The sequence below is a fragment of the Globicephala melas genome, chromosome 7, assembly GCF_963455315.2.
Source record: "Globicephala melas chromosome 7, mGloMel1.2, whole genome shotgun sequence".
NCBI classification, from domain to species: domain Eukaryota; kingdom Metazoa; phylum Chordata; class Mammalia; order Artiodactyla; family Delphinidae; genus Globicephala; species Globicephala melas.
The window spans coordinates 40,333,807-40,405,895 of NC_083320.1; the positions used below are offsets into that span (position 1 = coordinate 40,333,807).

Below are 72,089 nucleotides of genomic sequence, written 5' to 3' on the forward strand. Positions count from 1 at the left end.
TCAACTTATGTAACATCTGTATATTATTTTATTATCTGGCTTTGGAAATCAAATATAGAGACTGAGGTTGATAATTAGAGAGAGACTTCAAATTGGTCTAGGCTGATGCATGAAGGGCAGGTAAGACATATCCCATCAATTTTCCACTTACTACTTTATGGTCTATCTGTATTCTGGATTGAAAAGTCTCCAATGAGATTTGCAAAGACATGATCATGACTCTGCCCATTCCAAAATTGAGAATTATAAGATGTGGTCTTCTTTACTTCCTTTCTTCCTTCCTCTTTCATTCTCTCCTTTACTCTTTCCCTCTTTACATTAATCCAAATTGCTTTTCTCAAGAAAAGCATTGAACAAATTTTGGGAGGTTGAGAAATAACATAAAATTCTTTCTCAAGCAATTCCAATTCTGTCAACCATTACACTATTTCAATCATTTAAAAGAAAATTCTTTAAACACTTAGTAAGCATAAAAGTGAACAACCTCTAGGGAACTTCAAATATTCAATCTATTATCATGATAGTCTCATAGAATTATAAGATCTGATACCTATTCTGAATTGACATGGTGTATTATTTATCCTTTTTTAAAAAAGTGTCTTCTTTACAAAGCTATCTGTCAATTGTAGTTGGCTCTGGCCTCTAAAGTATGAAAAATTCTATAATTGCAAAGCACTTACAAAGATTTAGAATGATTTCTCACAGCAAAGGGAAGCAGCATTTAACTGAAGCAGTGGAGCAAAACTGAGAAAATCATTCATATTTCAGCAACTGAAAAACAGGATTAAAATAGTGCTTATTACCATTTCTAACTAGCATTTTCTAACTCACACATACACACACACATGCGCGCACACACTCATACAGGGAATACGTGGAGACATGTAGACCTAGCACTGCTTTCTGTTTTTGTTAAACTCATATTCCAAAGAATAAAGAACTGGATATTACTTGTCAATGTGCTTGGAGGAATACTGTACATCATATTAGTGCTCTCCTGTTTTAGTATTTTTTTTCATTTGTTTAAAGATTCCCACTACTTCCATGTATTGTATTGACACAAGGCTAAGAGAACTACAAACCCAATTATTCTTGACAGGATTTGTAGTGACCAGGAAATACATCCACTGTGTATTTGCCAGATGTCAAGTTGCAACTCAGAAAATACATCTTCTGAGAAAAGGGAGTCCTGAGCTGAGGTACAGCATCCAGTTTTGTTCAGAGAGATGTATAAGCCATCACTGAAAATAGCCTTCCTTCATCCTCATGTAAATGAACATGTTCTACTTCTGATTACCTTAATATTCCACAATTACAGTGAAACCATGGAGAGAAGGCACAGCATTGATCTTCAGCCAGGCATAAAATTATTCATTTTCTAATCAAGCTATACAAGACAGGAAAGTAAAAGGAGATAAACACATATTCTTCTATTGTTTTTTTGTGTATCAGTGAGGAATAAAATATAAGATAAACCCATTTTCAAATAAATAACCCACATTTACTCATAACATCTCCCAAATGCAGTAATGAAACCTAAACATAAAGAGGAATTACTTTCCTCTAATATGCCATCATATAAATAAGCCTTACATGATGTCACCAGATGGTAAAACAGTAAGATTTATAAATAATTCCCCTTTGCAAGACAAACGTATCCAAATGTTTGAACGCAATACTATATATAGCGTATTAGAATTCGGTGCACTACACTTTAATTTTGCCATTTTACATCTTTCTAAATCATGCTTTTAAAAAGTATATATTTGCTTTTTGCCTTCCTAATGCCAGAAATATTTGAGGTAGTTGATGCCTGTTAGTTTCATTCATTCATCTATTCATTCATTTAAATTTCCACATTATGCGCAAGGAAGAGCAAGAACTATTTCAAACAATTTCAATGTAATTATACATTATTTTTGTCTTTCTATTGTTTTGAATAGCCTCATCAGAGCTCTTCTAAAGTCCATAATAATCATAGTCTAGTAGTTTTCCCCAACTTTAAAGTTTAAATGAGAACATAATGAACAAAGTGAAGAAAACAAAATGTTTTACATGGAACACTATGCTATGTGTTTTAATATGTCATTTCATATAAACATGCCAGCAAACTCACTAATTAAGAGTTTTTATTTTTAAATAAAAAAACTGAACCACCAAAAAATAAAGTAATTTGCACAAATTTACTATTACTATTTCAGGTACTGTTGTTTGTCCACCACTAAGTTCCAAAATGTAGTGGTTCAGGAGGGTTTTTGAACATACTGTTCCTTCAGATTAGAACAGTCTTTCTCCAGATCGTCCTAAGGTTGATGCTCTCATTTCTTTTTTAAAAAATTTTATTAAAATATAGTTGATATACAATGTTGTATTGGTTTCAAGTTTACAGCAGAATGATTCAGTTATACATATACATATATATCTATTCTTTTTTAGATTCTGTTCCATTATAGGTTATTACAGGATGTTGAGTATAGTTCTCTGTGCTATATAGTAGGTCCTTGTTTTTTATCTATTTTATATACAGTAGTGTATATATTTTAATCCAAAATTCCTAATTTTTCCCTCCCCACCTTTCCCATTTGGTTACCATAAGTTTGTTTTCTATGTCTGTGAGTCAATTTCTGTTTTGTAAATAAGTTCATTTGTATCATTTTTTTCTAGATTCCACATATAAGCCATACCATATGAGATTTATTTTTCTCTGTCTGACTTACTTCACTTAGTGCAATAATCTCCAGGTCTATCCATGTTGCTGCAAATGGCATTATTTCATTCTTTTTTATGGCTGAGTAATATTCCATTGTGTACATATACCACATCTTCTTTATCCATTCATCTGTTGATGGACACTTAGGTTGCTTCCATGCCTTGGCATAATAGTGCTGCTATGAACATTGGGGTACATGTATCTTTTTTTTTTTTTCTTTTTTTGCGGTATGCAGGCCTCTAACTGTTGTGGTCTCTCTTGTTGTGGAGCACAGGCTCCGGATGCGCAGGCTCAGCGGCCATGGCTCACGGGCCCAGCCGCTCTGTGGCATGTGGGATCTTCCCGGACCGGGGCACGAACCCGTGTCCCCTGCATTGGCAGGTGAACTCTCAACCACTGTGCCACCAGGGAAGCCCTACATGTATCTTTTTGAATTAGAGTTTTCTCCAGATATATGCCCAGGAGTGGGATCCCTGGATCATATGGTAACTCTAATTTTAGTTTTTTAAGGAACCTCTGTACTATTCTCCATAATGGCTGCACCAATTTACATTCCCACCAACAGTGTAGGAGGGTTCCCTTTTCTTCACATTCTCTCAAGCATTTATTATTTGTAGACTTTTTGATGATGGCCATTCTGACCAGTGTGAGGTAATACCTCACTGTAGTTTTGATTTGCATTTCTCTAATAATTAGCCATGTTGAGCACCTTTTCATGTACTTCTTGGCTATCTGTATGTCTTCTTTGGAGAAGTGTCTATTTAGATCTTCTTCCCATTTTCGTATTGGGTTGTTTGTGTTTTTAACATTGAGCTGTATGAGCTGTTTGTATATTTTGGAAATTAATCCGCTGTCAGTTGCATCCTTTGCAAATATTTTCTCCCAGTCTGTAGGTTTTCTTTACATTTTGTTTATGGCTTCCTTTGCTGTGCAAAAGCTTTTAAGTTTAATTAGATCCCATTTGTTTAGTTTTGCTTTTATTTCTGTTACTCTAGGGGATGGATCCTAAAAGATATTGCTGCAATTTATGTCAAAATGTGTTCTGCCTAAGTTTTCTTCTAGGAGTTTTATAGTATCGCGTCTTACATTTAAGTTTTTAATCCATTTTGAGTTTATTTTTGTGTATATTGTTGAGAATGTTGTAATTTCATTCTTTTACATGTAGCTGTCCAGTTTTACCAGTACCACTTGTTGAAGAGACTGTCTTTTCTCCGTTTTATATTCTTGCCTCCTTTGTCATAGATTAATTGACCATCAGTGTGTGGGTTTATTTCTGGGCTTTCTATCCTGTTACATTGATCTATATTTCTGTTTTTGTGCCAGTACCATATTGTTTTCATTATTGTAGTTTTGTAGTATAGTCTGAAGTCAGGGACTCTGATTCCTCCAGCTCAATTTTTCTTTTTCAAGATTGCTTTGGCTCTTCAGAGTCATTTGTATCTCCATACAAATTAAAAAAATTTTTTGTTCTAGTTCTGTGAAAAATTGGTAATTTGAAGGGGATTGCATTGAATCTGTAGATTGTCTTGGATAGTATAAGTCATTTTGAGAATATTGATTCTTCCAGTCCAAGAATATTGTATATTTTCCAACTGTTTGTGTCATCTTCAATTTCTTTCATCAGCATCTTATAGTTTTCAGAGTACAGGTCTTTTGCCTCCTTAGGTAGGTTTATTCTGAAATATTTTATTCTTTTTGATGCTATGGTAAATGGGATTGTTTCTCTAATTTCTCTTTCTGCTATTTCATTGTTAGTGTATAGAAATGCAACAGATCTCTGTATATTAATTTTTTATACTGCAACTTTACCGAATTCATTGATGAGGTCTAGTCATTTTTTGGTGGCATCTTTAGGATTTTCTATGTATAGTATCATGTCATCTGCAAAAAGTGACAGTTTTACTGCTTCTTTTTCAAATTGGATTCCTTTTATTTTTTTTTTTCTTCTCTGATTGCTGTGGCTAGGGACTTCCAAAACTATTTTGAATAAAAGTGGCGAGAGTTGGCATCCTTGTCTTGTATCTGATCTTAGAGGAAATCCTTTCAGCTTTTCACTGTTGAGTATGATGCTAGCTGTGGGTTTGTCATTTATGGCCTTTATTATGTTGAGGTATATTCCCTCTATGCCCACTTTCTGGAGAGTTTTTATCATAAATGGATGTTGAATTTTATCAAAAGCTTTTTTTGCATCTGTTGAAATGACCATGTGGTTTTTATTCTTCTGTTTGTTAATGTGGTGTATCACATTGATTGATTTATGGTTATTGGAAAGTCCTCACATCCCTGGGATAAATCCCTCTTGATCATGGTGTATGATTGTTTTAATGTATTGTTGGATTGGGTTTGATAGTATTTTTTGAGGATTTTTGCATCTATGTTCATCAGTGATGTTGGCCTGTTGTTTTCTTTTTTTGTGATTTTTGTTTAGTTTTGGTATCAGGTTGACGGTGACCTCATAGAATGAATTTGGGAGCATTCCTTCATCTGAAATTTTTTGGAATAGTTTCAGAAGGATAGGTGTTAACTCTTCTCTAAATGTTTGGTAGAATTCACCTGTGGAGCAGTCTGGTCCTGGACTTTTGTTTGTTGGGAGTTTTTAAATTACTGATTCAATTTCAGTACTGGTAACTGGTATGTTCATATTCTCTATTTCTTCCTGGTTCAGTCTTGGGAGATTGTACTTTTCTAAGAATTTGTCCATTTCTTCTAAGTTGTCCATTTTACTGGCATATAGTTGTTCGTAGCAATCTCTCATAATCCTTTGTATTTCTGTGGTGTCAGTTGTAACTTCTCCTTTTTCATTTCTGCTGTTATTTATTTGGGCCCTCTCATTTTTTTCTTGGTGAGTCTGGTTACTGAGGCTTGCTTTGTGGCCCAGCATGTGATCTATCCTGGAGAATAGAAAAAAAAATCAATGAAAGTAAAAGTTGGTACAAAATTGATGTAAATTTTTGATGTACAAAATTTACATCAATTTTGTACCAACTTTTACTTTCATTGATTTCTTTTTTTTTTAGTCTGTATTTCATTTATTTCTGCACTGATCTTTATGATTTCTTTCCTTTTACTAACTTTGAGTTTTGTTTGTTCTTCTTTCTCTAGTTGCTTTAGGTGTAAAGTTAGTTTGTTTATCTGAGATTTTTCTTGTTTCCTGATGTAAGCTTCTGTCACTATAAGCTTCACTCTTAGAACTGCTCTTTACTGCTTCCCATAAGTTTTGGATCGTCATGTTTTTGTTTTCATTTGTCTCTAGGTATTTTTTTATTTCCTGTTTGATTTCTTCAGTGATCCATTGGTTGTTTAGTAGCATATTGTTTAGCCACCAGGTGTTGTGTTTTTGCAGTTTTTTTCTTGTAGTTGAATTCTAATCTCATAGTGTTGTGGTTGGAAAACATACTTGATATGATTTCAATTTTCTTAAAGTTACTGAGGCTTGCTTTGTGGCCCAGCATGTGATCTATCCTGGAGAATAGAAAAGAATGTGTATTCTGCTGCTTTCAAATGGAATTCTCTAAAATTTCAGTTAAGTCCATCTGCTCTAATGTGTCATTTAAGACCTCTATTTCTTTATTAATTTTCTGTCTGGATGATCTGAACATTAGTGTAAGTAGGGTGTTAAGGTCCCCCACTATTATTTTGTTACTGTCAGTTTCTCCTTTTATGTCTGTTAACATTTGCCTTATATATTGAGGTGCTCCTATGTTGGATGCATATATATTTACAATTTCTTATTCTCATTTCTTATTTCATTTAAATCTGAGAAAATGTCATCTCTTTTCTGAACATCCTATCTGGACTAGCATGTCAGCTCAACTTCCTCACTTTCTGTATTATTATTTTGATCTTTTTCTCCATAGGACTTATAACTACGTTAACTTATAGCATATGCTTGTTTTCTTATTACTATCAGTCTTTCTTGCTAGAACACAAGTTAAAGAAGAGTAGAACTATGTGACTTTTTCTGAAGGCTCTTCAGTGCCTTGAATAGGATGGAGCATATCAAAGTGCAAAATTCATATTAAATATTTGTTGAATAAATGAACAAATCGATAAAGCAATGTTTAGATTAAATAATAATACCAAAAATGTGGGGAGAAGATAATTATTTGGAAATATACATAGAGAAAAGTTAAATAATCCAGATTTAGGAAATAAAAACTAGACAGCAAATGCACAGACCCCTTTCTCCAGCCCTCCTCTTTCTGAGGCCACAAGATGGCTTCTTTCTCCCTACTTGAGATTTCAAATTCCTATTAGAGAGAAACTGATTGGCTCAACCTTAGATCAGGTAACTATACCTGGATGAGACCACTCTAGCCAGCATGGCACAGTCACACAATATGAGCACTGTCACTGATAATACAGTTTCATATACTGTTGCTATTCCCAGGGATGAGAAAGTTTTGAGCTCAGCAGATAACTAAGGAGACAACTACCACTTAATGCTAATCATAAGAAATAAACGGACTCTTAAAATTCCTGTATTTACAGTAGTTTTCATGTTCTAGTGATGAAATACTTTATCTTTCAGTTTGATATGATTTTAACAATTTCTCTATTAATATATATTTATTCTGGAAGATTTTAAGATCAGTCATTTATTGCTTAGTCACGATTTATTTGGATTAATTGAGATTGTCTTATTACATCAAAAATTTAAGGGAAGTGAATATTGTTAAAAAAGAATTGATTGTATATTTTAGTATACCTTGTTGTAAAGACAAAGAGAGAAAGCAGCTTTAGATAATAGAGGGTAATATGAGAAGTTCAACATCAAATGTATTTCATAAGTTAGAAGAACTATGTGAAGGTTTTTTTGTTTTTAAGTTTATTCAACTGAAATAGTTCACACACTCTTGACACCAATGTTTGAGAGTATTAGTTTCTCCATATCCTTCCCAGCATAGCTACATAAAGTTTAGTGTACAATAGAGGAAAAACTACTTACTTTAAATTTTGCAATAGCTCAACCAGTTTAGTTTTACTGTATGGCTCAAGCTCTAGTTTTACTGTAAAATTGTAGAAAGTATAAAATGACTATGGAAATATTGATGAAAATTCACAAAGGCAAGGCACAATGTTATGTTGAAATGGTAGTTGAACGGGATAGAAATTGGACAGAAATGGGTTTTAATTTCTGACCTATCCATGTGAGACTGAGCTTGGAAAATACTTATGAGTCTTGAAATACTTATGTGTAAAGTGAGAATAATTAGTCCACAATGATATTTAAAATCATATGAGGTAATATATTAAAAATACCACAATTTTTTTTTTTTGTAAAAGGCAGTTTAAATAAATGACAAAATTAGCTTTGGAATAATACATGAGAAATTGATGTTGCTGGATGCCTCTGGGGAGAAGAACTGAATGAATTTTCCAAGAATGAGAAAAAGAATTTTTTGTATACCTTTGTATACTCTTTTGGTAATGAACCATGGGAATGTATAGCCAATACAAAGACGAATAAATGATGTTGAAAGCCAAATAAAATGTCCCCTTCTCTATCCTTCCTGATTCTTTAGAGAGACCACAAGTAAAAGAAATTTGACACATAGGTAAAATGTCTTAGCAGGTAAGACATTATGTTTTAAATATGTAAGCATTGAATAAAGTTAAATCATTTAGATTATAAAAATATTTTTTCATCTCCTCTATTTAGTCCCTTTTATTTGGGTTTTGGATTAAAGTATTAAGACTGATTGTTAGTAGAAACCATAGTCAACTGAAAATTGCCTATTTTTCACTTTTAATATATGTTAGACTACCTGAAAAGCATAAAAATACTAGGCAAAAGTATTTTTACTATATAAAATGTGCTTATTATATAAAATAGTAACTACCTGCTTTGTTCTTTATGTTTAATGAGTCTTGTGTTTAACCTATTTTTGTCTAATCTTTAGCACAAATATTCATTCAGCATTCAACGTTTTTCTAACAGTTTAGAAAATTAAGAAAAACAAATATTAAACATGTTCATGTTTATTCAGCAGCAGACACCCAGTGCTCTATTCCTGTTAAATGGCTTATCCGTGTAGTAATCAGATTGCTTTTGAAAGGTAAAAGTGCCAGATACTCAGGTTAGTCTTCGTATGTTAAATAATGTGTTCTAGCCTGCAAACTATTTCTTCCTATGCCAAATAACTCAAAAACAATTATTCACAATGATTATGCAGGGACATTATTTTAGGATATTGTTAACTGAAGCTCAATAATACTTTTAGTTATAAAATAACCTCTCATACCTGTGCAGTGCTTTACACTTTCACATGTTATCATCTGATTTGATGTGATTATCTTTAAATGGCATATGGCTCTTTAACAAAGACAATAGTGATTCAGTTTCTTCCCAGGGCTGAACATGGCATAAGATAAAAATAAAATTTGACGTGAACAAAACATGTAATCCAGCAGGATATGGAGTTTAAAACAGATCTTTTTTTTCCCATTGAAAATCAAATTTGCCACAGACATCGTAATGCCCAAAGGATAATGCTAGAAATGCTATGCAGAGTTAAAAATTTTGTCTGTGTTTTGCTGGCACTTATGTTCAAGTATAGTTGTCTCATCACATTTTAAAACGGGCAAAATTCCATTTCGACAGATGGACAAAAGCAGTAAATGCCAACTTTCAGTGTGTCAGAATCATGTACAAAAGGCTTGCTTAGAAGGCCAAGAGAATGAAAATGTTCTAAAATTCATCTATTCTGCTATTAAAAATAAAACATTGCTACTTCAGTTAAGTCTTGTGGCGTTTAGGATTACCAGTTAATCACACCTTCAACATTATGGCAATTATGAATAACCACAATAACAAAAATTGCATTGATTTGATAAATCCAGGGATGGCGTAAGATGCTTCAGAAAGTAGAGAGCATTACAAAGGAAAGTCTAGAAACAAATTGAAAGGGATGCTGAGAAAGGGATAAAAGCATTAAAGGTATTGTTAGAGACCTTGGCCTTTAAAGACTTATTCAGTCTTGAGATTCAGAGACTATATTACTTTTTTCTCCTGTGCAGTTTTGTAGACACTAAGTAGAGCAAAATGATACTACATACAATCCCTAAAATTATTTTGTATTGTAAAAATGCAAATGGCAATTTCAATTTATTTTAGGCTTTTATTCAAAAAATAGGCATCAGCTGATTTTTATATTAAGAATATATATTCCTTGGGGGGATTTTTAAAATGGATAAATTAATGCATAAAAAAGTCAAAAGTTGGGTTAATGTTAGGTTGTAGCATTTTTGACTAAAATTTTTTTTGACTAAATTGCAAGCTATTTGATTAAGAACAGTAAATCAAGCATTTCACCATCCCAGGTGTGTTAGTTTTTGTTTTTGTTTTTCTCCCTATGGCTGAAGTAACAAGTCACTACAAACAAGGGTTGAAAATAACAGAAATTTATTATCTTACAGTTCTGAAGGTTAGATGTTGCACACAGATCTCACTGGGCTAAAATCAAAATATTGGCGGAGTTGCGTTCGTTCCTGGGAGCTCTAGGAAAGAATCAATTTCCTTGCTTTTTCCAGCTTCTAGAGATTGCTCCAATTAGTTAAATCGTGCCCCCAACTCCATCTTCAAAGCCAGCAACTTTACATCTCTCTTATTGTTCTTCTATAGTCACATGTGCCTCTGACTCTCTTTTTCTGCTTCCCTCTTATAGTTTTAAGTATCCTGTGATTACATTGAACCTTCCTAGATAATCCAAGAAAATGTCTCTAATTTAAAGCCAGCTGATTAGCAACCTTATGTCCATCTTCAATCTTAATTCCTCTTTACTGTGTAATTTAGCATATTCATATATTCCATGGATTAGTATGTGAACATTTTTTGTAAAGGTAGTTACTATTGTACCTATCACAGTGTGCCCTCTAGGCTGCAAAAATGCATGTCTATCCTACATGAAAAATACATTCACCTCTCATCAAGATCTCCAAAAAGTCTCAACCCATTAGAGCATCAACTCAAAGTGCAAAATCTCAATTTAATCACAGCAGTTAAAAAAGTCCCAAATTTTATCAGCTAAATCATCTGAATTAGATAGATTTGGATGAGGCTTTGTGTGTAATTCATTCTGGAGCAAAATTCTTTTCCATCTGTGGACCTGGGAAACAAGAAAATAAGCTATCTATTCCTAGAATACAATAGTAAGAAAGAAATAGGAGTAATGGTAGATATTTCTGTTCAAAAAAAGGTGAAAATGGGGTTTCCCTGGTGGCTCACTGGTTGAGAGTCCACCTGCCGATGCAGGGGACGTGGGTTTGTGCCCCGGTCCAGGGGGATCCCACATGCCGTGGAGCGGCTGGGCCCGTGAGCCATGGCTGCTGAGCCCGCGCATCCGGGGGCTGTGCTCCGCAAGGGGAGAGACCGCAACAGTGAGAGGCCTGCGTACCGCAAAAAATAATAATAATAATAATTTAAAAAGGTGAAAATGGAAGGAAAAAAGGAAACATTAGTGCCAAGCATTATCAAAATCAAGCTGGGTAAACTCCATTAGGTTTTAAGGCCTGTGAATAGCTGGTGCCACTCTGCACTCCAGGCCCATGACTCCACTCACTGAGTCATCCTTTTATTTTCATTAAAGATCACATGTTTGCAGCTGAGTAGTTTTATCAGACTTGCCTTTAGACATCTGAAAGTACAACAGCCTTTTTTTCTTTTTTTAATAAATGTATTTATTTATTTATTGTTGGCTGAGTTGGGTCTTCATTGCTGTGCATAGGCTTTATCTAGTTGTGGTGAGTGGGGGCTACTCTTTGTTGTGGTGCGCGGGCTTCTCATTGCGGTGGCTTCTCTTGTTGCAGAGCACAGGCTCTAGGCGCATGGGCTTCAGTAGTTGCATCACGCAGGCTCAGTAGTTGTGGCTTGCAGGCTCTAGAGCACAGGCTCAGTAGTTGTGGCACACGGGCTTAGTTGCCTCGCAGCATGTGTGATCTTCCCGGACCAGGGATTGAACCCGTGTCCCCTGCATTGGCAGGTGGATTCTTAACCACTGTGCCACCAGAGAAGTCCTCAACAGCCTTTTTTTTTTTATTTCACATACTCTCTCTGTCCTTTCACGTCCAAAATGCAGTGTTTCTTCTAGTTTAAAATTCTCAAGAATTTTGTGGGTCTCCTGTGTATGTCAGAGAAATTCACTCCATTGGGGAAGAGATCCCTCCACAGATTTTTCTTAAATAACCTCATATCTATTTTTGTCTTCTGCTGAGATGGCTCAGGGGATCTATTCATAACATACTTAATATCTTCTGATTGCTTTTTCTGCAACTAAATACTCTGACCTTTTGTTCTTTCTGAAGTGCTAAATTTGAAAAAGATTGTGAGGAATTTGGCTACAAGCCGAAAACCTATTGGGATCTTTTGGGTCCAACTATAGACAATTACAGGGCAGGCTTCATGAGAATAATCTGTTCCCCACACACCAGATTTGGTACACATCCAAGGCCTTGCAGTTTTCTAAACTTTCATTCAAAGGCTCAGCACCGCTCGCTTCCATAGGTCAGCCATGTTCATATGCATAGCTGCATTCCTAACCCAGGGGCCTCTATTCTGACACCTTTTAATCAGAGGCCTCAGTTGAGAAAATTCCCAGGCTCCTACACTAAAACCTCATTATTGGAGGCTTTGTCTATCTCCCTACTTCCTAGCTCAAGGTTTCATAAATAGACAGAAGCCTATATTTATCAGGGCTCTTTGACAGTAACGTGATTCTCTTTGTCTGCCCTGTATCCACTTGACTTTCCTGGTGCTCTTCCATGGGGAAAAATGGAACATAAGTGAGCGAGTGCTTCTTTTTGCCCCTTGAGCTCACTGTTGCTGTAAGTAAGTGAAGGCTTATTTGCTACTTTCCGTTTAGCTTGTTGTTCTAATTGACTACCTCAACTCCTGAGTCCTTAGCATTTTCTCTAGGAAGAGTGAATCTCTTAACTGTAGAGTCCTTTGCTACCTAGGAAGGCTGAAAAATTTCTGAATCATCAAGTTCCGCTTTCATTTTTGTTTAATAGTTCTTCCATTAATCCATCTCTTTCCTCTCTCATTTTACTGTGAGCAGTAAGAAGAAACCAGGTCATACCTTTAACACTGTGCTTGAAATCCTTTCAGATAAATGTCCATTTTCTCCATTTACAAGTTCTGCTTTCCATATAATAGTGGGACCTCATTCCACTAAGCTTTCTTTCACTGTACAGCAAGGAGCCTCTTTCCCAGACTTCCAATAGCACTTCTCCATTTCCTTCTGAACTTTTACCAGCAGTGCCTTTAGTGTTCATATTTCTATAGTCTATTCAGAACAGTAGGTATTCTCTAAGGCAATACATGTTTTTTCTACCATGCTCCTGACTTTGTTTTTGTTTTTTTAATTTTTAAATTTAATTTAATTTTTATTTTTAGCTGTGTTGGGTCTTCATTGCTGTGCACAGGCTTTCTCTAGTTGCAGCGAGTGGGGGCTACTCTTTGTTGTGGTGCGCAGGGCTTCTCACCGTGGTGGCTTCTCTTGTTGCAGAGCACGGGCTCTAGGTGTGCAGGCTCAATAGTTGTGGCTCATGGGCTTAGTTGCTCCGCAGCATGTGAGATCTTCCCGGACCAGGGCTCGAACCCTTGTCCCCTGCATTGGCGGGGGGATTCTTAACCACTGCACCACCAGGGAAGCCCCTGACTTTGTTTTGAGCCCTCCCTAGCACAGCTGTTAACATCCATATTACTACTAACAGTTTATTCAAGGAAATCTAGATGTTTTCTATCAAAACCCTTGAAATTCTTTGATCTATAATATTTTTCTATAGCCTTGTAACAATTTACCAAAATTTAGTGGCTTAAACCAACACGAATTTATCATCTTACATTTCTGTAGGTCAGAAGTCTGATTTGGTTCTCACTGGATTAAATTCAAGGTGTTGACAGGACTTCATTGCCTTTTGAAGGCTCTGGTTAGGTGAGGGAAGGGAATCCATTTCCTCATCTTGTCAAGTGTCTACAATCCACCTGCATTTATTGGATCATGACCCCCTTCCTCCATCTTCAAAGTGTGCAATATTGTATTTCTCTGACCATTCTTGCACAATCACATCTCCCTCTGATTCTCTTCTTCTACCTTCCACATATACTTTTAAGGACTTTTGTGATTACATTGGATCCACCTAGATAATCCAGGATAACGCCCTCATTTTAAGGTCACTTGATTAGCAACCATAATTTCATCTGCAACCTTAATTCCCCTTTGCTTTATAATCTAACATATGCACAGGTTTCAGGAATGGACATCTGTGAAAGGCTATTATTCTCCCTACTACATTAAGTTTAAGGTAGACATTATAGTTGAAGGTATATTGACTACAGAAAGTAGCAAATCCACTTACTAAATATCTCATGGCATTTCTGCAAAATGGTATCACATGTAGAAATTTTTTCAAATGCCAACACAGAGATTCCCATTCTGTAACTTTAGGGCATGGCAAGTAAATTGGTATTAAAAATATATATTTCAGCCAAGTTTGCAATAAAAAATTTAACAAGGTCTCAATTGTTCTGAGATATATTGTGATGTATCCTTCCATAGAACTTGTAACAGTTGCAAGAAAAAATGTGCAAAGATAATCTGAGCATTACTCATGATACCTAGGTTTCAGGTTGTTTTCTGCCATCAGAGGTCTGTATAGGACCTTGATTTCTCTAACATAAATTTTACTTTCTGGGATGTGGAGAATCTTTGGAAATATGATGAGACAACTATATTGGAAGTGTTTTGTTAACTTAAGTGTGCTAAATTTTTATTATTATATTTTCCTATCTTTAAGCAACCGAAGTTCAAAATTTAACAGCATGGACTTTTTTTTCAAAAATGATTGCCATGGTGTTTATTTAGATCTTCCAACATGTCCACAAAGATGCTGAGATAGTTTTAAGTCTAACTTTTATAAACTAGACACTGCTTCATTGTCCTTATTAAGTTTTTTGGCATTTTGGTAAAGATATTTAAACTATGCTTTAAATATCCCCTTTTCTCAGCTATAACAATACCTCAACTTAATTATGGTGTCAATATCTTAGATCTAAGGGCATTCAATTTCAGGACAATACATTGAAATTCATTACTTTAAAGCTTTCTTGCATTAAATGAGTAATAAGGGAAAGTTTGTTTGTTCACTTGCTTATTTTTGATTCAGTGTCCATGTACTTGCTTAAAACTTGTCACAGTATCACCAATTGCTATTTTCTGTTATTAAAACCTATGACCAAATATATTATATACAGATGTAAAAAATGTTCTTTCTACCCCAAATACATTTTCATCAAAAGGAAAAAAGAAATCCTGAGTAGCAATAAGTTAAACTACAAAACTAGCACAAGTTTTTTGGTAGCATTAACCTAATCAGGTGATTACATATTTAGATATTTACCAGGAGTTACAGAGACAAAAATGTCACCGAATAAGGAAGAAAGCCAGCAAACTCACTTTACCTACAGATTCTCTGATCAGCATATCTTGTATTTCACTGTGGGTGCTAAAGGCTTGCACTATCCACCTCCCTTCCTCGATTAATATTTGAACTGATGCTTGTCCTAGAAGAAAGAAATGTCAAGAAGCGAGACACCTTCAAATTCAGTCTTCATAATTATTGTAGCCAAATTTGGAGGGGATAAGATTTCTTTCAGTATCTTCCCAGGGCCAAATATGGTGTGAAACTTAAAATGCCAATACTATAATACAATTACTACACTATTTACTTCTGGATTTATATTACAGACATTGAAACACGTTTTGAAAAGAGGTGTGAATATTAATGTATTTATGTTGTTATTCCCCTAGTATCAGTGAAAAGATCATGTGCAAAGAGATTAGATGACTTCCAAGATCCCAGAGTGACACTGCAGTGAAAGTAGCTCAGTCAGTTCAAAACTATGTTTATTAAAGATCTCCAATACTTGCCTTAAAAAAAAAATTAATCAAATAGTCAAATCTTATAATAAGACACACAAAAAACCCTTAAAATTTGTGAAATGAGTTCAGGAATTGTAAGAAAAGTAATTGGTATCTTCAAAACTTCCTTTCAAGCATCACAGGACTAAAACATAATAAGAGAGAATGAACTGTGTTTGAACTCTGCAGACTAACACTTTTCATCATTGTTAATATGTTTCACTTACATTAACAGTTCTCTGTGAGTTCCCTCTTGTGGCTAATCTAAAATATAAAAAGACGTTTTCTTCATTTACCTATGATGGTACTGCATTAGGGAGATAACACACTATAACTGCCAGCTGTATGAGAGATCTGTGTTTCAAATTCTTTTCTGGAGTAGTTTCTTAAATCTGTTGGTGATTAACATACGTATTTTATGCCACTGTTATAGAAAGAAATATATTTTGCCAATTATTTTTCCTAGTTATTTCCAAACATATCAAAAGAATTGTAAAATAAATTATAACTCAAATATTGTCCTAGGAAATAGTAAAAGGTTTTCTATTTACGTGTAATATAGAAGCATATGAAGCATTTTTTTTTTTTTTTTTTTTTTTTTTGGGCTCAGAGGAGAAATACTGTTACAACTGTTTTGGAATATTTTGGGGACTTAAGACAATCTATATTTTATGCTTTAGAGCTGTGCTACTATGTGTCCTCATCCTACAACCATTTTATCTCTACCATTCATATCGCATGATTTTCTGTATTAGGATACAATCATTTAGGTTCATATATAGTTTATATTCTTAATAAATTATAATCATCGTGCAAGATTCATATGGGATTGAACTCTACACATTCCCCAAACTCTTGGTTCAGTGCCCTAATATATGGTCAGTAAATAATATGAATTCAATTATGAATTCTCATAATCATGAAATTTTATTGGATTTATATTATATTTAGATAAATATGAATAATGCAAAATATTTAATTTCAATAAAAAATGGTCTATCTATATTTAAAAAATAATATGATAAAATATTTTTGTTTACTTTTCATTCAAAGTTGTAATTGGTGATTTGTTATCATATGCATAGAAACTTCATGGTAAATTATCTGCACTCGACTAACTACTGGGCTTTCTTACAATAAAACCAATTATGTATCATGACTTCTAAGAATGACAATCAAATAGGATATTAGCAAAGGCTATATTGATTAGATATTAGTGTAGATTGAGTTGTAAATGCACAAAAGAGATTAATTAATAAACATATTATCAATTAACACAAGAGATTAATTAATAAACATATTATCAATTAACACAACAAAAGAGCGCATAGAACTTACAGAGTGAAGAGTGGCTCCAAAGGAGGCAATAAAGGCAGAGTACTCATCTCTGACTGAACACAATGATTGCCTGGAGAGCCCCCCTGCTCAGAGATCCTATTTAAGTGACCTGGGGGGTGGCCCTGACATCAATAGTTTTTAAAAGCGTCTGTTCTATACAAACAAAGCTGAAGGCCACGGGTGTAGATTTCAGCATGATGCAGATGATGCAGTGACTTGTCAGTGTTACTAAGGATTTGAAATTCATCCTCAGGCAATGGAAAGTTACTATGGGGTTTTAAGCAGGGCAGCCATAAATTCTCATTTGGTTATTGTAGGGAGAGTAAATTATACAGAAGAAAAGACAGAAATGGAAAAACTAGTTAGAGATCTGGTTCAAAAGAGGGAAAACAGTGGTCTAGAGTAGTATGATGGCAAAGAACAAAAAGAGAAGTATAAGTAATTGACACAGTGCTTAAAGGTACAGACTTGAGTAATTCTTTCTCCATCCTTCTTAGCAGTGTGACCTCAAGTGGTTACCTTCCTCTTTAGCCTCTGTTTTCACTATCTATAAAATAAGAATGATAATGTTAAATTAAATGTGTAGCTATAAGGATTATATGAGCTAACTTAGTAAGATGTTTTGCAATATAGAGTAAACACTTATTATATATCAGCTATATAATTTTGTTTAAGTGGATTGGCTTAAAAGATAATTTGAATAACAATGATTCATTGAGATATTCATTCATCTATTAAGAAGAATATTGCATGTACAAAAGAGAATAGATATAAAGCTTTCTCCTTTCTAAGAGGAACTATATTGGAGGTCTTATTTTGCTGGTCAATATTGATAATGAAAAGTGGGAGAAGCAAAGTTAGGAAAAGATACCAAAATAGTAATTCGAGAAAGACCCCTCATGTAACAACCATTAAGGATTTTGGAATTCAATAATGTAAAATCCCATTACATTACAAATTTATTCCTGACTTGATATTTCTTTCACTTTGACTTATATAAGTTGAAATCTATTTTTAAAAGAGCACATCAAAATAATTTATTATAAGATTAAAGAGGTATTTTATTTCTAGAGCATATTATTGTGTGTGATCTATTTTCAAAAGATTTTAAGAAATAATTCAAATTATTTCTTATAATAATGGTTACTTTGAGATCAGAAAGAAATGCTAAAGAATGATAGGAGGGAGTGGCCAATCAGTTAAGAGGGAAATTACAAACATTAAAAGGCAGGAAATCTGGAGTGATATCCTTAAATAGGTAAGAGGAGGAAAAAATCTACTACAGAATAGAGGGACTGGCTTTCTCCAGAACCGCGGACACCTTGTGCACAGGAACAAGTACAAAGCGGAGGACATGCCACAGATGCAAGTAGTTAAGATGTGTGTGTGGACAGGGGAGAGGAAGCTAGTTGTATAAGTTTACTTCTGATTATTTCCATTTTTATCAATGCAATATACACATAAGACCATCAGTAAAGATGGGGGAAGAGGTGTTGGAAGTTTAAAGAAGGCATAGAAACAAATATATGTCTGAATTCTCATTTTCAAAGCAAACTTATTTTAACTACATTTTATATACACTTTATTTTTGATGATTTTTTCTTATTACACAAATGTTGAGCATATTTAAGTGCAATATATATTTTAAGAAGTTTTTAATTAAGTAAAATGATTTTATTACTGTAAATATATGTTTATAAAATAAAAAGTACTAGATATTTAGATCTTAGCTTCTTTGACTTTTCCTCAGCTTTCCAGAAAAATCTAAATTGACATTTCTGTGATGTCCTATTAACCTTTTGTGTTTTGAAGAATATATTTGTAGTCCAGAGATTTAAAAACTGCACTGATGTAGCACTAGGTAATGGTCATCAACAGGAAAATCATATAGTGTCCCTTAGTATCCATGAGAGATTGGTTCCAGGAGCTCCCATGAGTATCAAAGTCTAGGGATGCTCGGGTCCCTCATATGAAATGGTACAGGAGAGTCAGCCTTCCTTATCCGTGAATGCTCTGCATATACTGAGGGCCGACTGCACTATATTCTCCAAATCAGGAAATATTTGAGTGAAAGGAGGAACTGGTAATAATTGAGCTGGAGCAACAGGTATAAATTTGGGCTGTCCTAGGCTAACCAGAATCTACATTCAAGAGCAAGTTTTAAAAGGTATGGGGTTAGAGATGATCTCTGATACTTAGTTATGAAGCTTTATGGAGAGAAAAACAATGTTATGATTTGGTAAGACTCATTAGTACTGCACTGTACCATGAAGAAGGCTATATTTTTTCAAGATTTTTATAAATTCTCACAGCGACATATACTACAGTAAAGAACTAGGCTTCCTTTAGGCAGTAACAAAAAGGGAGGCAATAGATCTAAATCAACAAATTCTCTCCAGCCTATAATAAAATGGATATCCCAGAATAGCATTCTCTTACGATGGCAAAAACTAAGCTGTGGCAAAATTATGTTTTCAGAGTCCTTTTCTGTTTTCTTTATGTTATCTTAGTGTAAAAAATTAATTTATTAAATGTTCAAAGTGGAATTGTACTCTTCTTCTTCTTTTTTGATTATAAAGATTTATATTCTGATGTCTTGGCTAGTTAACCCCACTATTGAAAGGATTCTATTATTTGCCCAGAGTAATCACATTCTCTGTACGCTGCAAGGGCCTTTTAGAAAAACTGTAATACAAGTTTAGCATCAATAAATTATTATAGAAATAGCTTTTTTTCATGTTATGAGTGCATGTCCTAAATCAATGATAGATCAATATTAGTTCCAATGGTTCATAATACAATTAACATATTATCATCATCAATCATCATCACGTAACATAGAAAGTAATTTTTGATAAGTGTGTATAGAAGCTTAACACTGGTGCTTCTACATGCTATTACTATTGTATGCAGTATGTCACCAAAAGTTACCACTATCTCCTCACTGATGCTTAACTCCTTTATCTCTCTTCAACCTCATACCTAGCCAGTTAGCAAGATTGTTTAATTGGCCAACAAACCTTTCTATAATCCACCTAATGATCTTCTTTCCGTTGGCCCTAACTCTAGATCACTGCCATCCCTTTTCTGTATTAGAGACCATTACATTTCCTCCCTGGCTTCTGTCTTATTCACAGCTGCTTCTAAGGGAAATTGTCCCGCTCTTTGGCTTTATTCATGTTGCAAATATGTGTCCATAAATGTTTACCCTCTAGATAGTTATAGTTTATCTAATAGGAATAACCATTGATTTGAAAGCAATTAAGCTATAATTTTTGTTGTCATTAAAAGGCAAGTTAGATTTAGCAATCTCTCTTTCTCAACGTCTGTTTATCCTTCTCTCTCTCTCTCTGTGGACTCTAATCTGGGAAATACTTAGATCAGTTAATCCTGGGACCTGAAACTGAAATATGCATAAATAGAAGGAAGCTATAAGATACACTAGGAGACACAAAAAGATCCCGATTAAAGCAATGGCATAAAATCAGAAGCTACGTGCAAAAAGAAATGATAGTATAGAAAAGACATAGGGTATTAAAACAATCATCCAGCAAATTAAAAAGGAAACGAGGGTAAAGAAAATTAGTGTACTGGGGAAGATCTGTATTCTCTTTCTACTGAGCTTTTTAGAGTTACCCATCTTCTGCAGCCTCCATAAGACCTTCCTTCATTACTGTTCTCATTTAGGGTTACTCATGAGACTTTCTCCCTTTACAGCTGGATATTTAGCTTTGCAGGTACCAAGATAACTCCCTTCCCTTGCTTGAGTTAGTCTAAGGGACTTTCTATTCCTTGCAAACAAGAAAACCTAGCTAGAACACCATAATCCATACTGCAGCCAGAGCCACCCTCTTTTAATACCGATCTCATCATGCGTGTTACGATAATACGATTTATAAACGCTTCATGATACGACACAGATTACGTATCAAACCTCACTCTTTATACTAGAGTCACACTATATTTCCTCACCGCCCTCTTTTATCTGCTATACTCTCATTCATTTTTCAGGTATCAAATTATGTGATATCATCTCTGGGAATTTCTACTCGATTCATGACAGAAATCTGCGTGTGTGCTTCTGTTATGCATTCATGTAGGTTCCAGTGGTTTCCCCCTTAAAATTTATCACTTTTTTATTGCAGTCTACTGTTGACATGCCTGTGTAAAGATTTACAGAGTTTTGCATGAGAATTCTAGTAAGGCTGTTCATCAGACTCAGGCAAAACCTATAATCAGAACTGACATTATACTACACTGTCCTCAAGGTTATGTGAGCTGACAGCTCCCCATCTCAGGATGGGACTTTTGGAAAGGAATAATGAGTGAATAGAGCAGGAGAAGGAAGAATTAGAGGCAGCATGGCATTCAGGGGTCTATGTGCAGATAAATGGGAAAGGTTTGAGCAGCTGCTAAAACACGCATTTTATTAGTAAATAATTGTGATTATTTAATGACATAATTTTGTTTTATATTCTGTGTTCAGTTTTTCTCAAATGACTACTAAGTTGTTAGAACATAAATCCTGATGAAGTTGTTTGTACTTAACTATTTAATAATGCAACATGGATACTGTGTATTTCTTTTGTTTTAGGAACATAAGGAAAAAAATCTTACCCAGACACTAAGGATAACATGAAATAAGAAAGTTTAAAAACTGTTTTTATCTGCTTATGAAGGATCCAGGGATTCAGCTTATTTTTACTTCCTTATGTCTTGGCTTCCTCCTTTCCATTTCCTTTTCTTTTCTTTTTTTCTTTTTTTTTTTTTTTTTTTTTGCGGTACGCGGGCCTCTCACTGCTGTGGCCTCTCCCGTTGCGGAGCACAGGCTCTGGACGCACAGGCTCAGCGTCCATGGCTCACGGGCCCAGCCGCTCCGCGGCATGTGGGATCTTCCCAAACCGGGGCATGAACCCGTGTCCCCTGCATAGGCAGGCGGACTCTCAACCACTGCGCCACTAGGGAAACGCCCTCCTTTCCATTTCCTTATCTCTATTTCACCTAATTTTATCTTATATACAACTATTTATTTCTTCTTTTGTTTGGCAAGGTACGGGACATTTGACAAGCCTGAGCCTCCATGTTTTGAGAGATCTTTGTCACTTGTCTCACATGCTTTATTATTCAAATGTGTTCTGACTTGGTCTCACTGAAACTTTGGACCTGTTACAATAAAATGTATCAGAGAGGAAAATCCACTCAACACAAAGCTCTATTAAATGCAACATAAAGAACCATGATTGTATCCTAGTATCCTATGTTTAGCCATACTGGCTTTCATTTTGAGTTCTGCTGCTACAAGATTTTTTTTTCCTATCAAAAAAAAAAAAAAGAGTAAGAAGGAAATGCATCAGTCTAGACTATTTATGTAGAAAAGGCTTGAATTTTTAACAAATTACAACTGATTTTCTGAACAGCACTTATTTGAAAAGCATGCACACTTTTTTGAACTATTATAATGAGTCCACTTAAGCACACTCTCCCTCTTTGTTCCTTTATTTTATGATCTACGTCACACCACACACTGTGGAACACATTTTCTGAACTAATTTACATTGCCAAGAAATTGGAGACAGCAGTTTATAGGAAGCAAAGCATATTCTATCAGATGCTTTTTTATTAAAGTACATTGTCTTCTAATACTGTTACTCTTGCTTGATATTCTGTGTCATAGAATCTCAATCTGTGTATTTTGTTGAGGGTGATTCATGCTGTAATTGCCTAACTTTTTGGTAAACTATGATTTCACATGCAAAAATTAAATATAAATTTATTTACAATTATTAAACCATAAATAACATTACTGCTACTTCTTGGAAACAGGCCTGAATTAAAAAGGTCTTTTAATGCATTTCTTCTCTATAACATTAATCTGTTTTAAAGCAATATGCTGACAATGTTGTCATAATAATGAAAGCATCTCCATTTGTGTTCAAATAATAAGGATTCCTAAGAATATCTTTAGACTCACCAAAATATGACTCATTCCTGAGGTCTAAAATGCCAAATATTAACTAGTCATGTGTTAATCTACTATTTCTATAAAAAAGATGTAATTTCTTTGATGACAATTTTTTGTTTAAATATATTGAAGTTAAATAATTTAAAGAGAAATACATGAAAAAATATTTATCCATGTAATTCACAGAAAATCAATTCTGTTTAATGGTCTCCTTTCAGTTAAAGTTAAACTTTATACTTAATTCCATGTGTGTTACTAAATTTGGGTGTCTACCTTTTAAAAAACTATCAGTTGTAAAATATTTACATTCTCATTCATTTTGACTTGAGAGATTCTAAACCAGTTTACTACAAAATTTAATGACCATTTAAAGAAATAATTGTCCTTTCTAAAATAGCATGATTAGCATATTTGGAAAATGTGTTAAAGGAAGCACAACTTTGAAGTGGAAACCGTTTCTCATCACTGGGCATCTGGAGAAAAACCCTCACCTATCTCAATGGGGAACATCATGCCAGGACTACAACAAAAATAGGCCCTGCTGAAACCAGACATGATATTGTACTTCCATTGCAAATTCATTTATCCACATGCAGAGTTCACTTTTTCTCACTCTTCTCCTTTCTCTTCAAACCCCAAATAAAACATCCTCAGTCTTCACTGTTTCAAATAATAACCTGGGTTTCTACTTCACTGAGAAAATTGAAGCAATGATAAAAGGTAGATGTATTATTTATTCAGTACAATACTGAATGGTAGTAGTGAAACCAGGTGTCATCACTTGTCCCTAAACTCAGGGGGAAATAATTCAGTCCTTCACTATATAGTGTATTATTAGCCCTGGGATTTTCACAGATGCCCTTTACCAGATTGAGGAGGTTTCCTACTATTATTATTATACTGACAATTTTTTATCTTTAATAGGTGTTAAATTAAAGTTTTCAAGTCCTTTCTCTGCACCTACTGAAATGATAATACAATCCCTTCTCTATCCTGTTAATATAGTGAATTCTATTGGTTGTTTTTAAATGTTAATCCAATCTTGCAGTACTGGATAAATCCCCCTTGGCCTTGGCTTACACTTTTAAATATTATTGGATTTAATGTGTTAATATTATAATTAGGATTATGGTATCTATATTCATAAGGGAAATTGGTCTAGAATTTTTTTTGTAATGTCTTCACTAGATTTTTCTTAATTATAATAGCTTCATAATACAAGTTAGGCAATGCTCTCTCTTCCTCTATACACTGAAATAGTTTATGCAAATTGGGTCTATTTGTTCTTTCAGGTTTGACAGAATTCACCAAACCATTTGGACCTGGGGTTTTCTTTTGGTGGGATTGATGACAAATTAAATTTCTTTATTCGGTATATGCTGTCTTCTATTTTTTCTTCTGTCAGTTTTGATCAGTTGCATTTTTTATGAAATTCACCCATTTTATTTAAATAATTAAATTTGTTGTTTTTGTTATTAATTTCTTTTTTTATTTTTTAAGTTTCATTGCCTTGTGATAAAAATATTGTTTGCATTATTTCTTTGCTGAATTTATTGATGCTTTCTTTATGTTCTAATGTGTGATCAATTTATGTGAGTCCTATGTTTACCTGAGATGAAATTATATTCTCTAATATGGGGTTTTAAGTGCTGATATATTTTTATAAGATCTATGATCTTTTTATATTACTGTTTAGGTATTTTATATTTTTGCCTACTCTTTTGCCACTTAACACTTCTTGAGCTGATAATGGTGTGTTAAGTTCTTCTTCTGTGAATAAATTTCTTTCTATTTTTTGGCTCTCATATAATATTTTATTTATAAAGTTGATTGCGCTCATTTCTTGCGTACATGGTCATAACTGTTATATATTTACTATGAGTGTGGCTCTTAGAATTTAAAGTTGTTCTTTATTGATTATATCTAATATTTGGTGTCTGAATTCTGCCTTCTCTAGTATCAGAATAGCAATACTTGATTTCTTTGTTTACTTTCTCTTGGATGGTATAGTTTTCTCATCCTTTAAATTTTAGTCTTTAGAGTCACTTTGCTTTGGGTATGCCTCTTGAATACAGTATTAAAATTAGTTTCACTTTATGAGCCAATTAAATTTTTTTGTATAATCAGTGTCAATTGCATTCACATTTATTTGATATAACAAATATGCTTGGCTTTGTTTCTATCATGATATTTTTTGTTTATGTTATATATACTGTATTCCATTCCTCTATGCGTTTTTTCTTTCTTTGTCCAGTATTATTGCTCTGGCATTTATGAAGCTCATGTTTTTATTCTAATGGCTATGATTATACTAATAACATATGTAGTACTCTTATCCTTTTTTCCCCTGCTTAAACTTTTAATATGGGTGTTGTAGCTACCAAAAAATCTTTGGACTCTGCTATGGACTAAATTTCTTCCTCCCCAAACTCATATACTAAAACCCTAAACCGCCGTGTAATGGTATTTGGAGATGAAGCTTTTGGGAAATAATTAGGTTTGGATGAGGTCATGACGGTGGGGTCTTCACGATAGGATTAGTACTCTTATAAGAAGAGACATCAGAGAGCTCTCTCTCTCTCTCCCCTGTGAGGACGTGCAAGAAGCAAGTATCTGCAAGCTAGGAAGAGAACTCTCACTAGAATCTGACTATGATGGCACTTTGATCTCATATTTCCAGACTCTGGAACCGTGAGAAAATGAATTTCTGTTACTTAAGCCACCCTGTCTATAGTATTTTGTTATGGCAGCCCAAGCTGACAGAAACAGATTCTCATATGACTATATAAAAATCTATGAGCTTAATTCTAACTTTTGCTGTCCCTCTCTTCTCCTTCCACATTTTTAGTTGTATTATTTATATCTTGTCAATATGTTTCTCAGTTTTATATTGGTTATAGCCTTTGTTCCAAACTTCTACTCTTTGATCTATAATTAAATATTTTCAATGCATACATTTTATTAAAATGTTTATTATCATTTCTTGGTTGGAAGAAGCTCATTTTCTAGTAGATTTCTCAGGAGGATTCTAAGTGCTCCTTGTGTTTTTGCATGTTCAGTAGCTTCCTATAGACTTGATTCTTGAACGGCAACTTGGTTAGATGAAAAATCTTTGGATCATTTTTCTTTTCTGAATTCTTTGTTGAATTGTTGAGTTTGTTTGAATCAAGAAGTCTGACACCAATCTGATTATTTGTCCTTTATTAGTAAACTTGGTCTTTTTGCCTGAAGGCCCTAAACATTTCTTCTTTTATCTTTATTGCCTGACAATTTTGATAGGACCCGTCTTGAAGTTTCTAGGTCAATGTTCACTGATACACAAGCCCTTTCAATATACAGATTCAGGTATACTTTTAGTTTTAGTATGTCTTCTTATAGTGTACATGCTTTTCTGTTCCACTGTTTTATTTTATTTTATTTCTCACAGATGCCAAAATATACATAAATGTCTGTCTGTATATAGGGGTGTGTGTACATGTACATGTGTGTGTGTAGAGAGAGAGAGAGAGAACCAAAAGAACAAAAAATTTTAAAAAGAGAAGAAAAAATAATCCTAGAGAAAATGTTACATTAAAAAAGATACTCAGTCGTTTGTATCATATTTGGAAATTTTTGCATAGGATACTATACTAATAAATACTAAATTTGTATTTTAGTATTTAAAATAAATACTAAGTCTTATTTTCATTTTGGAAGGTTATTTTTGCTTTGTGGTTGCTTTTTTTTGGGGGGGGAAAATGGATTTTTATCATCTGATTTTTTTTTAAATTATGTGTTCTACAATTCCAATCCAACATTCCAAGTTTCATTCCATCTTTCCTTATTTGTAACTTCTTTTCCCAATCATGAAAATACTGGTTTTCATTATTTGCAATATATTTACTAATTGGTTCAACCTTAGTATACATATTAATCATGTATTAGAAATACCAAACACTGATGCAGAAACTAGGCTGGTATTTTCAGGAGGCAGAGAGAAGCAAATAGGCCAGAGCAGGATGAGCAGGTCAGAGAGAGGTGAGAGTTTAGCTTGGAAAATTAGTCTAGGGTTTAGATTCAATTATGAGCAATAAGCTGGGTACAGAAATATTTTAAAGATATCAGCCATGCTTTGCTTACCAGGATTGGAGCAGTTATGAACAAAAGCATGTATAATAAGAATTTGATTCTATGTTTACTTTCAAATATTATCTAGCTTGATTGTGATCCATTTCCTCTTAGGAAAAAGAAGACCCAAAGTGTGTTTGGGCTTTGTTCCTGGGAGTTAAAATTTGCATTCACTTCCTTTACATGTTCACATATGGCAGAGTTTCCTAAAATCATTTTCAGAGAACGTACTTTTTTTGGTTAGCTTTATTTTGTATTGTTTTTGAAAATTCTTTATGCGAGTAAATAAATGTGATTAAGAAAACATTTAACTTCTCTTCAGCTCTACATTTCTGCAATTTATTTGACCATCATTTTTCTTTATGTAAATCCTTTTAATGCTTCAGATCAGTTCCATGAAGTACACTTAGGGAAACAATTAGGCAAATTCCAAGTCAATAAGAAATTGCAGACATATTGTAACCCCTTTTCAAGGGATAAGAAATATAAAAGGCTTGTTGAGGAGAACAATACTGTTAGCACCAGGTTTGAATAGGAAAAAACCTTCCTAAGTGGGCTTAGCATAGATGCATTCCCCGGTAAAATGTTTCCTCTTTAATGAGGAAACATAGACTCAGAATTTGAAGAAATTAATCACTCTCATACCTAAAAGCCAACTTTTTAAAAGGGTATTCATTTTCATGACTGTGGTATAATGTTTCCAAAGATGGAAATTATCTAGAATAATATAAGGTCTGAGTCTCTCCAACGAATCAAAGTTATCAAAGCAACTGCATTCAGCAACTTGATTATAGAGGATAGAGTAGATCTGAAACACATCATTAGATTGCTTTGCTTCCAACAGAATTTTAAAACCAAAATAAAAGGTAGCATTATGAAGTCTGTAAAACTTCCTTTGAGATAAAACAAGAGTCATGATTTTAGAAAGAATATCAAATACATTATCAAAAGAAAATGGAAATTCCAATTTGGTCAGACCACTCTTTTTGCCCACTGCTCTACAGATTTCAGAGTCTTAATTCTGACTCTAAAATGCATTAGTAAGTATTCATTTGCAGAATTATGTGTTAATGCAGTGAATTGTTATATAGAAGATGCACTCTTCAAAGTTGCCTTATTTTGTATGCAAATATTAAATGACTTTCTGTGACTTAATTTATTTATCAAATGAATGTCAGTAACATATGTCCTTATATATAAATCTAGACTTACATAGATTCAAAAGTAAATTATACATGTTCCATTGATTTTATAGAAAAAAACAGATATATAAATATATACCCAAAATGGTGGCTTAGTAATTGTCATATAAATTGGGTATTTGACAGAAACAGAACTAGGAGAGAGTTTCATATGCCAAGGCACTGCACAGCACTGTTATGCTTGAGAAACACCAAAGCAACTTAATTCTAGCCACATACCACTGCATCATACATCTTAATCATTTAAAAACTCCTGTTTACCCTTATATAGTAAAGATTCAAAGCCTGATGTAAACATAAGTAAGAATCAATGAAATTTCATTATTTACTTCTTGTTTGCTTTCAGTGAGTCCACATGATTAAATGAGTGGAAAGGCAAATAACTAATACAAATATATAATAACTGTAGTAATATTACTAGAGCCTTCCTCTATCTATGTAAAATTCCAATCTTAAGATGTGTGTGTGTGTGTCTGTGTGAGTTTGAACATGCATGTATACAGATATTAAGTTTTGCAGGGAGAGAGACCTGGAGTTTGAATCCTTTCTCTCCCATTCTAGCTGCATGCATTTGGTAAATTCAACAATACTGAAAACCACAATTTCCACATCTTTAAAAAAGGATGATGATCGTTACTTCAAAGCATTGCAGAATATCCTCCCAACAAACATATTTTGTACTGGAACCAGCTCACACTGGCATGCAAAAGCCACACATATGCATCTTTTTTCAACTCCTGTTCAGTGACATCACATTGACAGCTTGAAAGCAGACTTGGTGGTAGTATTCACACCATGAAAACCACCAAGACATATCACCTCCCTCTGCCTAGAAGCAGTTTTCATGGCACACAACTGAATGGCATATTATATGTACACAATGAATAGTAGTTCTGTAATCATTATTAAACCATTTAATTCTGGGTTAATTTATAAATTATAAATATATATGAACATCTAAGAGACTTTGAGGGAAAGTAGCCCTAATTTAAGGTTTGAAGACCAGTAATATATAGCAATAATGATAACAACAAAAATTTAGAAATCCTAAATTTCTAAATTAAATAACCTTCAGTGGCTCTCTCAACATACAGACATATTTATGTAGAATTAGACAATTTTCCTAGAACTTTGTGATTAATATAATTTATTGCATTGTTGCCACTGGTTTACTGTATCTATCTATGCTTTCTTTTGGAATTCAGAGAGCTGTTTGTGCTTTCGTCTTTCATGTATAGTTTGTTAGGTGTATGCATCTGCCCTTGTAGTCCACGACTTATGCTACCCTAAAAATAAAATTCTCTAAGTTCTTAAAACACAAAATAAAGTGTAATTTAATGTCACATTAGACTGATTTTTCTTCTGGACAAGAATGCAAAGTGAATCAATTTCTGTTGTTGACATTGACAGGGCAATACCCTAGATTCCCAGTAAGTCCAATCCTATAATGGTGGTAACAATTTTTTTTAGCTTTGCTTTTTATCATGCTGTGAATTTCAATAGAAATACTGATTCAAAATTTCCTTAATGGATTTTTTTCCTACAGTATGTGCTTTTACTTATGAGTGGGTAACTATATACTAGCTTGCAAAAATGGATAAAATATTGTAGATTGTTGTTATTATTTCCATGAAGAATTGTATGAATTGTTCTTGGAGGTAGAATCAGAAGTGCAGTGAAAGTGCACAAAAGAACAAATAAATCAAGGAGAATATATAGGACTGTGGAAAGTAACATCCATTCTTATGAAAAGAAATGCATACCTTTCTCTGGTGATTCTTCTCTGTTGTTAAAAAGTACGTTGCTGATATCCATGCATGCTTACCATAAGATGTCTTTCTTAGACATACTCTTTCCTTGGGCACTTTTGTTGTTTTTCTATATTCTCCACAATGTGGGAATCAGTTGTTAGCTTTAAATGAAAAGTTTAAAATGGCAACGTTAATTTGTGTGTCTATATATGTAAGAGCTTGGATCTGCAATAAAAATTGCTGTTATGGCAAATAGGTGGTACAATATAAGGGAACATTTTAATCTAAAAAATTAATTACAAAGCATTTTGGAAAAATTTTAAATTATATTTTGATAACCACATTTGACCTTCTGATCATAAAACTTCAGAGTAGGAGAATACCTCTATCTCAGTGAAAACTACTGAAATAAATGTCAAGCTGAATTCAGGCTTTGAGACCATTTCATTTGCTGTGAGTTAATTAATCTAGTTAATTGTCAAGTAAAGGAGTTATTATATGTTTCAGTGTTTGATCTTGAAGTAAGAATCATATAAACATTTCTGCTTCCATACTGGTAGAGAAACTAACACTGGATTAGCCCTTCCACCATAAACAACTAAAAAATGGACAAAATATACAAAAAGTACTAATTTTATACATTGCCTAAAAGGGAGCACAGGTTTGAAATTTTAATGTGTAATATGGAAAGCAGATCACTGTTTGCCAATAGCTAGAGGAGAGGGAGAGGATTGGCTTCATAGGGATACAAGAGAATTTTGTAGGGAGATGAACATGTTCTGTGTCACTTTGTTGGTTGTTGTACAACTGTTTACATTAGCTACAACTGAACAAATTATACACACAAAACTGGTGAATTTTATTTCATGTAAATTACACCTTGACAAAATAATTAAAAGAATTGATCATAGACCTAAAAATAAAAAGTCAAACCTATATCATATCTAGAATAATTTTTTTGAATATACCATACTGGTTCTTCAATAACAGAGTTTTGTTAGATATCACAAATAGACACAAATGCACTCTAGGTAAAAAGAAAAAAATAAGCAGAATCTCATCAAAAATAGTGGAAATATTTTCCACTATTCCAAATATATATATATTTTTATTTTTCTACTTTTATTTTTTTGTTGTTTTTGTGGTTTTTTTCTTGTTTTTGTTCTTTATTTATTTTTTGATTATTTTTATGTGTATATTTTAAGCATGTGATAAAAAGAATATTGCAACAAAATACATCATAATTTAATTTCTTAAATTATTTAGAGAAAATCTTAAAAAACAGCTAAAGTAAATTAAATATTTCACAGAGAAAAGCAAAGAACAATTACAGAAGACTTTTCATCAAAAACTGCAAAAGACAGTTACAAATTTAAATTACCAAAAGGAAAAACAAACAGAGAGGGACAGCCTTATCACTGTTAAATTCTATAGCTAGCAAAAATACCTTTAAAAAGTGATGGAAAAATAGACTTTTTCAGACATATATAAAGTGAAACAATTAATCACCAGAAGACCTGAACTACAAGAGATGTTAAAGAAAGTCCTCAGTAGAAAGAAAAACTCACTCAGATGGAAGCCTGAATCTACATAAAGGAGTAAAACTCACTGAGAAAAGGTAAATATGTGGACAAGTATAAATGACTTGTCATTTTGAACATTATCTTCAGGGACTTCCCTGACAGTCTAGTGGTTAAGACTCCATGCTTCCACTGCAGTGAGCGTGGGTTCAATCCGTGGTTGGGGAACTAAGGTCCCAAATGCTGCATGGTGCAGCCAAAACAAAAATAAATAAAAAAGACAACAATCTTCAAAGTCAACAATTAAAAAACAAATATTAACAATATATTGGGAGGTTTATAACATATGTAGAAGTAAAACATCTGACAACAATAGCAAAAAAGCTACTAGGGCAAAATAAATGTCCTATAAGAACAGAACATAAGGTTCTTACAGCATATGTAATATATTAGTTGAAAACAGAGTGTGATAAGTTAAAGTCATATAAATGTCAACTCTAAAACAACTATTGTTTTCAATAATTAAAAACCAACAAAGGAAGATGACAGAAATATATGGAAAAGAGAAAAAGAACAGATGGAATAAGAGAAAACAAATAATAAATGATAAATTTAAGCTCAATTATATATTATATATGAGATATATAAAATTACATAATTCTATGAAATGTAAATTATCTAAACACCCCAATTAAATGGCAAAGATTTTCAGAGTATACATAAAAAAGCGAGACTCCATGATATACTGCCTATACATAATCCACTTTAAACATAAATATACAAATAAGATACATACATAAGGATAAATATGATACAGCATTCTAACACTAAACAAAATGCTAAAATGAATATATTAATATTAGACAAAAAGCCAAAACACATTAGCTGGGATAAAAATGGAAATTTTATGCTGATAAAATGTCAATTCTTTATGGTGACGTAACAATCCTAAATGTTTTTACACCAAATTAAAGAAATCCACAATACATGGAACAAAAACTGATAGAACTACAAGAAGAAATAGACTCATTCACAACTTTAGTCAGAGGTTTCAACATTCCTCTCTGTTTCTATTTTTATCGCATGTGCATTAATTTTTAAAACTATTTCATGGGCAAAAGAGAAATAAGGTTACCTGTTAGAAATTATCTGTTATGTTATACATAATATCTATAAAATTTGATGTTTATATTATTTAACTTATCTATATTTTCTTTATTGTTGTCTTTTCTGCCGAATTTGGAAGAAGAATATTAAAATTTAGACATATAATTATAGTTAATTTTAGCAAATTCTATTAAGCTCATTCTAAATTATTAGAATCTTCATGTTTGCAATATTATGAAACAGTTGAGAAATAAGTGACACGCCACATGAAGCTAGTACATATAATACACTGCTTTTATTACTGTTGAAGCGCTAAGGTAAGAGTAGATCTTGGTGAGAAAGCCAAATTGGACTGTTTACAGAGCTCCACAGAACAGCAATGTCAGGCTAGGGAAGATGTCCCTCTACCAAAAAACAAATCTGCTCCTGGAGGGAAGAGAGCAAAATGTGGGTTTTCTGTGAGTAGATAGTCTCCACGAGGCATAAGAATAGAGCTGAGTGAGCAAGCTTGTTCTTCTATTGCCAAATTTGCAAGCCAGACAAGCCATAACACCTTTTCTAAAACAGAATTAAGAAAAGGGGCAGAAAGAGGTTGGAAGTGTTACACTAATTAGCTTCATCAGCATGAAGGAAAACATCAACAATAAGTGTGATGTACTTTCTATTTGAATGGATTTTTCAAAATGTCTACCATTAAAATATCACTCAAAATGGGAGCACTTTTCCATTATCAAAATATTTTAAAATATGATAATTAGTATTAGGAGTTAGCTAAATTACCCAAATCAGGTTGCCATACTCAATTTGTGTTTATACAATAAAATATTCCTCAAAAATTTCTGAATATATCTAATTCAAATAAACTGCTAGAAACACCATCTAAAAATACAGATGTCAATCACAGATGTTTTATTTTTCCATAAAATATTCAAAAAAAGGTACACGTGTTGAGTCAGTAAAATGTCTTTCAAACAAATTATCTACTGGGAGTTTTTGTAACAGTCTTTCTATAAACAGAGCATGCTTTGGAAAGTAATCATTTTAGTATATTAATCAGTAAAGTGTCTGTGACATTTTGACGAGATTTAATTTGGAGTGTAATATGCATAATATCAGCAAGATTCCCCCAGACACACAGAAAAATATAACAAATCAAATTTCCCTTTTAACCAAATGTATTGGAAAATAGTAGAGCATCAATTTGTAACCTCCCTTGAAACCCAAGGTGAATATTTAAAAAACTAAAAGGGAAACATGAGGAAAACCATTGTGAAGACAGAAGCATCTTAGCATGATCATTCTATGAAAAACTGAACTAAAGACAAAACATAGGTTCCAAAGATTCCTATGAAATCCTGGAGGGTTGCCTTTTACATACTATCAGTCATTGGCATTTGCCCTCTCATCATTGTCTGGTCTGTATTCCACAATGGAGCAGTGGCCATTCTTTGAAACACTCAACCCACCAAAATAACCCAATGCCTTATATTTTTACTGTGTTACCATCAGTTTTCAAAGATGATATTTAACTATGTTAAGGGTCAAACTAAGCAGACAAAAAACGCCTGGCAGTTTTGTTGAAAATAATTGGAATGGAAAAAGATAGAGATGGAAATGAACCAAGTATTCAAAACTGATAAGGCTAAATGGGAAACACAATAAAAATCATAGAGAACAAAAAAAGTAAATGCGCTCTTTTAATATGTGAGGCATAAAAAGGTTGCTTGTGAATTATTTAAAGATAAAGTTGAGAAGGTTAAAACATGACAAACCTGATATACAGGGAACATAATCACCGACTTTTTATTCAATTGAGAAAAATAAAGAATTCTGTGATTAACTTTTCTTTTTGTCATAAGACTATACACCCACACCCACATACACACACATATACATACATATTATGTGTAGATATATAGTATATGTGTGTACACACATTCATCTTTGCCCAAATTTTATTAACCGTTGATTTTACTTGAAAGAGCAGAATTCTTTATATATCCTGGCAATTTAATAAACTATTGAATTTTTTAAATCGACAGTGATATCAAAATATTTGGTAATGTAATTCCTTTTAAAATGGAAACCTCACTCCTCCTCAGCTGGAACTGGAACCCAGCCACACCTCAGATTGGACTTGAACCCACAATCCCTGACTTAGGAAGGGACTGGAACCCACTGTCTTTTAATTAAAACTGCTCACCTGGTGTCAGGACTTACTGAAGCTCAAGTTCTTTTGTCTCAGCACAAACAGAATTCAGTGTGAGATAAAGTGATAAGCAAAGAGTGAATTTATTAGCATAGGAAGCTTGTAAGAGATACAAGCAGGCAGACAAGGGAGCAAAGCCCTGAGAACAAAGAGAGCTACATTTTTATAATTAAAGAAAAAGTGGGGAGGGGAGAAGACCACCTTCTTCCTCCCTCTTAGGTAGACGTCAGGGCTTACATCATTAGTTCCTCCTTTAACTCTATATAGTCGAATAGGGACTGTTATGGCACTATTTAAATCATATGTGTATTAGTAAAAGGTGGTAGCATATACTAAAATATGGTAATTCATCTGAAGTTTCAGCATAATGGACCCTTTCACCTAGTTTCTTTCCCCTTTTACCTATTATCCTGTTTTGGCTACATGCAAGAATGCAATTTTTCTTAGGGTCTGTTATCTTATAGACCCGCCAAGGCCAAATGCAGTTCTTGTATCTATTTTTCTGCAGTAGTAGGCTAAGTAAGTGTGTTTAGTTTCAGAGTATTCTGATTGTTGCTTAGCTGCCAGATGTTCTGGGCATTTTCTGGTTGGTGTCTAGCTTATGGTCATCTCCTGAAGTCCCTCTCTATCTATCTCCCCCTCGTGGAGTTTCTAGCTGTGTAACTATCTTATTCTATCTCTATCAAAATCATCTTTCTATTAAGAAATTACTATATAAATATAAAAAATGTCCCATTAAAAATATTTTAATGCATTTATTTCCATCAGGATATCAATTGCAATTAGATAACAGTATTATTGACTGAATAGTATAGATTGAGCAAAAAGTGTTCAATCATTTCTTTTGCCATCACAGGTAACTTTAAACATAATGTTATATTTTGAAGCCAGACCAAAGTGGGTGAGGCAATATTTACTTGATTTCTCACAATTGAAACAATATGAATTCTTGAGCCCAGCACTAGTTTGAATGATACTGGGGGCCACCTTTCAAAGTTTTGATTATAGTTTGAAGGAGCCATCTCCATGCTGGAGTTAGGTTCTAGACAAAGGAACTGCATATTATTCATTATGTATTTATTCTCAGACCTTTAGCTGTACAATAAATAGAACTTTTATTCATTGAAACATAAATTCAGTTTTGCCATTTTGGCCACTATTGCTTAATCGTGGTCCAAATAATCAATCATATACCAATCATTAATAATATTTAATACCTGTTATGCACTGAATTATGTCCCTCCAAAATGTGTATGCAGGAGCCCTAACCCTCAATGTGATTGTATTTGTAAATAGGACCTTTAAAAATTTCAATACAGTTAAATGAAGTCATAGGATGTCCTTAGAAGAAGAGGGAGAAACACTAGGGATGCTCACACATAGAGAAAAGGCTGTGTGAGTACTCAGTGAGAACATGGCATCTTCAAGCTAAGGAGAGAGGCCTTAGGAGAAACCAAATCTGCTGACATCTTGATCTTAAACTTTCAGCCTCCAGAACTGTGAGAAAATTAATTTCTGTTGTTTAAACCTCCTAGTCTGTGGTATTTTGTATGGCAACCCTAGCAAACTAATGCAATAATACCTACAGGTACATTTATCTTGATTAATTGATTTAATCTTCAGTGCATTCATATTAATGGATGTACTAAAATTAATCACAGATAAAATTATCTATTATATAGATAAGTAAAACAAGACAGAAATGTTAAGTAAATCCCCCCAGTGCATGCTGGTAGTAAACGACTTACGTAGTACTTGAATGCAAATGCTTGGACTCCAGGACGCTTGAGATTACCATTTCACTATGACTTTTCTCTGGAGCTAGCAATCTAGCTATCTATGTATATTTCAATTAATCTAATATCCATTCATTCATCTATCCATTCATCAACCTACCTATTCACCTACATTTTTAATCTGAATATTCAAAACATTCTGTATTTCATTTTGGAATTTTTGGGTATTTAAACTGCATGCCATGTATAAATAGGTAAAATTCAATAATGCAATTTTTGAGAAAGAACTATGACATAAATAAATTCTTTTTTTATTTGAATTTTATTTTATTTATTTTTATACAGCAGGTTCTTATTAGTTATCTATTTTACACATATTAGTGTATATATGTCAATCCCAATCTCCCAATTCATCCCACCACCACCACCCCCCTCACTTTCCCCCCTTGGTGTCCATACGTTTGTTCTCTACATCTGTGTCTCTATTTCTGCCTTGCAAACCAGTTCATCTGTACCATTTTTCTAGATTCCACATGTATGCGTTAATATATGATATTTGTTTTTCTCTTTCTGACTTACTTCACTCTGTATGACAGTCTCTAGGTCCATCCATGTCTCTACAAATGACCCAATTTCATTCCTTCTTATGGCTGAGTAATATTCCATTGTATATATGTACCACATCTTCTTTATCCATTCGTCTGTCGATGGGCATTTAGGTTGCTTCCATGACCTGGCTATTGTGAATAGTGCTGCAATGAACATTGGGGTGCATGTGTGACATAAATAAATTCTTATTTAAAAAATCAGTTGAAATATTTTATCCTTATGTGGTGCTTTTGGGTTATGCATAATTATGGCACAATCAGAAATTCATATTTTTGAAGCATATTAATTGAAAAACCCTGCAAATAGTCATGCAACTAGAAATAGGAATTGTGTTCTCAGTGGTTCAAGGGATGTGAAACCCTGAAAGATAGTTACCCTGATGAATGTTTACATAATCATTCACAGTTACCATCCCTGTGGATTTAACTCCTGATGGATTTTGAATATTATTTTCAAGTTCTTTTGGATGACCAATGCTCCAAATATTCTGTCATTGCCTGCACTTGTGTCATTCTGTATTGAAACTTGATGAAAACCAATTATCTAGACAAGTTGGTACCTGTTCAATAACTTTTCGTTGATTCCTTATAACAGATGTCATCTTTTGATCATATTTAAATGTGTTTCTTCAAAATAACCATTTTAAGATTCAATCTATGTATATTTCCAATATTCAATTAGAATATTAGGATATCATTAATAGATTGCAAAATAGTTAGTGCAAAGGGAAATTTGTATAAGATCATCTAACCCTTGTCATGGTTCTGAGCATTTTAAAGCATGATTGAATTTAAATAAAACATTAGTAAATTTTGATTTAGATATGTAAATTGACTTAGCTCTAAAACAGTCTATATAATAAAATGCATAGATTCTACATTTTACAAATATTCACACAATATGTAAATTATAACTGGCCTATTTAAGCTTAAGTGAACCACAGAAAATATATTGAAATAGAAATACTTCCATTATTTTCTGTTATAAGAACCAAAAGATCATATTTTGACATATTCTTTAGAAAAATAAGGTGAAAGGAGTTTTCTCCCTTGGATAATAAAATAATGTTTATACATCGAACTCAGTAAACGTAAGAAGTTAGGCCTGATAAGTTCGGGGTGAACAAAAAAGGGATATCCAAAAAAGTAATCGTGACAATAGGCAGATATCTATAATTTTTTTTTTTTTTTTTTTTTTTTTTTTTTTTTTGCGGTACGTGGGCCTCCCACTGTTGTGGCCTCTCCCGTTGCGGAGCACAGGCTCCGGACGCGCAGACTCAGTGGCCATGGCTCACGGGCCTAGCCGCTCCGCAGCATGTGGGGTCTTCCCGGACCAGAGCACGAACCCGTGTCCCCTGCATTAGGCAGACGGACTCTCAACCACTGCACCACCAGGGAAGCCCTTTATCTATAATTTTAACTGAAGCTCTAAATACTATAAGAGAGTCGCTGAAGTTCTTTAAGATGTAACAGAAATGAAGGCCGTGAAATTAAGTTGGAGTAAATATTTTTTCAAATGTGGTCACATATAGAGTCCATCCAATTAACAGAGGCAGTAATTTAGGTAGATACTCAAGCTCCAAGAGTCAAAGTGAAGACCTATAATCTGGTAATTGAGTCCTGCAAAATCGTTCTGTACTCTAGATCATCAGAAAGATAATAGATGACTTCGGTTTTCCAAAATTAGAAACAAGCTGAAAATCTGGTAAGCTTGGTGTCAGAAGAAATAAAAGGCTCAAGTAGGTGACAGCAATGAGGGAACAGAAATTCAAGATCTGTCATTAAGACAACACAACAACCATTAGAAATACCAGTGTGAGCCTACTGTCAGTCCAGGACTTGTTGACCCTCTGGGCACATGTATACTTTCTGTAACCCCATTTTCTCTAGCCTTTGCCAATTCTATCATTCTATCATGCTTATATTAAAAATATTAAGAAAAATGTCACTAGCTCACGCCCTTGTATGCATAATTCAAGACTTGAGCCCACTGGAAAAACCCTCTTTTTCTCAGCCCACATTTTCAGGTTACATGTATTTTCTAACATGTTCACTTTCTTCTTTGCAAACACCTCTTCACGTTTCTTGCTCTCTGCTCCTGGAAAAATTTCATAAAGGCAATACTTCCCAATTGCATCTGCTGCTGCCCTTTCCTGGTGTACCCATTTCTGCAAATCTTGTAAGTCCAAGTGGTGCTGAAATTCTCCTTTATCCCCCTTGTGTCATAGTTTTTCACTCTTACAAGCTACAACCTATTTCTTTCTTCTGTTAATTCAAGAGTAACACTTTTGCTCTTTCTTCAAGTCTTACTCTCTACCATGTAAGAGGTTATATGAGTACCTTTTAACTTTTTATTTTTTAATTCTAACATCATTTCAGATATACAGAAAGTTGCAAGAATAAATACAAAAATTCTCATATAGTCTTCACCCAGATTCTTCCCTCATCTCTCTCTCTCTCTCTGTTTCTCATGAGAATAAGTTACTGATATTATGTCCCTTTCTCTGTAAATATTTCATTGAATATAGCACACTTAACAACACTAGGAAATTAACACTGATACAGCATTATTCTCTAATTTGAAGACATTATTCAGGTTTTGACAATTTTCCCAATAATGCAATTTATATGACAGAAAATGCCGAAAATCCTGGATCATGCCTTGCATTCAGTTGTCACGTCTCTTGAGTCTCTTTTACTTTGGGAGATTAACTTTTTGTTTTTAATTTTATTTTTTAGAGAACAGTAATTTTGCATAAAATGCATCTCTCTTTGGAATTTCTGATATGTCCAGGTTATAGATGTTTTTATTTGTCAGGAACACCACAGAAGCAATATCGTGCTATTCTCAATGTCTTATGTCAGTTAGCATATGTTATTGAAATGTTTCATGATTCATTATGTTAACTTGATCACTTTATGAAGTTGTTCCTGTCAATTTTTTTCACTATCTTGTAAGGAGTTATATTGAGATCGTATAAATATTTTGTGACACCTCAAAATATCACTCACTTCTTTTAGTATCCATTGATGGGTCTTGCCTCAATTAATGTTGATAGTTGTTAAATGGTGATTTTTTGGATCTCTTCATTCCTTTCTTATTTATTACTTGAGCCTCTACTATAAGAAAGGGCTTTCCATATAAATATAGATATATAATCTATTAAATATGGCATAATAGTAAGTTAATTCATTTAAGAAGCTATAATGCTTTACTATCATTATTTAATTCGATGCTGAATTGCATCATATTTAGCCATGGGAGTTCCTCAAGTTGGCTTCTGTGTCCTTTTTGTGTGTCTCAATTTTGAGTACTTACTTTCAGAAACAAGATCATCCAAGTTCATCTTGTACTGTTCCTGCTCCAGCCTGGAATCAGACATTTCTCCAAATAATTCTAGTTCCTATTAGTGGAGAGAGAGTATTTAGAAACCAGGATCTGGCTCTGGGTTTGTGATTGTTACTTGATTGCCTTGTCTTCTAGCACCTCTCAGACAACAGAACGAGAAGTAAGATCTCATGAACTTCAGCAAATCCAATTATAAATTGGATTTTCTTTGTCACTCTTCCATATCAACCACTTTTCCTTGGGCACCTTTTACTTCTTTATTTCTATTCTCCTCTTAATATTCCTGCTTTTCTTTAAGACCCTTTAAAAGTTTCCATTCCAATTTTTTCTTCCTTGACATATTATCTTCATTCCTGATACAGGTAAGATAAAGCAGAGCCTAAATACCCAGGTATATTTGCAAAAGCTTAGAACATGAAGAAATTATATGATTTCTTCATGAATGATAAGGGATGGATTTAAACCCAGGCATGATGACCCACAGTTAAGCATTTTCTCAGTCTGCTTTAAGAAAAACATTTCAAAACCCAGTCACTCCTATGGGTTTAATAACAAAAAGATGTTGGAGTCCTAAATCCCAGTGCTTGTGAATGTGGCCTTATTTATAAATAGGGTCCTTGAAGATGATCAAGTTAAGACGAGTTCAACAGGGGGAGTTCTAATCCTATATGATTGCATCCTGAAAATAAGGAGGGGATTTGGACATGGAGACAGACATACACACACACAGACACACACAGACACACACACACACACACACCTCCATATGAAGATGAAGGCAGAGGCCAGGTTGATGCACATACAAGCCAGGAAACACCAAAGAGTGCATGCAAATCACCAGAAACAGATTCTCCCTCACAGGCCTCAGTAGGAACTAAACCTGCAGACACCTTGATCTTGGACTTCTACTCTCCAGAACTGTGAAACAATATCTTTCTGTTGTTTAAGCCACACAGTTTTTGATGCTTTGTTATGGCAGCCCGGCAAATTAATAGAATCACAAAAGTAAGGTGTTATTAAATTTCTACATTATGCTATATTTCTATATAGATCATAAATAGTGTTAAATTTTTCTCTTCCTATTTAACTCATTTGTGAAAGTTAAAAAAAAAAGTTGTGTAATTCATTATGTACTTAATGGTCCAGACATTTAAAATACCAAACATTAATACCATGTATTAGAATAAAAGCAAAGTACATCATAAACTAAATAAGAGATTAGAACAGTAGGTCATTATGAGAAATCAGAACATGTTGGACTTAGGTAAAAATAACAACCTCTGGGTTGAACAATTTATACTAAGTAAAGAAGAAGGATTTTAATGACATAATGTAAAAGCTTGTCTAATGGGAAAAACTTGGCAAGCAGAGGGTTTAGAGAGAAGTGCACACCTCAGTTATTTTGAAGGTAAGTGTTTCTAAAGTTATTCTAAAATTTAATTTGGTTTAATTAAGTGAAAGGACTCTTTTGGCTCTGTGTGCATACAGGTGGGAATCAGTGAAAGCTGTTTATTCTTTGGTTCTACACATAAAATTTTCATGGTGAGGTTACTTCTATATTTTAAAGAGGAACACTAAAAGTAGAAACTGCCATACTGTATAAAAGGGGAATAAAAATGTTCTTTAATTCCTAAGGGAATTGCTTTCCTATTCTTTTATTTTTTTTCCAGTTTCAATAAAATATAACACTTTTGGCTTCCAGGATTTAAATCAAAGTTTTTTATGTAGAAAATAAGAAATATTTTCTTAAATTCACTTATAAAAACTGACCTTTGTAAATTTATTTCAATCTTAGAAATCCTAGAGTGCCAATGAATTTGCTGAAAATCTACCAAGGAATGGATTCTGAAAAGATGCGATATATTTATTAACTAAAATGCCTCTCAGTATTATTCTTAGTCATTTCACCTTGGTGAAAATAAGTCTTAGAAAGATTTAATATTTTCATGACAAAATTAACCTAAAGTTATTAAGCCATTTTAGACCCCATGATTCCATGTCTTTCATTCCCTTACTCAAGACTAAACGCTTTTTTTTCTTAGTTACTTGCCAAATATATATTATTCCACTGTTATACAGCTCAAATTTCACTTCTTTTTTTAAGCTTTTCTGGTTACTTTTTCTCCCACCTCCCCAAACAGAGTTCAGTACTCAATCTGAGTGCTTATTTTATCCCTGCCAATACCTTATGTTTGTGTCATAACTATCTGCAAATATGTCTTTCTCCATTGATAAACACGTGTTATTTTAGGGTAAGAAATTTTATTCTGGTTATCTTTTTATTCTTATGATGTATCATAGTGCTGCATGATAGTCTACACAACGATGTTTACTAAGTGAATTAATAAAGTCATGTTTTCGTTACATATTAGCCAAAGGTCACAGGTCATTGTACATACCTCACCCATGAGTTTTGTTATTCCCTGTAGCTAGATGATTTGTACATCTTGGGTTTCCCAGGACAGTCCTGTGCTTTTTGTTTTTAATTAAGACATAGTTGATGTATAATATTACATAAGTTACAGGTGTACAACATAGTGATTCACAATTTTTAAAGGTTATACTCCATTTGTATTATTATAAAATATTGGCTATGTTCCCTGTGTTGTACAATACATCCTTGAGGCTTATTTTATACATAATAGTTTGTACCTCCTTAATCCCCTACCCCTGTCTTTTCCCTCACCCCCTTCCCTCTCCCCACTGGTAATCACTAGTTTGTTCTCTATATCTGTATGTTTCCTTTTTGTTATATTCACTAGTTCTACTTTTTTAGAATCTGCATACAAGTGATATCATACAGTATTTGGCTTTCTCTGTCTGACTTATTTCACTTAGCCTAATATCCTCCAAGTCCATTCATGTTGTTGCAAATGGCAAAATTTCATTCTTTTTTTATGGCTAAGTAGTATTCATTGTATACATATATACCACATCTTATTTATCCATTTATCTGTTGACACTTAGGTTGCTTCCATACCTTGGTGATTGTAAACAATGCTGCTATGAACACTGGGATGAATGTACATTTTCAGATTACTGTTTTTGTATTTTTCAAATATATACCCAGAAGTGGAATTGCTGGGTCATGTGGTAGTTCTATTCTGAGTTTTTTGAGAAACTGCCATACTGTTTTTCACAGTGGCTATGCCAATTTACATTCCCGCCAACAATGTACAAGTGTTTTCTCCACATCCTTTCCAACATTTGTTATTTGTGGTCTTTTTGATGATTGCCATTCTGACAGGTGTGAGGTGATATCTCATTGTGGTTTTAATTTTCATTTCTCTGATTAGTAACAATGTGGAGCATCTTTTCATGTGCCTGTTGGCCATCTGTATGTTTTCTTTGAAAAAATGTCAATTCAGGACTTCTGCCCATTTTTTAATCGAGTTGACTGGGTTTTCTTGATGTTGACTTGTATGAGTTGTTCATATATTTTGGATATCAACCCTTCATTGGTCATATCATTAGCAAACATTTTCTCCCATTCAGTAGGTTGTCTTTTTTGTTTTGTTGATAATTTCCTTTGCAGGACAGTGCTGGTTTATACCTATTATCCTGGCATCCTGTCTGGCTTAGGCTTTTTCCAGATTTATCTTTTTTAAAGGGATTATAAATAATTACTTTAAAGTAAATTGGATAGATTGGGTGGGCCTTCAGTTCATCTTTCTGCTTTAAGCCATGGTTTTATCCAGTTTGAGCCACTCATAGTGTGTGAGACATATTGCAGTGAATCGTGTCCTCATGTTAACTGGTTATTATATCTGAAAGATGAGCAGCAATTACTCATTTCTCTCTTTCCATCTTCTTCTAAAGAAAACAACTGACACTTCCCTTTCAAGAACAACATGCTGATAAAATCTTGTGTACTCTAACAGAGGCAAGTTGGGAGAGCTAACTTTCTCTGCTATGTGGGGAGTAGGAAGTGTTGGGTGCTGTTGCTTCTGCTGGCCACGTAGTTTACAAATATGGTGCAGTTGGCTGTGCTGTGGCTTTCATATCCAGTGCTTGATCCTTTGAAAAGTCCGTGGATAGAAGTGACTTCTGATCAAGCTTGATGCAGTGGCTTAAACAATATTCTAGGTCTTGGTTTTTCTCTGATCTTATCTTGACTTTGTTTTCAGTGAGTAAGAACAACTACCCTCAGACTCTCTTTCTGGTAGCAAGATGGCAGTAGCTCCTAAATTTCTAGTTCAGGAGAAAAAAGAACTACCACTTATAAATTCTCCAAATTTTCTGACATTCATTCAATAGACAGGTTCTGAATTTTCACCATTCAATATTTGCTTGATTTGTCTCATGCATGCTCCTCTTCTGAAAGAACCCAAGGACAAATTCCCATGGAGACTCTAAAACTGACCTCAAATAATATCTAGAAGGAGAATGGATATAAGATAGCAAATAAAACTATCTGTGACTCTGAGACCCTGGAATGTACTAGGTGTTCTATAATTATTAGTTTTCCTCTTTTTGCCATAAGTAAGGCCAACTGTGTAGGTATGCTCCCCAAAATCTGCTTACAAAATCAGTTTTAATCTTTCTGAGGTCAAATTTTCAAAAGGGTTTAATTGAAGATCTAAATCCAGGCTTATCCTATTCACCAGATCTAGCATCTAGCTGCCCTTCTGGGTTTCCACAGGCATTATAACAATGCACTACTGTTCACATTTGGAAAAACAGTGTGGCTTTCTTACAAGCTCTTTGATCTTTATTAAAAAAAAAACTTTGGCATATTTCATCATCTATTAAATAAATATTACATTTTTATATGAGAATTTGTTAAAAGATTAGGGATAACTAGTTGGAAAAGAGGAGAAAAGAAAAAGAAAAATACTATATCATAAAGTAATATCTTATTTTACCCAAGAATGGCAGTTAAATACCTGAATAAAAAAAATGGAAGAAGCTTATTACCTGTAGTGTTTTTGCTTTTCTGGAGACAGATTCAATTGAGAATGATAACCTCAGAAGGATGGTCTGCTGACCCCTAAGTCGAGGCCTGACTTCATTTAAAGTTAGAGAAAACAAGAGTTTGCTGGGAAATGATGGGAGAATGCTACTAGTTTTCTTTCCATAGTTTCCTTTTTATATACTTTTCTTTAATCTTTGGAGAGACATTTTACAGTTCTGCTGCCCGTAAAAGTGATGTTTGAATGTATTCTACAAAAGTTGCAAAGCTGGTAACTCATAAAATATTCCTGAGGTTGGCAAGTTTCACAAGATGAAAGGTTCACACAGCTCTAACAAGTAACTAAAAAGGAGACTGGTGTAGTGGGCACCAGCACAGCCGTTTAAAGTCCCATGTTGGATACTGGACTGCAGTTTGAATTCTTGTCATGGGCCCAAGAAGATAAATATTATCCCGAACATGCTTATCCTTCATTGGTGTGTTTAAGCTTAATTGACCTTACTACAAAATAATTGAAAATATGAATAAAACAACCCTGTTTTTTGTCCTTTTTTTTTCCTCAAAAGAAGATGAAAATTCTACAATGAAGAGGATTTTCACATTTATATTTAGCTCGTTTTGCTTAAGCTTGAAAAACACGTCTCTAGTTTCTGCCAGCACTTGTAACCAAGGAGAATGATTACCACATGCAGGTGTCACTGATTGGCTGGAATTGAAAGCTACAGATTGTCCTGGAGGCCTGAACTGATCTCTCTATCCCCTAATCTCCATTTACTTCTGCCAAATGCCATTACAGAGCAGTCAGATCTGTTTTGACTGACAGCATAGCTGACAAGTAGGATCGATGTCAACATATAATTGGTGTTTATGGGGGAAATATATATATATATATATATATATAATAGATGAACATTGTCTGAAAATTATATTTCTACAAGTATATATTTTAAAAGATTAGTTATAAACATATTTTAACCAACTAAATGGACCTGCTGTTGAGAATTCTGCTTTCTATTCTAAATTTCCCAAAATACTTTTCAGTGGTACCTTAAGTAAGGAAAGGGGACATATATACACATATATATATAAACAAACAACAACAACAGAAACCCACCTAATGAATAGACACTAAGATTTATGACATAAGGCTATAAAATACTTAAAAATAATTATAAGCCCTTGCAGATAATATATAAAAGCCTTATTCATTAAGTGGACTGTATCCACTTTATTTATAGAACATACAGAAACTCTCTTAATATGTCTTCATATAATCTTTGAGATTAATTGAAGGTTTCAATTCCCTTTTGAAAATATACCAACTGAATAACTGTGGCTAATAAGTGCCTCTCTTTTGCTCCACACCTTCTGCCCTTCTTACTTTACCTAATGAAACCATTGCTAGTTGTTGTGTGAGGCCTTAGGATGTCTTTTATGCAAAATGTGGAAAATAAATCAGTAAACTAACTTTCAAAGAAAGGCTTTGTCCCTACATCATAAGGTGCATGCGTATGTTTTAACTTGAAATAAAATTTTTAAGGTATGCGTACATTTTTTGTTTGTATATGGTTCCTACTTTAACCTACTTTTCAATTAACTTACCAAATAATTGTTCCAATCGAGTAAGATAAGATGGCTCTTAAACTATATACTATAGAAGTATTATGAATGCAGCATAAGACATAGAACTTTTAAAATATAATATAGTGATGGCACTGAAAATTATAATTTTATATTTTAAACATGTGTCTTCAATTCCTCTCATTCAGGATTCCTTTAACTTAGAAACTAAATATAAAGAAAATCTCAAGTGCAAATACTAGGAGGGCAGGGGAGATTAACCTTATATTTGCCAAATTTTTAGAGGCAGATTAAAACTTCTACCTATAACTCCCATTGCATCAAATGATACTGTCCTCTCCAGAATTTGATTAACAAAAATTCTACTATTAAAAATGAATTCCATTGTTTTTGCAAATCCTTCTGTTATGAATGAAGAATAAACCCATCAGAGCTTCAAGTTGGTGAACAAATGAAAGTGCTGGGGCAGGTGGGTGCCCAGAGGGTGTGGAAGGTCCACACCCCACCTCCCCATATCTTGCGCTATGCATCTCTTCTATTTGTCTGTTCTTTAGTTGTATCCTTTATAATAAACTGGCAAATAGCTCTTCAGATGCTGCATACTTGGCAAGGCACGTCAGTTTGATGTGGGAGTTCCGAAAGAGACCTCAGCTCTCACTGTTAATAGACTCTGTGGCTCTGGTTTCCTGTCCATTGTGAATGGATGTCAGGAAATGTGTGTTAAAGATGCTGAAGTTGTCTTGTGTGGAACAGCCAAAAATATGGCTCCTTACTGTGTCAGAAACGTGCATTTTAGAGCCAAGTTTTGATCAGATCTCAAGCTGGAAGATTCTTTGCGAGCAGCATTAACAGAGCAGCGTCTCCAACTCTCCATGGGAATTACTGCAAAGAATCTTGCTGCAAAACATAAAATTAGCAGAGAAAAATGTAACAAATACACCCTGTAGTCAGAGCAGAGATGGAAAGCTGCTAAAGATGCTGGCTACTTTAATAATGAGATGGTACCAGTTGAGGTAAAGACAAGGACAGGAAAACAATGCAAGTCATGAGCCAGTTTGGTCCCAATGAGCCTGGAGCAGTTAAATAAACTTCCTCCAATTTTCAAGGACGAAGGGACCATCAGTGTAAGGAATGTACCAGAAGTATCTGATGCTTTCATAGCTTGTAAAGATGCTGCTAAAAAGCATAACATTACACTGACAAGAATTGTGAGCTATTTTGTATCTAGATGTGATCTCTGTCATAGATATTGGTTTTGTCCCTACCTCCAATGGGGCACTAAAGAAAAGAAGACTGAGTCCTAAGGACGTGGATTTGGTAGAGGTAAAGGGAGCTTTTCCTCCCCAGTACTTGACAGTTGAGAAGAGCTTGGATCTCGACCCAGGTATAACCAATTTAAATGGAAGAGCCATTACTTGGGATCAGCCATTGGGAGGATCTGGATCAAGCATTATTGCACACATGGTTCATGAATTAAGATGTGGAGGTGGAAAATGTGCAGGGGCATAAGCGTGCATTGGAGTTGGCCAAGTTATGACACTCATCATGCAGAGCCCAGCCTGAGAAGAGAAAGGAGCCCACCATGGCCCACAGTTACTTTACTTGGCCAGGCCACATTAGAACAGGGGACCTTTAGAGAAGCTGCTAAAACTGGCTATGCCCTGCCACTGAAACAGTGATTGAGTGTGATCGAGGGTTGATGAGGTAAAGATGTATTTATCATGAGTTAAGAGCTCAGGCCAGAAATAAGTTTTCTCCAATTTGCACTAAATATGATGTATTTCTGAACTGAAGTTTAATTATAGAAGGCCTTAAAAAAATCGTATTCTGGCCAGTGACCACCACACATGCTTTAGATCATATGATTGCAAGGAAATTGAATGTGTTGCCTTAATTTCCAAAAATAAATAGATGAATGAATCCATGAATAAATACCTTTATGAGGAATTCTTAAATTTTCTTATGATTTTCTTTTTACATTTTATACTTTACAAAGGAATATTCTATTAACATTCTTTAATAGAAACAAGTGAGAAAGAGCAAGCCCCTGACATGCAGGCTGTGGCCTCGTAACTCTCAGCCAGGCCTTGGTGTTGCTTCAAGCTGTCCTGGCACTCACAGCTAGGTTTCCGCGTCTCCTGCTGAAAATAAACTTTTTCACAGAACCTCAAATTCAGATAAGACCATTCTTTGATCTTTATGGATAAAGACAAAAACAAGACCATTCCTTAATCATGGCTGAGCATAGACAAAGCACTACCCAACCCACAGCTTCACAAGTATAACCCTTCCCTGGTTAATATGAGCAATGGCTGTTTCTTCAATAATTACAGGATTAGCCTCACTCTGGTGTATCATTGTCATGGATAAGATGTTTTGAGATACCCTATCATAGAATTGCTTCCTGCTCCTGATAGGATACAATCCAGTGCAAGCTACTGCTTCCTTAAACACTCCTCCAAACAACTCAACCAAAGCCTAACTTGTATAATAGGCTTCTTTTTAATACCCACTGTGATGGTATTAATTTTACATGTCAATTTGACTAGGCTAAGGGACGCCCAGTTAGCTGGTAAAACATTCTTCTGGGTGTGTCTGTGAGGGTGTTTCTGGAAGAGATTAGCATTTGAATTGGTGAACTGAATAAAGCAGATGGCCCTCCCCAATGTAGGAAGGCATTATCCAATCTTTTGAGGGCCCTGAACAGAACACAAAGGCAGAGGAAGAATGAATTTGCTCTCTTTCTGCTTGAGCTGGGACATCTCCTGTCCTCAGTGATCAAACCTCCTGGTTCTCAGATCTTTGGACTTGGACTGCATTACACCACTGGCTCTGCTGGTTCTCCAGCTTGCAGATGGTAGGTTGTAGGACGTCTTGGCCTCAAAACTTGCATGAGCCAGTTCCTATAATAAATATCTCCCTTTCTCTCTCCCTCTCTCTCATTCTCTTTCTCTGAAAGTAGTGTTCCTATGAAAACGTTTGTAAGTTGAAATGGCCTAAAGCAAAGAAGCAATTTTTTCCTAAAAGTGAAAAACCTCTTTAGATTTCTGTTGGTTAGTGAAAACAGGTACTAATACAGCTCTTTCATAAAAACAAAGTGGCATAAAGCAAACGTTCAAAAAGCGAGGAATACCTGTGTGTATATATATAGTCTTTTGGTTCTCTTTTCTCTGGAGAACTCTAATACACCTTCTTACCAAGACACCTCACATTTCACTGTATGTATGCCCTAATGCTGCAAACAAGAATAAACACAGCGGTGTTCCTGGCGGTTTTTGGAGGTAGGGTGCTAACACAAAGAACAGAAAATAGATTGCATGTGTATAAAGACTTAATTAAAATGGGAGATATATTACCTAAATCCTAGAGGAATGCAATACAGGAAGATGGAAGAAATAGGCAGCAAAGATCAAATTTCTCTGCTCCCAGAATTTTACATAGCACAGCACTAGAGAGTATTGTGACTTATTGATTAAATTATCCAATTCAATAAAACTATGGTGAATAGATGCAAGAAAGCTGTTTCTGCATTCTCTGTTTAAATTACAATTAAGTTTCCAGCTGGATATCTCCAAAACAGTGGAAACCTTGTAGTGATGGTATTTGCCTTGTTCTATTTTGGGATTCTTTAGCAACATCACCTTATAGCAACAGCTGTTCAGAGTGCTGGGATTGGTATGAATATTTCTTCTACTGCTGGCAAGTTGAAAGCTGTAAAATATTTTCAGTTCATTTCAGGTTCAGGTGTCCCTAGGAGCAATTGTCTTCATGTAGTAGAAGGGAAGGTACTAAGACTATAAAACAGAGATTCAGAAACTAAATACAAACTGCTGTTGGTTGAAAACTCCAACTGGGACTTTATTGCCAAACACCAGACATTAGAAGATCACTAGCTAAATTAGCCAGAGTAAACATCCTGAGGTACAAAACTAGTGCCAGCTCACTGAGCTAAGAATAAGACACATGGGTTGGCAGTAGGGCTGAGGAAAGACCTAAATAAATACGGATAAATGCAGTATCGGTTTCTGTATTGAAGGACACGATTTGAAAAAAAACAAAAAAATCAGAGAAATAAATTCAGCTATAAAGATGTAGAAGGGAATTTTTGGAAGGTTTATGCTCTTGATTAGAAAATAAATAGCTATATTAGGATTATATATTTTATGTGTAATTTAAGTGCTACTATAAGAACCTCATGATAATCATTAAGATAAATTAACCTTAAATTAACAATCATACATGGAAAATTTAGATCTTTCATGGGATTTTTAATTAAAATGAGAATATATTAATATATATTTTCTTTCATCCCTTTTCCCTCCTCTTTATTGTACCTTTTACCCTAAATCTCCAAACAGTTGTTAACATTTTTACTATAATTATATAATACCAAAAATTGCAAAAACCATAATTTTACACTTGATGGCTTTTCCCTAACTGAACTGACCTATATAGCCAGCACTCAGATCAAAAGATAGAACATGAAGAACGTAGGGACAGGACAGGAATAAAGATGCAGACATAGAGAATGGACTTGAGGACACGGGGAGAGGGAAGGGTAAGCTGGGATGAAGTGAGAGAGTGGCATGGACATATATATACTACCAAATGTAAAATAGATAGCTAGTGGGAAGCAGCTGCATAGCACAGGGAGATCAGCTCGGTGCTCTGTGACCACCTAGAGGGGTGGGATAGGGAGGGTGGGAGGGAGACACAAGAGGGAGAAGATATGGGGATATATGTATATGTATAGCTGATTCACTTTGTTATAAAGCAGAAACTAACACACAATTATAAAGCAATTATACTCCAATAAAGCCATTAAAAAAAAGAAAAGATAGATAGAACATTACTGGTACCACAGTTCCCCATCTGGTGATTTTAATATCTATAATCCAATTACATTTTTTTTACAGAAATGGCACCCTCTACTGAAGCCAAGATGAATAACTATAATAATAATAATAGTTATTATTATTATTTGTAGTAGTATGTAACTCTGTTCACTGATCATGTATAAATATAAGGCTTATAAGATAACTAAAATTTCAAGCATCTGAATTTTAATTTTTTAAAAACTGTGTTGACTTTTTTTTATTCAAAACTATAGGCAATGATAATGAATTGAACCTCATTCCACGTGCAATGAGAAGCCACTAAAGAAATTTTTGCAATGGGAGGGCATCAGTACAGTTTTTTAAAGAAAAAACAAGACTTTCTGGAATGTGAAAGATGAAATGATGAATTAATAAGAATCAAGTAGGAATCAGAAAAGAAATTTAGAAAATAAGGAATTAATCTACTAGATAAACTATAAAATTTTGAAGTATTATTTTAACAATAAATGAAAAGAAGAAAAATCATGTCCAAGTGGTTCATTTAATGAGGAGATTCTGGGAGACAAAAGAGTTAGTCTCCAGTTCTGGCTTGGTGGATGGTCATTATCATTAATGACAAAAAATATAGAAGTAATAGCTAATTGCATATATGTATATTTCATTGCAGAAGAAAATTTCTCCTTCATTCTTTCATGCTTTATTTATTTATTTATATTTATTTAAATATATAAAACTAACATGACGGGCACATTGCAAAATCCTTCACAACTGAAGTATCTTATCAGGAAAATGTGCTTGAGACCCAAATGTGGACTCTGAGTCATTAAATTATTCAAGGATCTGATCTGTTTCTCACAAAACATGCACTTTTTACTTAAAGTTGCTTTACTTTTCGAAACTTTATATATTCTGCTTCCTAATGAGTCATTTAAATTTTCTTAAATGTTAACTATTTCAAACTGTTTTTTCTATTGGCTAAAACCAATTATGTTTATACCATACTACAGTAACTCACTTAATTGTTTCCTGGATATCTAGGACTCAATATTTCTAGATGACTTTTATTTTCCTCACCATAATTGCCTGTATTTCATTTTCTTTTATTGTCTCTCATTTTCTTCCATTATGTTCACATATTTGCTTCTTTTTCTTCTACCGTTTCCAGCCATTAGTGGCCATAGAAGGGCACTTTTTAACTTGTCTTATTAAATTATTTTCCTTAAAAGTTAATTTCATTTGCTTCAAAATTAGCACCATTTTCATATACTTGATAATATTCAGGACTATTTCTTTCTTTTTGATTGGAATAAACTCCATTGCCAATCATCTCTATCAAAGTTATAGGAGCTGGAATGGCATTTTCTTGTCATGTCTCTTCTATAACCTGGCACATTTCTTCAGCCTTTGTCTTTCCTGACTTGAATTTTTCTTTTTTTTTTTTAGAAATAAAGATCAGTTATTTTGCAGAATATTCCTCAATATGAGTTTCTCTGATATGATTTTTTTTTCATAATCAAATTCACTGTATACATTTGTGACAGAATACTCTGAGTGATTTTTTTTGTCTTTTATTCTCAATAAATGAAATCAAGAGGAAAATGATTCTTTTTTGTCTCAGTATTGGTGATATTAAATTTGGTCACATGGTTAAGGTGATGTCTACTAGGTTTCTTCACTATAAATTTACTATATTTTCCTATGTGATCAATTTAGGAATAGTAAGAAGATATTTTGAAACTATTTAAAAATCTTGATGCTCATCAAATCTTCAGTCACCAGTATTATCAACCATTGATGATTTTATAATTATATATGTATATATTTTTATAATACATTCATTACATATTATTATGTATATTATTTATATATATAATTATAACTACACATTATATATACAATACAATATATGATACTATATTATAATATATATACATATATGAACTAGCTTCCTATTGTAAGGAGAGCTCTCTCTTTACGCATTTGTTTATATCAGTATGGTTTCATAAATTATTATTTTATTCAGTGGGTTAAAATGATTACTCCATTTATTTTACATTCAACTTGTCCATTTAATGTATCTGTCTACCCACAGTGATATATCTATCCAGGCCCAGTATCCCCTGGGAACAGAAGCCTGAATATTTTGCATTTAAGAAAGGTAATAAATTGCACATGTTATATCCATTGAGGAATCTGGTTGAGCCCATATTTTGGCAGCAAAATATATGAATATTCAAACTAAGTGTGATTAATAAAGACTGCATATACAGCATCAGAGTCTGTTGATATCAGATTTTGCCATAAGTTAGAAAACATTTTGATTTTCAGTGATTTGGGAATTGCAGAATCTGAAATTCAGGCTAGTTGTAAAATCTAAAATTTGAATATTATTAGGAGATTTTCTTAGGATTTAGAGAAATTAGATTAATCTGGTTTATATATTAATATAAAATGCACATAGAGTCAAGTATTCAGAAAAATCTGTTAATAAGTATAAAGAATATTTAAGATAATATCTATGGAAGCCCAATAATATTATTTTTATATCCATGGCTATTTACTTCATGTATAAAAGGGTTATTCAGATTTATGTTGTCTAATCAGTTTTGCCATGATATATCAATAATACTAATACCATCCTGGGAAATTTCTGTCTTATATAAGAATATATAAACTTGTAAAACTTCACATAGTAATCTACTAAAAATTATCTGAAAGGTGGTACTGGTAGCAATAAAAAGCAAATTTGAGAATTTTAAATTAAAAACTTACTCTAAGAAATTCTTTCTCTGAAGATTTTGTAACAGGAAAAATATAATAAAAATATACAGGAACATATATTAGGTTATCTGTAACTAATGGCAGGACACTTTAAAGTAGGTTACTCCTTAGTTCAAAGATAACACTTGGTAGTTTCCTCACCATTGCCCTGCTTTTCAGTGAGGTGGTAGAATGTTGAATGAAACCACTGAAATCATAAGATGAATGGAAAATTTTGGTTGCCAAAACTCGGTGTTTTATGGTCCTCATGTAGGTGTCCCATTTATTCCCAAAGCAGCAGTCCCTTGATGCTGGGGAAAAAAAAAAAAAAAAAAAGATTGGAACTAAAATGCACTCATATACAATGGGAATATATTTCATATAAGATGCTAGCATCCTAAATCGATCTATTACTATTTTATAGTCTCTAGTAATATGTAGAGTAATTGTTATTAAAAGGAAAAATTAGATCATTTTATCTTTGAGTATATTATTTAACTTTATTGTTGCCCTAAAGGCTTCCATTAATGTGTCATGTCTTAAATGTAAGAAGTCTAAATTGGTAGAGAACTATGATGATTTCTACCTGTTCTGTTTTTAATGCCTTACTGTGCCAATGCATTACTTATAATAGTTCTTCTACATTACTTTTAATATATTCCCAGGAAAAAAAAAGAACACCTACATAGTTTGTCTAAAAGTATTTTTCCCTGGGATTAAAAGGATTGCCATTTTTACATGCTGGCTCAAAGGGAAGAGGAATGAAAATGAGAGATATTTTCTTTTTCCAAATATGGCCTTTGAAGTTTTCAAAGTGAACCTTGATAGAGAATATGGCCAGATAAAAATGCTACTACCGCTTTGGCCTCAGGAAGAAAAAATTCAAAACAGCAATTTCTCATGGTGATTCCCTTTTGGAACACTGATCATTAAACCATCATACTGTTTGACATACTTTACAGAAGTATGATATTAATTCTATTGGAGCTTAATTTGGGGAATTACCTTAAATTTTTTTTTTAATCCTGTAACTTTTGAAAGAATGAAATAAAGACATTCTTCCCATCATGATGAATGCACTTTCTACACCTAAAAAGGTTATTTTCTCTTAGATCCCAATGGACTAAATCTGGGTTTGAGACAACCAAGGAACTATATACTTGGATAGCAATGTCTTAGCCCCTGATAGAATTGCTCTCTGAATTGCACATAAGCATTTACCACCAGCTTTTGTTCTGGATGTTAAAAGAAACAATCAAAAGAAACTTGTTAGCTTTCCTTTTGTGTGAATGTTATTGAGGACATCAGTCAATATATGGAACAGCTTCTTCTTTACAGTATCCCAAAGGAGACATTTCTATTAGGCCTCTGTTATCAGTAGAAGGTATATCTCTTTCAAATACCGGCTCCCCTCTGTCCCTGCCTCTCTAATCTTATAGAGGCTATATCTCTGAATTTTATGCTGATTGCTTTGACCACCAGGAATTTTAGAGTCAACATTTTAGTACATCTCTACATCTACTCAGGACTTTACAGTGGGTATTTCTGACTGCTAATCTTAACCCTGAGTATATTATTTCCTTTCTCATGATTTGCTTTCTTCTTTACTAAACTTTTTTTATATTGTAGGCATTTTAAATAGTAAACACATAAAGCAATTAGTGAGTAAGAAAGGGCATTTAAAAAGATGTTTTATCTTTTGGCATATAACTGAAACTCCAGTGCTTTCTCTACAATTCATGACTGCTTGAAATAACTGATCTAAACATTTTTTTCCTATCACAGACAGGGTGAAGGACTACTTGGTGGAGGAGGGTGGGGTGCTGATGGTGAGCTATTGAAGCCTTGACTAGACCCTTTAGCTTTAAGACTTCTTAATCTCCTTACTCCTTAAGGGGTGTCTTTATCTTAGTGGTTTCATATTCTTCTCAAGCTACGCTTTTCAGTGTTCCTATAAGTACCTATAAATTTCTTATTGTGTAGTTAAAATGCGAGGTTTTGAATAAAACCTGCCAAAATTTTAATTAAGGTAAATAAACTAATTAGATATGGTAATAAGTGAGCCTCTGAGAGGTGTTGCATCTCTGTGTCTAGGGGCAGAAGCAGTACACTATTGACAGTAACACAGAACCACTTACGGAATATATTTCTATCAAATGTTATTTCAACCCATTTTTTAATGCACAAGGGAGAGCCTCATTAGAAATCTCTAAATAACTGTATAATTAGTTGCACATATAAAATGAGAACAAGTGAAGAAAAGGCGTTGAGAAGGTGCTGACATTTATTGAATATTTACTCTATGCCAGTCACTGATTTATAATATTGAACTTTTAAAAATACTTTTCTTAGCCTTTGAAGAGCAATAAAATTATTGTCATACCTCTGTAATGTTCTCTGTTTTACTAGACATAGAAATTATCTGTGGGAGAATAATAAGATCTATAAAGTGGTACTTTTAGAAAAAAGCTGAAGCTAATAGCAGAGAATGCTCTTATTATTCTATTGTGAGAATGATAGAGCCTAAAACTTCCATTTACAGACTTCTTGAAAACTCAAAGCTTTCCTTTATGTCTAATTCAATGATTTTGCCTCAGGTACCTAGTTTTGCTATTGTTTACAACTCCCAATCTTTTATTATTCTTTCTGTTCTTTTCATCTCTTTAAAAATTGAACCCATGCTAATCATTGAGTCTGAGAGGGAGGCAAAATAATTATAAAATTTGCATTTTGTTTGCTGTTTATTTATATTTTTAGGATTTACATAAAAAGAATGATATGGGGAATATCAATGTCTCTGGGTAAAGGATATCATCACTGTTAAATTGGAACTGGTGTTTTCTAACTCTGTTACTTTTGTTGCTTCAAACATTCAGGATACGCCTTGACTATCCTGTCATTTTTCTCTGTTTGTCTTCCAACTTCAAAAAGAGTTCATGACAGAATAGCTTTTCTGTGGCTGAAAATTTTGGATTCCTTTCCAGAGTAGAAGAGGATTAATAGAGTTAATTGAAAAGAGATATGAACCTCTATGGTTTGACTAGAAGCCTAAAGCTCTGAAGTAATAAATTCAATGCAGAACCCCAGTAGCCATACCTTGCATGCATCATGACTTAGAGGTTTTATCTCTATTAGTAACTTATTTGATATTAAATATCACCTTTGAATATACATTGTACATGCTCTTACCTTAGGGTCCTTGCGCTAGTCCTTGTCTCTGCTTGGATTATTCTGTCCCTCACCTCTTCCACATTTTACTCAAGTACGACAATCCTGTGGAGGCCTATCATGATTATTTTAATTAACACTCTACTCTCCCTCAGCCATCATCTGCTTTATGTGGCTCTATCATTTCTATCACTCGTATTACTTTCTAAGGTAATATTTTGTTGTTGTTGTTGTTGTTTATGTCTCTCCATTAAGAAGTAAACTCCATGGGCTGTTTTGTTCATTAATTTATTGCAAAAGCTTAGCCTGACATTGTCATTGAGTTAGTGCATCTTTACGAGGAGTGAGATTAAAAACAATGTGGATAGTAAAGTCTATGGTAAGAAGATATTTTTTGCATGAGAGTTTAAACTAGCCAGTTTGATAAAAGGTGGACAGTATGATGAATAGTGAAAAGCAACTCCATGTATGTATGGAATTATTATTGTCAAAATACAAATAAATTTAAATGGGTTGGTGTTGAAGTTGCAAAATAGTAAAGAAAAAAGAGCTAACGAGTAACTCAAAATATTGTTTTTAATTTTTTATTTAACTTTATTTTGGAGATGGCTTAATTTGACCAGTGGGTATATATATCAGGAAATTACATAAATATAAAACAAAAGCTAGGAAACACCTTTTTTGGTATTATTGGCTCTTATTTAGCCCAATTGTTATTAATTATTAGCTCAGTTAGCTATGAACTGACTTACACCATTAAATAAATTATGAAGTGTTATAGTGCCTAGCTTGTCATCCAGGCTATATGTAATCTAGCCCTCCTCTGAATTCACAGTTGTGCCTTTCTTTGTCAATCATTGAGCCATTTTGTAAAAATGTATGTGCATAACTTGTAGAACTGAAGATCCTTATGACCTCTTCTGTGTCGAAATAATTTTTCTATTTCCAATTGGCCTATATGTGTGTCATCAAGAAATATTTGTCAAGTAAATAGGTGTATAATTACCAGTCAAGGATGAGGATTATACTTTTGGAGAAAAAGACCGCATTTTCCCTTTCTAAGAGGAAACTCTTCCAGCAAGGCTTCTTATTGACACAATTTTGAGAGGCTGCCATATCAGTTATAATCTTATTAGAAGCAAAAAGATAATCATAGCAAAATAACTCAGTGATAAGCATTTTTAAATTATTATCTCTTTAAGTCTGCCTCCAAATTATGGTACTAGACTCCAAAACATTTTTCTTGCATTCCATGAAAGTAATAATAATGAGAAACTGTTTCTAAATACTTGGATAGTTGCTGATATTATGTATGATAACTTTTTAATGATGATTTTTTAAAATTTATATATGTTACCTGACGTTATTAAAATTTTTTGCTAGCAGTAGAATGTTATCAGAAATGATTTTCTATAAATGGATGTAAACCCCTGCTTTATGTTAAAATTCTCTTGACTTAAAACTAGAGGATGTACCAGCTACCAAATTCTAAGCATGACAGAAGGGCACTGTCCAGGCAGATATGTTCATTTGGTGCTGTCATACACAAAAGCCAGGAAGACCAATAGAAGGCTGTTTTCCTGAGTTTACCTCCTCTTCTTTATAATAGATTTGAAACATACATATATAGTTTCCTTACTCTTAGTGAGACTATATATATATTTACTGAATAAAAAGAACCCTTAAAGGTAAGAAGAAAGTGTGAGGGAACTGATATTTGCTGCATGTGTACAATGTACAAACACATTAATAGGCAAGTTATACACATTTCTAATATATGTACTGATAATATATTTCCATATTTTAAAAATAAAGAATCTGAGACTAAGAGAGAAGAAATGGCTCTCACTAGGGTACACATCTATGAAAAGGTAGTTCAGGATTCAAAGAACCAGTATTAAAGTCCCCAAACCAATTTCTTTCTACTGCACCAAAGTTGCCCAATGATAAAAATCATCCAGAGCGCTCATTGAAATCACTATCCTAAGCCTTCCCCTTCGAGATCCTATTCTCGTTGCCCAGGGTACTTTCCAGTAGTCTGAATTTTAACAAGGGCCTCATATAATTCTTATCATCAAGTAATTTTGGGAAACACTGCTCTACAACTTACTACTTTCTGTGTAGTTGAAAAATGCCTTCTTTGTATCTAAGGAACAGACAATTCTAACTAACTCTATGGATACAAAGATTTTTATATTTATGCTGTTTGTATACTCATATAAAGGTGAAACTATTTTTAACCTTTTGAAAATCCAAAGAAATTACTAAACTACGTGATAGAAGACCAAGGTTATGATGCGAGTACCTAGCAAAATATTTAGGTATATTTAATTTTTTAGAAGTTTTTCTTAAGGCATTGTACTTACTAGATCACAAGCCACTTCATGCAGATGGGCACATTTTCTTACACCTGGAATGATCCCAAAAGCATTATCTGTGGGAAGACCTTATTGTTCTAATTGTGCACTTATATTAATCTGTGTGGAATCTGGGCAGCAATGTTAAATTACATTTCTCGGTAGCTCCAAGGCTCTATATCTGTAATTAGTGGCTTCTGTTCTTTATTACATTGATCAGTAATGCAGCTCTATTCATCACCACAGTCTCAGTTAATTATCCTTGCTAATGACTTTCATGGTGTAAAGAATATACAGGACCCATTTGTAAAGATATCTTGCATTGAGATTATTGGAAGGTATGATACCACAGTGAGCTGGTAAACTGTTGGAGGCATGTTACCGTAGGAAATGGTTACTCTCTTTCTGTTGTACTTGCTTTGATTGAGAAGAAGTTACAGAAGAGGAAATGTAATGCAATCTTGCATTTATAATACTCCAGGTGTGCAAGGAGGAGGGGAAGAAGTCAACCAGAATACAAAGAGAAAATTAAACTTCCTCTGCGTGCCTGAGCCAGTGGTAATACTAAGTTAGCAGCTGGTCTATCTAGTAATGAAACTGAAAGTGCATTTTATTTGATAAAATGAAATTGCCACTTCATTATGTGTTTAAATTTTAAAATATCTGATGTAGAGAAAATAAATCACACTTTGATTTTTCTCTTCATTTTGGATTATTAGTCGGAATTTTAGAATAAATTACAGGTCTCTAGTAGATATGATATAATAGCTTAGTAACTAAGAACTTTTTTTTTAAAGACTCAAATAGTTGTAAGCCTTACTTAAAGATACTTAATTTTAGAAAAAGTTTCTAAAGTTTTTAGCTTTATTATATATAATGAAATTAGGATTGATTAGAAATAATTTTTTAAGGTAATATGTATAATTTTAGAGGAAATATAGTCCAAAAATTTTCAATTCTCTTTGTAAAAAAAAAAAATCAAGTATATATCAAAGGATCATTTACATCCTTTTAGAAATTCTTTTTTTAAAATGAGAAATGGTTATTTGAAGAATCAAAGAATAAAATGCTAAAGTAAATTACTGAAGAATGTCATTGAGAGAATTATAGCTCTCCATCCATCAAAAAGTCAGATAATTTGTATTGGTTATTTTGTTTACTCAAAATAATTATTATTGTAAAAATCAAAAAATGTTTCTATTTGTCTTCAGAGTTAAATTCGTATTTTTCTTAATGAAGTTGTTTTCTTTTCATATACACCAAACTAATTTTATGAGTGCATTCAGAATATGGGTGATGAACACTGAATGAAGCCCCTGTAATTAGAGAGTAGACCTGATATTTGTTATCAGATTCTGAGCTAAAATAGATGTTACAGATGTTTTTGTGTCCATGTGAAAGGGAATGAAATTTAGTAGCAAGCGAAGTGAAATCATTTGGTTGTATGGATTAATAACCTCTATGGAAACCAATTCCAAAAGAATTTTTTAAAATAATATAAATTAAGTTAGTGTCACCTGTTAACACTTATGACAGCATTAAGACTGAGTACAATACCAAAACAAATAATCTTCTTGACAAATTTTTATGTACTTGCTTATTTATGCGTTTTTTTTTTTGATGGTTGTCATCTGGAAACATTAACTTAAATCGTTGTCAGAAAACACACAGTATATAATGATTCCATAATGGCAGACTTCAATAAATCATTAAATTCCTGACTGCTAGAAATTTCCAAAGCATAGGAACTAGTTTCTTAAAATTTGAAGAGATATTTTGATATCAAAAAAAATCATAAGATATAGTAAAACAATTCAATATATCCCAGCCAGGAGAATTTCCCCACCAAACGTATAAATTGTTTCATATTAAAAAATCTACCTATATCTACCTATCATCAGTCTTTCTGTGGCTTCTGGTTATAAAGAGGGGCAAAATTTTTTGTCATATGCTTTGAAACGGGAGTCCAGGGAAAAGCAGTCCTAGAGGTTTCCAGAAATTGATGTGCTTCCTCCACCCAATTTCACCTCCCTCTCCAATAATGCACTTTGGGACCATGAATTTCAAGGATTAGTATCATAAAATATATATATATATATATATATATATATATATATATATATCACCAATATCTAAGGCTCACTGACCACTTCTAACCTAAAGATGTCTCAGAACCCTGGCCTGGCCTGGATGATCATGCATGAACTAACTGGAACATGCTGACTTTGAACAACTCAACCTCTCTGTGACTCATTTTACTGAAATGTAAACTGGGTTTTATAAACATTAACTGAACCCAACCAGATAAACTTTACATGATAAGGAGAGAATACAAGGATTGACTTTCATTCACATCCCCATCACTTTGATATCTATTTAATATATTTTTCTCATTTTTTCCTACCACCTATTTCTTTCACTGAATTATTTGTAAATGAAGGATATTAGTCACATACTACCTGTGCTGCATTCATTTTTTCCCATTATGTCATTCATCTTTTGCTTTTGTTATGGCAAAGATTTCCTTAGTGGATTTAAAAATAATATATAACTAGTCATATTAACTTTCATATATTGTTTCTGGCTTTGGTCCTGTTTAATAAAAGCTTTTGCCTAATCTAAGATTATAATTTGGGGAATAAGAAGGAGAAAGGAATATATCCTCAATATATTCAACAGCTGTGAAATAGCACAAATGAAGGTGGGAAAACCTCTTGAGATGAAATTGATTAAACCTTTATATGAGGACATTATGGTCTCATATGTGGCAGTAGTATTGACAATGAAGAGGAGAACTGTTTGAAAAATATATTGAAGCAAAACTAGTAGGACTTTGTACTTATGTTGTAGGTCAGAAAATAGTAACTGGCTCAAACTTAGCCACTAATTACTTTGTGACCTGTGGCAATTCAGTTAACCTCTCCAGATCTTAGTTTTCTCATCTATACTATAAAAATGTTGGATTCAATTATATATTAAGTCCATTTCATGTCTGAAATACTATGATTTAAAAAAAAATTCTTTGATGTCCCAAAGTGATAAATGCTATCTTTCCCTATCTATTAAAAAGAAAAAAAAAATAGCAAATAAGCAAATACCAAGAAAAATGTGCACATAAATCAATAACAGTACATTAGCTAATTGAAAACTCAGCTCACTAGAATACAGGTAAAATTATAATTGAAAGAAAAATAAGTCTGCGCAGCCAAAATATATATTCTAAGGTACACTGTATAACACCCACAGTGGATAACAAATAATTAGTTGAGTAAGATGAAGCATTTCCTGTGAGTCAAAAGCTTTTAATCTCTGCTGTACCAGTGAACAGCTTGAAATGAAAATGCAGGGTTTGGTTTTCTGAGGGGTGAGATTACCTCATCTTTATGGTGCTCAGAAAGCTAGTTTCTCCAGGGACATACAATTTTTTTGAAAAATTTTAAATTAGAGCTCCCCAGTAAATTAGAGAGCCATCTCCTATTCAGCAAGCAGTGGCAGACAGTATGTCAAGAAAAGAGAGTCAAATTCATCCCCCTCACCAAATACTCAGATTTATTAATCTATCCATAATCTTCTATTTTATATTCTAAAGATTGTTTGTTTTCAAGATATATTGGAATGAGATGCTATACCAACTGTTCATATGCCTTACTATAAAAATCAAGTCATGAATATATAAATGATTTTAGGATGACTTCTCTATAGTTACTCCAATGAAACCAAACTGCATAAAAGTAGATATGCGATATTTTCTAAAAATAAAATTATCCTATCAATGCCTTCATAAAATGAGAGACACTTGTATTTTGTACTGTAAGAGTTAGGTTGCAAGCTGAAACTGTGAAAGCTAAAATGTGTGCTGGAGATTATGCTAAGTACTTTATAGACATTATCTCATTTAACACGCACAGAAATTCAATGAAACACTAGGTAAGGTTATTAATACCCATCTGCAGATGGTGAAACCATCAGTGTAATGGAATAAAGAATTAAACTTCAGAGTAACAATTTTTATAAATTCATAGGTGGGTGATAGCTCTCAAGAATTCAATTAATTGTAAAGCAAAACTCAGGAATCTTCCATAGTGACTGTGCTTTCATTCTAGTTTTCTTTTCTTTTCTTTTCTTTTTTATTTCAACAATGATTTCTCTTAGCGGTACTGTGCAAACTTATGTCAACTTTGAAGCAAACCTGACCAAGCATCGTGCTTGTCAAATAAAAAAGAATCTATGTAAATATCCAAAACCCAAATTGCTCCACTTTTAAAACATCCATTTGATTGTGATCAAATATCTATTTTCTTCAGAGAAACATTCAGCATCTCTACTCATTGTTGGAAAAAAGTCATTTTTGTTGTCACAGATCTCTTCAAAAATATTTTGATATTTGAAGATATATTTTTCAAACATCTTGTTAGTTTTCATGAAGAAATAGAATGGATACATATATATGATGAAAGTATGTTTTTTCATAAAATAATGAAGTCTAAAATATACCTAATAAAAAGTCACACTTTATGATAACTTTAAACTATTAAAGGATATCTGGTAAGTCTGTGAGTAATGAAAGGTACTGAATGGAATTACAAAATTAAACATTTTATTTTCATCAGTGCTCATAATTTGGAGGAATAAGATGTATTTCATTTTTAGCAATTGCTTCTTTTTATTGTTTTGGATTATTTTATGCAAGTAATATAATATTCTAAATATTATAGTGTCCTATTTTAGAGTACCATAACTTACTAAAACTCTATGTGGCAGAAACCTACATGGAAGGGTGCATTAAAGCATTTTCTGAAACTTTAAAAATTAAAAACCCAATATATAGGAATATTTTAAAGACAATCGTTCTCAGTTGGGTTAATCCATTCTATATAGTGAAAATACTAGACTTGTGACACATGTATAGCACGAAGTATATGACAGTGTGTTCTTTAAATCTTTTTATGTTAACCTTTGCATAAGTGCCATAACAGGTTACTGATAAATATTTTGGTTGAAAACAAAATTTACTGTTTTGATGACCTTTAGTACTATCTCTAAGTCTTCAAATGACTGTAATAAGAACATACTAGGATTTAACATTCTATGTCAGAGCTTTCCAATAGAAATACAATATGAATCACATTTTAATTTAGATTTTCTACTAACTGCATTAGAAAAGTAAATGAAATTTAATAATATATTTTATTTTAACCAAATATCTAAAATATTATCATTTTAATATTTATTCAATATTAAATATTAGTGATATATTTATAATTTGGGGGGTGGCTAAGTCTTGATATCCAGTGAACATTGTATACTTACATCACACAGTTTGGACTAGTCACATTTCTGGAGCTCAGTAGTCACCTGTAGCTACTACCATAAAAGACCATCTAGTTCTAGCAGATAGTCTGCAGAACCGAAAACTCTTATTTACTTTTTTTTAGTAATAATTTTATCAGTACTAATATTTTTCCTTTCTTAAAATTCTGCTTTATCATTTACTTTTCTTTATCATTAAGATAAAGAAAACTTTTCTTTATCATTAAGATTTTAGTAGCTTGATACAACAAAAATATCCTCAGAATGACATTAAAAGTAAAATGAATGAGACATTTATTCTGTTAGGAAGGGGATATGATGAGAGAAAGTAGGAGATTTTGAAAGAGTGGGGTTGAGGCTGTTACTGGAGGACAATACAGAAAAGTAATTCTCAATTCACATTTTCAAGATTATTTAATATTAATACCAGATAGAGGAAAGAATGTTATGGGAATATCATCCATATATTTTATATTCAAGGACAATTTAGCCCAGAACTTAACTTCTTAACTATTTCATAAAGAAGTTGTTTAGTAGGGATAAAATTTGGATTTTCTTTTATTATTATATTATCACTGCTTCATATAAAAAATTGGACTGAAACTCACATAGACTAATTGGTTTTTAGTCAGTATGTCTATTCAATTTGTTCAGACTTTTCAAATCAATTTATTCAAACTTTTAGCTTGACTAAGGTCTAAAGTTAACTGAACCAATTTGATAAATTCATATTTTTCCCATTAATAGACTCTGGGGACTCCCACTTCGAGTCCCCAGAGACATTTTTTCAAATTCTTATATAATCTCAGACATAGAATGGATTTTAGAGATAACTGAATCTAACACTTTTATATTATAGATAAGAAAACTAAGATCCAGAGAGGTTAAGTGACTTGCCACAGGTCACAAAACTAATTAGTGACTCAGTTTGAACTAGTCACTATTTTCTGACTTACAGCTTAATGTACTACTTTGCTCCTTACATTCTCTGCAAACTATACTCAATAAACCATAATGAATTGTGTCATCTTTCAAACACTCCCTTTATATGATCTGTAAAGAAGAAATCTTCTAATATACAGATTAATTTTTTTCTAGATCTGTATTATACCTTATCACTCTTTGTCACATCTTCTTAATTAAAATATGGTTTGTTCACCTAGCTGGTATAATTCATATTTAAATAAGAATAGTAGTGATCTGTAAGAAAAATAGTCTTTAATTAGAAACTTGAGAATAAGATATTTTAAAAAGAAAAGTTCTTGTTAGAATAAGGGGAAAACATATTTGGTTATAGTCCAGTACTATTTCTTTCTCTCACTTCCCACCACCACAACTATTCTGGCATGGCTTCTGAAGTCATGAGGTCATGTATATGTAGAGACACAGAAATACGTACTATTGGGAAAGAATACATATATCATATTAAAAGTGGGTGTGATATTTTCTGGGAGATATGTGATGTTTTGAAAGTAATTTAGCCATTTGTTCTTTGTTTTTGGCCAAGGTTGTAGCTTTTGAATCATCCATCTTTTCAGTCTTTTACTCATTTAACAAATATTTATTGAGAGTTTACTGTGTGCTACACAAGCTTATGTGGTCCTGAAGCTGATACTCCAGTACAGAAATGAAAAAGAAATTACTAAGTATATAATTATCTGTGCAGCAAGAGTAAGGGTTAGAGAGGGAAAGAAACACATATTAAATCATTCGAAGAGGGTGGACTTCTGTAAAAGATGAGCAGATGCACAAAGGAAGTGAAAGAGTATGCCATGGGAAGTCTACGGAAATATGGATTAGTACAGAATGGGTGAACAGGAAAAGCAAAACTTGTATCCTAAATAGGAAACATGCTTTCCATGCCCAAGGAAGGAAAAGAAGCTCAGTGGGGCAGAAATACATTGAACGCCTTGGAAACTGATAGGATGTTAAGTCAGAGTCATTGAAATGTTTGAGAGCTCGGGGGTCACATGATCTTACTTCTGCTTTAAAAGAATTCTTCTGGGACTATGTGGAGATTTACCTAGGAGAGGGCAAGAGAAGAAACAGAAAAGTCAGGTAGTGTGCTAATGATCTTGTACAAATTAGAGATGACGGTGGCTTGGCTAGTTTGGTATTAGTGATGGAGTTAAGAAGTGGTTAGAGACTTACCAGGTGGTGCAGTGGTTAAGAATCCGCTTGCCAATGCAGGGGACATGGGTTCGAGCCCTGGTCCTGGAAAATCCCACATGCCACGGAGCAACTAAGCCCGTGAGCCGCAACTACTGAGCCTGTGCTCTAGAGCCCGTGAGCCACAATTACTGAGCCCGCGTGCTGCAACTACTGAAGCCTGCACACCTAAAGCCCATGCTCCACAACAAGAGAAGCCACTGCAATGAGAAGCCCGCACACCACAACAAAGAGTAGCCCCCACTCATCGCAACTAGAGAAAGCCCACATGCAGCAACAAAGACCAAACACATCCAAAAATAAATAAATTTATCAAAAAAAAAAAAGAAGTGATTAGGTTTGGGATATATTTAACATGATAATAATAGCACTAAAGTTATGACCTGAGTAGCTGAAAGGGCAATGATACTCATTATTGAGATTGGAATTGCTTGTTATATATCACGTTTGGGAAAAAAATTAAAACTTAAATGTAATAACCATTTAATGCTTAGACATACAAGTTGAGATGAAGTGTAGGCAGTTAAGTGTGTAAGTCTGCAATTCAAAAGAGAAGTTAGGATTTAAATTTTAGAGTTTTAGTAAAATAATTTCTAAAGAGAGATAGGATGATATGACTTAAGAAGGGGTATATATACATATACATCCATATATATATACATATATATATATAGAGAGAGAGAGAGAGAGGAGAGAGAGAGAGAGGGAATGGAAAGGATGAAAAAAAACCCCACTAGTTTACTTCAGTATTTACATATCAAGAGAGAAGAAACAACCAGCAAAAGAGACTGAGAACTGGCCAGTATAGTAGGCAGCAAATTCCGAGATAGTTCTGTCCTAGAGAAAAAGTGGAAAAAAAAAAGAGTGCATAATCAAGGATGTCAAACAATGGTTATAGGTCAGTATGATAAAGTCTTATCACTGACTGAAGAGTATGGGATATTAGAAAATAGAAACAGTGAATATAACCAATATTTAAAAATTTTTATTTTCAGCTTGTAAAGATAAATGAGGTAGTAATTAGAGGAATTATCAGGTTAAATAAATACTTTTAAAGTTGGAAGATACATAATATGTTCTTATGCTGATAAGAAAGATTCATTTTCAGGTTATCATTTATTGAGCACATAGTTTGTGGTATTTCTCACTTTTCCATGCACTTAGAATAAAACACTTAAAAAAAAAAGGTCTCTCCTCTCTGGGACCTTATGTTCTAATGGGAAGAGGCATACGATATGCAGATCTATAATTCATCAAGTGATGGTAAATTATATACAGTAAAATAAAGGAAGGTCAGAGATATAGGGAATGATGGAAGGTATGAAGAAGTATTTTATATATATATATATATTTTATATATATGCTAGCCAATGAAGGTACTGCTTAGAGAAAACAGCATGTACAATGACTCGAGGATGGAGGGTGAACAATTGTTTAGTGTGTTCAAGGAACAGCAAGGAGATAGATCAATTACTCAGGTTGAGAGCGAGGAAGAAGAATGCTAGGAGTTGAGGTCATGGTAGTAACAGGGCATCGATCACAGAAGTCCTGTAGGACATCGTTAGAAGTTTGAAGTTAAATCCAATAAAGTCAAAAGCCTATTGGGGTACAGAGTAGAGGAATGACATAATCCAATTTATGGTTAAAAGAATCATTCTGGCTGCTGCAGAGGGGTAAAAGGAAGTATGGAGATCAGTTAGAATGGAAAAAGTCCAGGTAAAATATGATGGTTGCTTGGATCAGAATAGTAACAATGAAGATGGTGAAAAATCAACACACATTAGACACATTTTAGAGAAATAATCTGAATGATTTGCTAAGATATTGTGTGTGAATTTTGATACTTAATGAAGTAGGGATGACTATGGGAGGAGTATGTTTTATAGGTGAAATAAGAGTTTGATTTTGGACATATTAAGTTGGGACTGTTATTACAATTCAACTAGCTATGTTGAGTAGGCAATTATATGTGAGAGGGAAAAAAGTGCTAGAATTATACATTTTAATGTCGTTGATATATACATGGTACTAAAATGCTCTAACACCCCATATACTGACCATTCATAAGATTTAAATTATAGCAAGGTAAGTTTTGGATAGGAAAGCAAAATTTGATCACATAAAACATCAGCTATTTATGCATTGTCATTTTAAAATTTGTGGCATAAGTACTTGAAGCAAAATGAAACATTGTAATTCAATGTAATATTGGAATATTATAGAACAAAGTGGTTTTACTAATTTTTGCTTGTCTTGATTGGGCAAAAGCTAAAAGATACAGAATGGATCAGAATGATCTCAACTGTAAACATTTAAAATATAGTAAGGTTGCGTTAAACTACATTCCTTTTATTTTATTATCAATGTCCAAGATATGTCAAATAAATATCATTATAGTGCCAATGTGATTTTATTAGTAGGTTGCTATGTACAACTTGACGTTTTCAGTCATTTTCTAAGTTCTGAGTAAAAATAACTGCTTGAGAATTAGAAAAAACTATCACAGGGCAACTTTCTTACCAAGGTTTTCATCTCTGTCCACAAGTCCTAATCTTGGTTCCTTTCTTGACATTGTCTTTTATTCTAAATGGATCATAATAAATATTATAGCTAATTACCAGAATATTTGGTGCAATAATTGAATCACTAGAAGTAAAAGTATTGGCAGTATTGGGGTAATTCCTTCTTTGTTTTACTTTTATTTTCACTCAGAAATCAACATTTGAACTCTTTCAGGAACTCAGGGCTATGAAATCTTGTATTTCAGGGTATGGTCAAAACCTGAAAAACTTAATACAGATGTTGGTAGAGGTTCACTGCTCACAGAAGGGCAAGCACCACCCCTAGCTATCTCTGCACATGACTACATCCTCTTTCTCTCACTACCTCTCTGGCTCTTGCTCTCGCTTTCATTCTGACAGACACACACCTATCACGAACTCAGTGGGACAGATACAGCCATTAGAAAATACCACAGCTGGTGGCACAAAGACAATTAAAATAAGCAGTTACAACATGGCTTTTTATTTCACACATTTAGATGAAGGGGCACTAATTTGAGCTTATTATCTGAAAACATATGTATTTTAAGTGTGATGCTTAAAATGAGCAATTCTATCTACTAGAATTTTATTTGTTTTACTTTTTTTATTATTTAAACATACACGGGGTCTTGCTCTAGGCATTAGATTACTTTATATGAAAATGATGGGCAAATTTAGTTTATGACAGATGCTAGCATAATTTTACTAAATGTGTTTGCATCTGATGTCTTCCTTGAATTGACACTTTCTCTAGAATCTGTGTAATCAAAAGTCTTGCACCCAGCTTTTAAGGACTGGTGATAGAGTAGAATAGGCATTTGGCTTTCCAGCTAGTTGCTTGCATCACTGAATCATAAGTACACAGAACACAAATAATGAGACAGGAAAGACAGTCATAAAGTAAATTGCAACTTATTGTCTAGGACCAAGGTCCAGGTACTCATGTAGTCTAATGGGTCATATAGATTTTGAATAGATTATACTTTTCTGTTAAGGAAATTAAATTCTTCTATTTTTTTCTTTTTTACTTTCTGAATTGTTGGCATTTGTCTGAACAACTCTAATTTCTTATGTAGTCTGTATTGTGTAGTGTTTTTAAATAAGGGTTTATAACAAATTACTCTGAAACATTATATATGTAATCTTTAGAGTGCTACTTGGTAATCATGCATAAATTATGAGTATTTCATATTAATAACTACAATTTCATCCCTTTATTCAGCCAAATCACTTTTATGATAGTTTTATTTAAAGCTAGATACCTTAGATTTTCTTAATGATGTAATATTTTATATATATTATATATACATATTTTAATATGTAACACACGCATAGATAGAGATCTTAATGATATAACATACGATCATATCTTTCTTCCCCTCAAATCTCTCATTTTTCTACTCTAGTTCTCTTTTCTTCCTCTCCTCACCTTCAAATCTTTCCAGCATACACACACTCACCACAAGATAAACTTCCCGAATATTAATCAGCGGGGTGAAAATATTTTAATATTTATTTGCTATTCTACTGTAAGAAGCATGAATAATCATCTCACCAAATATTTATTTTTGTTTCCCTATTTAAATAGGAGTCATGATAGCCCCACTTTGGTCCCATCGAACTAAACCTCCCAGGGAAAATAACTATAAAATCTGGAGGGTGTGAGGGACTACCAGAAAGCATTGGAGAGTGAACAAAGTGAAAAAGTGAGCAGCAGATGACATTTAGGAGAACAGATACTGAGTGAGTTTCTCATTTTCATGGTGTCTAGTCTGAGAACAGGCCCCAGTTTTTTAAACGGAGCAATTTAACATGCTGGACAGTTAAATCTCTGATAGAAAACCCATCATTCTGATGTTCTGAAGATCTATAGGACATTTTTTATGGCACTCACAAATGATAGAAAATAAGGGACAGTATCTATGAAAGGAG

The 72,089-nt window shown here is 33.4% G+C and overlaps 1 pseudogene; it reads left to right on the forward strand.

Moving 5' to 3' along the window:
* The first annotated feature begins 9,555 nt into the window (after positions 1–9,555).
* On the forward strand, positions 9,556–48,575 carry LOC115852880 (3-ketoacyl-CoA thiolase, mitochondrial pseudogene; annotated as a pseudogene).
* Positions 48,576–72,089: the final 23,514 nt, after the last annotated feature.